Below are 64,537 nucleotides of genomic sequence, written 5' to 3'. Positions count from 1 at the left end.
CGGGAGCGGCCACTGCACTCCAGTCTGGGCGACAGAGTGAGACTCCGACTCAAAAAAAAAAGAAAAAGAAAAAGAAACCAGGCCGCACAGCAGGAGAGGAGGTGAGCATCGGGCCAGCGGAGTTCCGCCTGCTGGATTGGCCCAGTGACCACATTAGCGTCTCATAGGAGCGCAAACCCTTTTGAGAACTGCGCATACGAGGGATCTAGGTTGTCAAACTCCTTATGAGAATCTAAGACCTGATGATCCACCCCCGACCCTGTCCGTGGTAAAATTGCCTTCCACGAAACCGTCCCTGATACCAAAAAGGTTGGGGACCAATGTTTGATTGAAAGATATTTGTTCTACTTTTTATATATCTGGCATTTTTTTCTTGTTAATCTGATGAGGAATTGGGGCTGGAAGGGGACAAAAACACCCCTTTGGACGTTAAAATGGTGTGTGTGTGTGTGTGTGTGTGTGTGTGTGTGTGTGTGTGTGTGTGAAAACACCCCTTTGGACGTTAAAATGTGTGTGTGTGTGTGTGTGTGTGTGTGTGCTGGTTAAATGGTTCCAGTCCAGATGGGAGAAGAAAAGAAATGTTTATGACAGTTCAGGTGAAAGTTTCTGATAGTTTTGACTTTACAGATTCTGAGAGCCAGAGGCCTGAGAAAGAGGGTGGCAAAAGCCAGAGGCAGCTTCTCAGGAAATGTCACCTCTCTTCCACAGAATTGCTTGGTTGCGTTTGCTTTCTTGGTTGCGTTTGCTGCGGTTACTGGTTACCTAGAACAGAGATCCCGTTCTCGGCTAGGCATAGTCTCCCTCATCAGGAGCCTGTCATTACAGTGATCCTGTTTTTTGTTTGTTTTGTTTGTCCTGGTATGTTAGCCAGGGTCAATAATAGAGAGAGAGAGAAGTAGCATTAGGAGCTCCCACAGGGTCACCTCCATTGCCAAGGAGCTGATGATAAACCCCAGATGTGCTCCTTGGCTATACGACGCCTACTCTTCACCTTCAGTGTGTTTCCTTTAAGTCATGAAGCTTTCAGTAGGTCTGCTATGGTTTCTCTCCTTTTCTTTAATAACTGCTGCAGGAGTTTCTGTCAGATTGGCTTTGTTTTCATATAGACTCATCAACTTTCTAATAGCAAGTCTTTAATGTTTCTGGCATGTATACAACTTTTTTTGTTTCCAGTGTTTATTCACTGAGTCATTCATTCCTTCATCAATTTTACAAACTTTTTTTTTTTTTGAGTTGGAGTCTCACTCTGTTGCCCAGACTGGAGTGCAGTGGCCGCTCCCGGCCACTGCAGCCTCGACCTGCTGGGCTCCGGCGATCCTTCCGCCTCAGCCTTCCGAGTAGCCGGAATTACAGGCATGCGCTGCCACGCCCGGCTGATTTTTTGATTTATTGTACAGATGAGGTCTTGCTGCCCAGGCGGGTCTCGAACCCGCGGGCTCAGGCAATCCGCTCACCTCAGCCTCCCAAAGGCGCAGGATTACAGGCTGAGCCACCGAGCCCGGCTTCAATTTTACAAACGTTATTGAGCACCTACTCTGTGTCTACATGGGTGTGTTTACAATGGGTGGGTTGCAGAAATGAATTAGAGAAATAAAATAGGTTCTTACCCTTATGGAGCTTACATGATAGTGGAGGAAAAGAAAGAAAATAATAATCAATATGTGTAAACCACATTTTATTCGTTTTTATATTCACATGTTAACATCTCTGAAATTAAGGTGTATTTTATGATAGATACATCATACAACTGCTGGAAGGTAGGCAACGGTCATGATGCAATTCTTACTGCCTGCAATATGCAAACTTTGTCAAAACTATTGTCATCAGTCCAGTTGAGTTACCTGTATGTATTTGCTAGTGCTGAGTTTAACTACCTTTTAAAGCATCTTTAAAAAGTTAATGTTATGATTTGACTTTGAAACAAAAAAATGTTATGTAGCCCCAAAAGAAACCAGTCTGCAATGTAGAGGTGATACTAGGGAAGCAAATATGAATTGTTGGAGGAATGAATGCAATTTCATCTTTTCTTGCAGACTTTGTGGGACCCACAGAAAGAATATGTCCACTAGTAGATGAAGCCTATCATAAGCCAAACAATGGAATTGAATGCAGGAAAAATTGTCAAATTATCATAAGTGAAAATTTTCCAAACACTGGGATACTGATGTAAGGAAGTGTTACACCCTTCATGTCTTTCACTGAGGCATTATGCCATCATTTAATGAGAAGTGGATTTTTTAAAAATTTGTTTATTATTGGTATGTAAATGAATGGTGTCATATTTGATGGTGTCATATTAGATCTGACGAATTCAGTAAAAAGATGTCAGGTAGTGACAACTGCTATAAAAAAATAATAAAGTAGAACAAAAGATGAGGTTGGGCAAGAAGGCAGATTTTGTGTGTCCCATTAGGTCATAAGGAAGGTTTTGGATTTTGGTCTGAGTTTCATGGGATCATTCAAGAATTTTGAGCAGGTGAGTGGCATAATTAGATCTGTGTTTGAAAAGACAGGCCTGCTTGCCATTGAAAATTGACTGCAGGAGGCAAGATTAAAAACAGGGTTATAAGCTAGAAGGGGGCTTGGGAGAGAACAGGAGACAATAAAGTGGAGACAGGTCTTATATATAAAACTCATGAAAGAACTTGAGCAGATATAGATCAGCAGCGGGAGTAAAGCATGAGATTTTAGAAAGGGTTTGGGTTTTCTTTTTTAGATTACTCTTTTTAGAATAGATGTGAGCATATATTCTTTTGGAAAATTTCTATTTTTGACCTAAACAGAAATATTTTTAATGGGGTCATTTATTTTCTTGCTATTGAGTTACTTGAGTTCCTTATGTGTTTTGGAAGTTACCACCCTATCAAATGTATAGTTTGCAAATATTTTTCCCATTATGTAGGTAAGTCTTTTTGCTGTATTCATTATTTTCTTTCCTGTCAGAAACTTTTAAATTTAATGCAGTCTTATTTTTCTATTTTTGCTTTCGTTATCTGTGATTTGGGGATATTATTCAAAAAATTAAAATCCAGAGCAACATCATGAAGTTTTCTTCCCTACGCTTTCTTCTAGTAGTTTTACAGTTTCAGGTCTTATGTTTAAGTCTTTAATACATTTTGAGTTTATTTTGTATGTGGTGTAAGAGTAGAGTTAAATTTCATTATTCTGCATGTGGATATCCAGTGTTCTCAACACCATTTATGGAAGGGGATTTCCTTTCCTCATTTTGTGTTTTGGCAGCTTTGTCTAAGATAAATTGAAAATGTGTAGATTTAGTTCTGGCCTCTGTATTCCGTTCCATTTGTCTATATGCCTGTTTTTATGCCAGTACCATGTTGTTTTGATTGCTAAATCTTTGTAGTCTACTTGGGAATCAGGTAGTATGATTACTCCAGATTTCTCTTTTGGAAGTCTTTTGAGTTGTTTATATATAAGATTATACCATTTTCAAGCAGAGGTAATTTTGCTTATTTCTTTCTGATTTATATACCTTGCCTGTTAGTTCTGGCTAGGATTTCCAATATTATATGTAATGGAAGTGGGCAGGAGTGAGCATCCTTTTTTTGCTCCTGATCTTAGAGGGAATGTTTTCAGCTTTCAGCATTTCACTGTATTAGCTATGGGCTTGTCATATATGCCCTTTACAACATTGAGGTATATTCCCTCTATACCTAATTTGCCGAGAGTTTTCATCATGAATGGGTGATGGCTTTTGTCAAATGCTATTTCTATATCTATTGAGATGATCATATGATTTTTATCCTTTATCCTGTTAATGTGTTGTATCACATGTATTGATTTTTAGGTGTTGAACCATCTTTGCAAGCTAGGGAAAACCCCGTCTAATCATGATGTGTGACCCATGAAATGTGCTCTTGAATTTTTGCATCTATGTTTGTATTGGCCTGTTAATTTTATTTTCTTATAGTTTGGCCAATAGGTATGGTGAAAAAAATGCTCAATATCACTAGTCAGCAGGGAAATTCAAATCAAAACCACAATGAGACATCACTTTATACCTGTTAGAATGGCTATTATTTAAAAAAAAAAAACACCTGAAAAGATAACAAGTGTTGGTGAGAATGTGGAGAAAAGGGCATCCTTGTACACTGCTGGTAGGAATATAAATTGGTACAACCATTTTGGAAAACAAGGGGAAAGATGGGAGACATCAGGGTGTATTTTTGTGATGACGATTATGCCATACTCCAAGAGAAACTGAAGTTGCAGCTTGAGGTCCTCCTCCGAGCCCCAGTATCCTGGGATCTTTTCACTGGAAGTAAAAAAGGGATCTGGAAGGCACCTGTGATCCCATTGCCTTCTTGTCTGAGGTTCTATTTCTGTTTAGGATTCAAGAGTTTTGCACATATTTCAAGCTGCTTGACTCTTTCCTACTCTGATTCCTTTCTTCAAGATTCCACATTGCTCTAAAATGCTTTGCCACTGTGCGTAGAAGTGGGCTGCGGTTGTCTCCAAGTTTAATCTTATTTCTCTTCTGTTATTTAGCCCTGGAAATAAATATTTTGTTTACATGGAAAGTGAGTTCTCAGAAAACAGAACTTTATAATTCAGCAGGTGACAAATGGGTCACACTTTCTTTCTTTCTTTCTTTTTTTTTTTGAAAGAAAGCCTAGTTTATTTTTAAAAACAAACAAAAAAGTGGCGAACTCAGGGAGAGGGTTAGTCCATCCGGGCCTTTAGCGTCCTGGTGGTGATTTTGTCCTTTTCGATTATGTGGACGATGACCCCCAAGCCTGACACCACGTCCCGGTCCACAGCATTCAACATGGCCTGGGAGATGGTTTCAAACAGGTGTTCTGGATCCATGTCGGGCTCCCAGAGGGACTTGCACATCCCGTACATTTGCTCGGTGCAGGTGCCACTGACCAGAAAGTCATCAGTCACCATGAGACAGCCGATGAGGTCTAGAGAGCAAATGAAGGACTTAAAGGTCTTCGGGTGCAGCCCGTGTAGTAGGGGCCAAACTGCTTCTCGTACAGGAGGTTGGCCACTGTGCTCATGAGGGTGTAGGGCTTGACCTGCCGACCCTCCTTCAACTCATACAGGTTCAGCCAGAACTTGAGGCTCTGGGCAATCATCTGGACATCAGTGGCGAGCCTGGCCAGACTGATGTACAGCCGGTCACCCATGGGAAAGATCTTCTGGAAGTCCATGGTCACCATCTGGGCCTGGATCCTGAAGCACCTGTCTGCAGCGATGGCCACACAGTTCTTTCCCTTCATGGCCATGACGGCCCCTCCGTTATAGGACGTGATAGACGTGATTGCGGTGTGTCGGGACCCCCGGGCGGCGGGTACAATTCCAGTAAAGCGGTACTAGCTTTCACGGGTCACACTTTCATTCAGCTCTATAGCCTCCTTTTATGTTGAGCCAAGGTCTCCCAAGTCCTCAAAGATGTTTAACACCTTTATGTGTTAGACAGTTCAAATATATTTAAGCCATCATAACAGTTACTGAGTAGCCTACAGAATGTTCCTCTTGCAGATTTTCTCTCAGGAGATTACAGTATAGGTTGAGTATCCTTAATCCAAAAATTCAAAATCCTCCAAAATCTGAAAATTTTTGAATGAAGGCATGACACTCAACAAAAATGCGTATTGAAGTATTTCAGGTTTTGAATTTCCAGATTAAGCATATTCAACCAGAAAATATCCTCAAATCCAAAAAAAATCTGAAATCTGAAACACTTCTGGTCCCAAGCATTACAGATGAGGGATATTCAACCTATTTAACTTTTATCTTAAAATTGTGCTGCTGAACTCAAAGTTGAGCTTTAAAATGTGCTGACCTATGGAGTGCTCAACCGGTCCATTCTCTTCCTTTTATCAGCCGTTTTGCTTTTCCTCACTTCTTCTTTTCTTTCCACATTCTACCCTCCCTTAATTTCTGCCTTTTTCTGAAAAGAAAAAGACTGTTTGGAGCTAGTATTACAGAGAAGGAAGTCCAGGTATTTCAACTCATAATAAGGATATCTATATACAGCACTTACATAATGAGAATAAATGTGTGCATATTATACATATACTTTTTTTTTTAATACCAGTTCAACTTAGTTACAATTTTGGTTGTAAATCCAGTGTTTATAAGATTTGAACAAGTGGTATAAAGAAAGGTTGAAATGATTATCTTATATACAATTAATCTGCTTATTTTATAACTTGGAAACTGACTGCTGTTTTTTACTTCCAATGCCTTAATCCACAGCAGAAAGTTTGCTGGGACACGTGCCTCCCTGCCTCCCCTCCCCTCACTGCACCATTATACTAATGGCTCCCTCTAAGCCAAGAGAATGTGTTATTTGGCATAAAACAGATGTGTCCCTCCAGCTAAACCATCCTCAAAACATGCTGCCAAACAAGACCATCAAGTTATTTCATCACTATTTGAGGTCTAGAGAGAAGTGCTGAGGCCCAGGCCAGGTGGCGAAGGGCTACCAGAGCTCAGAGGGCCACAGGAGCAGGGCAAGTCTTAATCTGAATTAGGAAACACTGGAGGAGTCTGCCAGGAGTCATCTGTTCCTCTGCTCTCTTCCTTACCACTGCCTGTTGTCCTTCAGCATCCTTTCTTTTCTAGCATGTTCCCTCATCCACCCCATTGTCTCTCCATAAGACTTCTCTCTGTGTTGAAGTTTTCAGTCTTGTATAGGAACCCTCCCCAACCTGCCACAACTACCCCATTTCCCCATTTCAGCATCCCTATCCTGTGCCTCATCCCTTCATGTCAACTATCTTTGTTAAGTGACAAGTGTGTTATGAGTTGACATGATAATGGCTGTCAGTGTACTCAGTGTGTTACCTTCCTAGGTTAAGTATTTGTATTTTAGCAGTGATTTTTTTTTTATTATAAAGATGTAGGGTACAATTCAGGGTTGGGTATATAAACATTGATTAACAGATGAAACAATTTTTCTGTCCAAATTTCCCTGAGAATATAACATGATGACTTCTACTTGAATAGTGGTTAGAAAAGTAACTCAGGGAGAGAGAAATGTGGGCTTGACTGACCACTCCACCATCTATACTAGCTGTAGGGACCCGGGCAACTTTATTCCTTCTTTCATTCACTCCACAAAGTACTTTTGAGTTGGGACTACATGTGAGCCTCTGTGCCAGCCTCTGGGAATACAAAAGTTCCCCAGACAAAGTCCCTGCTCTTATAGCTCTTACATTCTGTAGGGGAGAGGGAGAATTTAAAAATCTCATAAAAAATGTTAAACTCATCAAGCTTTTGTTTCTGCATGGAGTAAATGTGAATAATAATTGTATTTCCTTCTTAGGTGATGTTGTAGGACTCAGATACAAATGCAATGCATTATATCAGGTAAATGTTCAACTACATTAGATATGTGCATAGTTCTTAGTAGCAACAGTAGTCACTATTCAGTTATTTTCACCTACAGGATAGAGGGTTCCTATCCCCAAAGACACTGAAGGTTTGTGACAGCAATTACATTGAGTGTTCAACAAGCTTTCCCCTATTTTGGGTTTCTTCTCTCCATAATAAAGTCTATCCTTACCTCCATCATGTGACTAAGTCTGATATCTCATCCTTTTAAAAACCATGTTTGGTTAAAGATGTGAACATATGACTCAAGCGAAGTCAATCTGAGTCCTTCTCCTGGATCTACATATAAACTGTGAATGAAATAAACTTTCGCTTGAAAATTCTAGGTCGAAATTATTTAGAAGCCCGCCATATGTAGAAGGCCCTCTCTGCAGAAGGGAATGAGGCCAACCCATAAAGAAACCCAGAAGCAAGAAGCAAAGATAGTATTCATATTGTTATAATTCCATGTAAAGCATAAACCTAATTCTCTTAGTAACCCTTGAGGTAGCTACTATTGTTATCACCATTTTAAAGATTAAGAAATGGGGTACAGAAAGTTTAAGTAACTGTCACAGGTCGCACAGTTAATAAGTAAAAGGATCAGGAAAAGAACTAGGCATTCTGGTTCCAGAATCTATAAATTTGACCAGTATTTCCTTCTTCTCTGGCTGTTTAAAATCCAGGATTGTAATACTTCAGGTCCTGTTTCCCTCAGTCCTTCCTTTGATTCATAAGCAGCAATAAAATTCTTCCCAGGTACATAAGATTGCCTGTATCTAAACTTGTATCATTTATATCTCTATAGCTCTCTTTATCTATGTCTATATATTTTTATTCCTGTAGCTGGTTTGAGTTGAGTTTCTCTGACCTAAAATTTAAGGAGTTGACTACTTGAAAGATATGTAAGAACATTTTGAGACATCCTCTTCATTAGGAAGAAATCCCCTAGGTCAGTTGTGGTATACACCCTCCCCCCAGACACTGTTCTACCAATGTCTATTGGACAATTTCTACCTTAATAAAATTTTATTTATATAAGTAGATTAAAAAAAAATAATGCCATTGCTTAGAGATGAGTATGGTTAATTTAATCTATCTAGAATTAATTATCTCCTGAGGTGACTTTGATTTTGACTTTTTTGGTATCGTGGTCTTGGACTGAGGTTCTCACATAGAAACTACCTTGAAACTGAAGACTATTGAGGGATATTATAATATTGATGGTTACTGGGCACTAACGTTCATAATATTCATAGAACATTATTTTAGAACTCTATTAACATAAAACTTTATATATGAATTGTTATCTATGTGACTAACTCATCAACTTGATCCATATGCAGGATTGCATTTTCAACTTAAGAACTCACATGCATTTATGGGAAACCCCTCTGAAGTTTCATGCTTGAATTGTCCAAGAAGCTATGGTAGTTATTTCTGTTTCCAAATAAAAGGAAGTGAGAATGCTAGGATTTTCTGACTACTGTGGTCTGTTGTTTTTCTTCTTTCTACAAGGCTGCCATTGGAAACAAATCCTGCATAATTTGATGAGTCTTTGTCCCCTTTGGAATGATAGTTTGATGGTTTATATCCCTGTACAAACTGAAATGGTTTTTCCATGTGTAAGTTTCCAGGTTATGGTTTCTTTAAACTTATTGTGTATAATCTAGTCTTGTTCCCAATGCACTGATATCATTGCCAAAGTGGCAGGTTCTAAAGGAACTTTAGCTTTAACCCCATGCTAGAGAAGAATCAGACATCCAAGATCACCTCATATGAGACTCTTAGTGTCCTTTACTGCCCTGAGACCTCAGTACAGGAATCTCATATCCTGAAAGCTATACAGTCAATAATGGGCCATGCCCATGTTTTGCAGTTCCAGGAGCTGTGAAGGACAGATATCATTGCATGAACTGGATCATCTACAAGAGAAGGGAAGCTCACTCCACTACCCAGAGGAAGAAGTGAATCAGGGATTCCTATTGAGAGAAATGTCTGTGTATAAACCCTCTGAATAGGTTCAGAAGGAGACTGCATTCTTGTAGCAAAAAGTGATTGAGGAATGTTACCTACCATAACTCAATATTCCCTCAATTGCAGCTGCAGAATCAGATGTGAATAAGTCAAAGGTACATCAAAAGGGAACCTGAAAGACATTTCTTGCTGTGATGAATTTCCAGTTAGAAAACAGAAGCTTCTTTTTACACAGGTGGTATTTTCAATATAAAGAAGTGAATTGCTGCTAAGTGACTTGAATATTTAGAAAGGAAGTAAAATGCCCTTGGTATACCAGAATGGGGGTCTCTATCAAGGTTAGCAGTGATTTCAAAAGGCCTATGCAAAGAGCATTAGTAAGACATATAGAATCATTGAAGGGTTAGGCTTTCTATATAAAAAAAAAAAAAGAAAGAAAGAAGTAGAGAAAAAACACTCCGGTAAAATGCAAAGCCAGTTTTATAGAGTGACAGTAATGCAAAGTTTGCATTCTCATTTGTACGTCAATATAATATGGGAATTTATTGAAGACAGTATTTGTGGCTTCAGACATCCACATATGCCAATATAAACCATGGGAAAAAGCAACATATTTCAGAAGACCCAGAAATATATATCATAAGTACATATTTGTAATCTGAAGCCATTTTCAATACTTGATAAGACTTATTTTATTTTAAAGGATAATGCTTTTTATAAGAATCAGATCAAATAGAAGGGCAATATAGTTGCATTCTAGGATTTTTTGAACACAAATTCATTTATTTAAGAAAATATTAAACAACTCCTGAATTCCACTCACTATGCCAAATATGAAGAAACAATGGCTCTTATCTCTAAACAATTCAAATGTAAATGGGAAAAGATTCACATAAGTAGATCATTATAATGGGAAGTCATGTGGCAAAAGAATAAAGAAAGAAGTAAAACCATTGTTGAAATATACGTTGAACTGCATGGACAGGCTGAGGAAATGTAAACACAATTCACAAGTTTGGCACAAAGGCAAAGTATTGTTATGAAGGTGGTACTCTGTGCAACTGATGAGCATCACATTTAGTAAAAAATCTGGATATCAAATACATTTTTGTACTGTACTGCTGACAATAGAATGTTAAGTTTGCAAAAAGTAGTCCAACTAATAAATATTTATTAAACAATGTTGTGTTCAAGATCCTGACCTGAGAACAACCCGGCACACTGGAAGGTAATTTTTAAGAAGGAAGAAGTAACTGTCAATGTGAAAGTCCAGACAATTTAGAGGACAGAAGATCATAATAACTCAAAATTTATAATAGTATATAAAATGATATATTCATATTATATTTTAGGGAGCATTAATTTCAATAAGTTTGAGGGAAAAAACAGTGAACTCCTGGTGAAAAAGAAGACATGATTTGTTACCTAGTTCCCATTAGCAGACATCAGAGGAACACTGAATTTTATAATCAGCATTTGCATCAACAGGAAAGCTTGTTAGAAATAAAAAGTCTCAGGCGGGTCCAAGCCTACTGAATCAGAATCTGCATTTTAATTAGATCCCAGGTGACTTATATGCACATTAAAGTTTGAGATGTACTTTACTAAAAGCCATCCTCCACTGGGATTTTGTAAAGGAACTCCTGAATGATAAAATAAGCAATGCAACAAATGTAATAAATAAAATATAATTTTCTCAGAGCAAATTTTTACATGACAAAAAATATAATAAAACTAAACCCAAGGCAAAGAGTGTTCTAAGATATAACACCACAAATACAATTCATAAAAGAAATATTTGGTAAATTGGATCTTATCAAAATTGAAAATTTTTACTCTGAGAAAAACCTTTTTAAGATAATGAAAAGACAAGGTACAGACATGAAAAAATATTTGCAAAAACCATATATGCAAAATATGACTTGTATCTCAAATATAAAGAACTCTTAAAACTCAACAGCAAAATAAACAATTGAATTGGAAAATGTACTGAAGACATTTGATGAGCTGAACTATGCTCTTTCTCCCAAATTCATATGTTGATTCCTTAACCCCAGTATCTCAGAATGTGACTATATTTGGAGATAGGGCCTTTAAAAAGACAACTGAGTTAAAATGAGGCCATTAGGGTGGGACCTAATGCAATCTGAATGGAGGCCCTTATGAGAAAAGGAAATTAAGAAACAGCAGAGATCTAGGGGTACACAGAGGAAAGATGGTGAGAAGACACAACAAGAGAATGGCCAACTACAAGCCAGGGAGAGAGATCTTGAAAGAAACTACACCTTCTGATACTTTAATCTTGGACTTTTGGCCTCCAGAACTGCGAGAACACAAATTCTGTTGTTTAAGCCATCTAGGCTGTGGTATATTGCCATGGCAGCCCTAGGGAACTAATACAAACAAGAGCAGACATTTCACCAAAAAGGAGATATGAATGGCAAACAAACTCACAAAAGATGTTCCATTAAGGAAGTGCAAATCAAAACCATGATGCCATATCGCCACACACATCTTAGAAGAACTAAAATGAAAAGTAGTGATTACAGAAAATACTAGTGAGGACGTGAATAAACTGTGTCTCTTACACACTGCTGAAGGGAACATAAAAATAATATGACCATGATGGAAAATAATTTGGCAGTTTCTTATCAAAGTAAACATGTACATACATACAACCCAGCACTCACACTCCTGGGCATTTATCCCAGAGAAATGAAATGTTATATTCATGTAAGAACTTGTACACAAATGCACAGACCAATTTTATTCATAATAGCCAAAAAGTGGAAATAGCAAAATGCCTTCACCAAGTGAATAGCTAAGTAAAGTCTAGTATTTTCATATAGTGTCATAATACCACTCAGCCAAAAAAAAAAAAAGAACGATTGATACAACAACTGAGATGGAGCTCAAGGGCATCATGCTTAGTGAGAAAAGTCAGTCTCAAAAGGTTGCGTACTGTATGATTCCATTTATATAACATTCTCAAAAGGACAAAACTGAAAAGATGGAATACAGATTTGTGGTTCCAGGGGAGAGAGGCAAGGTAGTAGGGTAGGGGTGACCATAAAGGGATAGCATGAAGTACTTCCTTTGTTTGGATTGAACAGTTCTATGTCTTGATTATGCTGATAGGTGCAGAAATCTATACATGAGATCTAATTGGATAGGCCACACACATAGATGAGCTCATGTAAAAACTGGTGAAAACAGAATTAGATCTGTAGTCCAGCTAACAGTATTGACAGTATTATGCCAGCGTTAACTTCCTGATATTGATATTGGACACGTATATAATATCAGCTGTCATACATTGAATATGTTATACAAGATGTCACCATTGAGGAAACTTGGGTCAAAGGTATTATGGGACTCTGTGTACTTGGCAACTTCCTAAGAGTCTATAACGATCTCAAAATAATTTTTTAAAAAGCATAAAGATATGCCAAAATGATAATGGAGTCTTGCAACCAGGTTATCATGCCACACCTATAATTCAGTATCCCATTATTCCTAGAAGTAGCATCAGCAACATCAAAAATTGGCACTAGAAAACCTAGTGGGAAAGGGGAGCTTTCAAAAATTTAGCTCAGAACTAGGCATTATGACAGAAAGTTGAAATGACTGACCACAGATCTAAGTGTTGGAAAATATTTTCAGTATATAAAGGTAAGTGATGTATTTGAGGCAAGATCAGGACGGGGCCGGCTGAAATAGCTTCATAGTCATCCTCACTGGAATTGAATGACTCTGTTTTGTAGTTGGTGGCTCTTACTCTGGGTACATCTTAAAGACACTGTGTGGTCTAATGATCTGGGGAATTAAACAAAGGAATAAGGAAATGTTCTTTGATATATCTGTCAATTCAATCTTTAGAAGATACTAGACAATACCTATTACGGTGTAAAGAAGAAAATAACAGAGTAATCAGCAGCCTATATCTAGCTATACTATTCTGAAATGATATGGTATGACGGAAGAAAGATATGCTATGTTTGACATTTATGATTACGGTGCAATCTTGCACACATTGCTTGTAGGAATGCAATGTAGAAAATACTTTGGCATTTCTAAAATTTAGCATGCAATTTCTATACAATTCAGCAATCATGCTCAATTTTAAAAATAGAGAAAAGATAACACTAAAAAATGAGATAAAACAAAGTATAGTACTTTTAAAACTGTACAGAATGTGTTGTGTTGCATCAAAGCGCTCCCCAATTATATTAAATAAGTTGGGCAATTAAATTGCTCCTATCGAGGATAGCTTGAGGCAGAGCATGAAATAAATGCTCTAGAAAATAATTTCATTTCCATGCAAAGCACTTTTCCGTTTTATTTGTCAGTGTAAATTCAGGCTCACCTGTGTTTGCTCTTACAGACTTGGCATATACGTCTACAGTGTGAGAAGGTTGTTTCTAGGATTGCTTTCTTTATAAGTAAATCAATCCATGTCTCTGTTTCTGAGAATTTAAAACTACCCTGATATGGTGATAATTACATAGTTATGGATAAAACACTGTAATACATTCTTTAATTCTATTTCACAGCATTTTCAGATTTGATCAACTAGGCTGATTAACTCTTGGTTTTATTCACATTTTGGTTTACAGTTTAAGAAATTTTGAAATGTTAATCTCATTTCTTGTCCTCTTGGCTCCTTCAGAAACCACATTTTCCATGTGGGGCTGGTGAGGCCCTGTTTGACAACATGCAGCTTCTTTTTAATAAATATTCTCCTTAAACGTAATACACTAAATTTATACACTCTAAACCCACAGTGGGGAGGTACTGGCTCTGGGCTGTCTCCCAAAACCCTTTTCTGATGACTGTTTGCTTAGTGTTCTATTGTACAGAGTCCCTGTTTATTGGAAACTAGTTTCTGGACCTACTCATTTGGATGCCACCACCAGCCTGGCAGATTTCACCAGGTGGAAGTGAATGGATTTTCCATAATGCAAGACCTCGTCACAGCATGCCTGTTCAGGAATTTCATTGTTTAACCAATACCTAAATCAGAACTTTTTGGAAGGTAAATATTTAATCTTCTGACTCTCTAATACAAATTATCAAAGTCCCCCCAGCAAACTCCCTCAATGTTTTTAAAAATAGATGCAACGTATATTGGTAGAACTGGACAGATATCAAATAATGAGTATGAGATCACTTGAAAAAGACCTGGTCATGTAACTGGGAATTTCAAGGAAATTGCCAATTGCCAGATTATTTCCTTTGGTTGAGTTTTGGAAAGAGTGTAGTGCAGGGAAAGTTTTTGTTGTTGTTATTGTTGTTGTTGTTGTTTGAGTTGGAATCTCACTCTGTCACCCAGGCTGGAGGGCAGTGGCACACCTCTAGGCCACTTCAGCCTCAACCTGCTGGGCTCCTGCGATCCTACCACTTCAGTCTTCCAAGTAGCCGGAACTACATGCACGCGCTACCATGCCCGGCTAATTTTTGATTTATTGTAAAGACGAGGTCTCACCAAGTTGCCCAGGCTGGTCTCCAACCACGGACTCAGGCAATCCTCTCACCTTGGCCTCCCAAAGTGCTGGAATTACAGGCTGAGCCACTGAGCCCTGCCCAGGGAAAGTTTTGAGCTAAGTTTTTGACTACATGGCTAGTGACAAACTCTGCTTGGTTAAGTCACTCTAAATATGAATGACGCGGGATTACAGGCTGAGCCACTGAACCCGGCTTTTCTTTTTTTTTAAAATAGCTATACTAGTGGATATAAAGTAGAATATCATGGAAGTTTTATTTGCATTTTCTCAATGACCAAGGATGTTGAACATCTTTTCTTGTGCTTGGCTATTGTGTATTGTTGAAGAAATGTCTATTTTAGTCTTTTGCCCTTGTGCTGTTTGTCTCTATGCTGTTGACGTGAAGTGTGAGAGTTCCTTACATATTTTGAATGTTAGATATTTATCAGATATATAATTTGTAAATATGTTCTCCCATTCTGTAGATTATTTGTTCACTTTCTTGATAATGTCTTTTGATGAACAAAAACTTCTTAATTTTGGCAAAGTCTAGTTTATCTAGTTTTTCTTTAGTTCTTAATTTTGGTGTCATATATAAGAATCCATTGACAAACCCAAGGTTATATGGATTTTTTCCTTATGCTTTCTTTTAAGAATTTTATGCTTTTAGCTCATATTTAGCTCACTGATTCATTTTGAGTTAATGTTTATATATGATGCAAGATACAGGTTCAATTTATTCCTTTGTCTGTGAATATTCAGTTGTCCCAGCACCGTTGTTGAAGAAATTATTTTTCTCACTGAGTGGTCTCGGCATCCTTGTTGGATATCAATTGGCAATAGACCAAGGATGTTGAACATCTTTTCTTGTGCTTGTTGGCTATTGTATATTATTGAAGAAATGTCTATTTTAGTCTTTTGCCCTTGTGCTGTTTGTCTTTATGCTGTTGAAGTGTAAGAGTTCCTTACATATTTTGAATGTTAGATATTTATCAGATATATAATTTGCAAATATTTTCTCCCATTCTGTAGATTGTTTGTTCACTTTCTTGATATATAAAAATATATATATATTATAATATAATAAATTGGACCTGTATCTTGTATGGATTTATTTCTGGACTCTTGTTTCCATTTCATTGATCTACATGTCTGTTTTTATGCCAGTACCACACTGTTTCAAGTACTGTAGCTTTGTAGTAAGTTTTGAAATCAGAAGATGTAAGTCCTCCTTTCTTTTTCTTTTTAAGATTATTCTGGCTATTCATATGCTTTGCAATTCCATAGGAGTTTGAGGGCAAACTTTTCCATTTCTGCAAAAAATAAAATTCATTTTAATAGGAATTGCATTCAATCTGCATATCTTTTGGGTAGTATTGCCTTCTTAACAATTTAACTCTTCAATCTGTGAACAGAAAATATCTTTCTATTTATTTAGTTTTTCTTTAATTTCTTCCAGCAATGTTGTGTAATTTTTGGTCCACTAGTCTTTCATCACCTTGGTTAAATTTATTCCTAGTGTGTTTTATTATTTGGAATACTACAGCAAATAGAATTGCCTTCTCAATTTTGTTTGTGAGTTGTTCATTGCTGCCATGTTAAAACACATCTGATTTTCATATGTTGATCTCATACTCTGCAACTTTACAGAATCTGTTTAGTAGTTAGTAGTTTTAGTAGTTTTTTGTGGATGTTGGGGGATTATTTATATATAGGATCATATCATCTGTGAATAGATAGTTTTACTTCTTCTCTTCCAATTCTGATACCTTTTATTTCTTTTTCTTGTCTACTTTTTTTTTTTTTGAGTTGGAGTCTCACTCTGTCACCCAGACTGGAGTGCAGTGGCTGCTCCTGGTCACCGCAGCCTCGACCTGCTGGGCTCCGGCGATCCTTCCGCCTCAGCCTTCCAAGTAGCTGGAACTACAGGTGCGCGCTACCATGCCTGGCTCATTTTTTATTTATTGTAGAGATGAAGTCTCGCCAAGTGCCCAGGCGGGTCTCGAACCCATGGGCTCAGGCAATCCACTCACCTCAGCCTCCCAAAGGCACAGGATTACAGGCTGAGCCACCGAGCCCGGCTTTTTCTTGTCTACTTGATCTCTCCAGAACTTCTAATACAATGTTGAATAGCAATGATGACAGTCGGCATGTTTGTCTTGTTCCTGATCTTAGAGGAAAAGTTTTCAATCTTTTACCATTAAGTATAACATTAGTTATAGGTTTTAAATAAATGCCTCTATCAAGTTGAGAAAGCTTTATCTTATTCTTAGTTTTGAGTGTTTCTATTATGAAAGGGTATGGGAGTTTGTCAAATGCTTTGCCTGTATAAATTGAAGTGATTACATAGCTCCATTAATTCTATTTATCTTTGTTCTATTGATTTGGTGTATTATATTGAATCTCTCCTTGGATTCCTAAGATAAACAAATCTCACTTTGTTGTGGTGTATACTACTTTTAATAGGCTGTTACATTCAGTTTGCTAGTGTTTTGTTGAGGATTTTTGTATTTATAATCATTTAATTATAAATCATTTGCATTTACAATGCATTTAATGTTCTTTACTTGTGGTGTCTTTTTCTGACTTTGGTATCAGAGTACGTTAGTTTTCCAGGGCTGCCATAACAAAATACCACAGACTTGGTGACTTAAACAACAGAAATTTATTTTCTCACAGTTATGAAAGCTAGAAGTCTAAGATCTAAGTACCAACAGAGTTGAGTTTCTTTAAGGCTTCTTTCTTTGGCTTGCAAGATAGCTGTTCTTCACATGATTTTCATATTATTTCTTCACATGGTCCTTTAGGTGCGTGTGCATCCCTGGTGTCTCTTTCTTTTCTTATATGAATACCAGCCATGTCAGATTAGGGTCTTGTATTAGTCCACTTTGCATTGCTATAAAGGAATACCTGAGGCTGGTTAATTTTTAAAGGAAAGAAGTTTATCTTGGTACATGGTTCTGCAGATGTACAAGATGCATGGTGCTAGCCTCTGCTTCTGGTGAGGCCTCTGGAAGCTTTCACTCATAACAGAAGGGAAAGGGGAGATGGCATGTCACATGGCAAGAGTGAAAGCAAGAGAGAGGGAAGGAGGTGCTAGTGTCTTTTAAACAGGCAGCTCTCACATGAACTAATGGAGTGAGTACTCACTCATTACCATGGGGAGGGTACCAAGCCATTTATAGGTATTTGCCCTCCTGACCCAATCACCTCCCATTAGGCCCCGTCTCCAACATTTTAATGTGAGATTTGGAGCAGACAAATACCCAAATTACACAAGTCCATAACTTATGGATCACATTTTAACTTAATCACCCCATTTCAAGACCTTATTTTCAAATTGTTACATTTTGAGGTACTGGGCATTGAGACTTCAATATATAAATTGTGGGGTGACACAATTCAGGCTATAACACAGGGCAATACTAACCTCATAGAACATTAGGCAGTATTTACTACTTTTCAATTTTTTTTTTTTTTTGAAGAGTTGAGAATTGATGTCAACTCTTCTTTATATGTAGAATTTATCAGTGAAGTCATCTAGCTATGGACTTTCTTTGTTGGGAAGTTTTGCTTATTGATGCACTCTCTTTACTTGTTACGGGTTTGTTTATATTTTCTATTTCTTTTTTTTTTTTTTTTTTTTGAGTTGGAGTCTCACTCTGTCGCCCAGACTGGAGTGCAGTGCCAGACTGGAGTGCAGTGGCCGCTCCCGGCCACCACAGCCTCGACCTGCTGAGCTCTGGCGATCCTTCCGCCTCAGCCTTCCAAGTAGCTGGAATTACAGGCGCGTGCTACCACGCCCAGCTGATTTTTTGATTTATTGTAGAGATGAGGTCTCACTGCCCAGGCGGGTCTCGAACCCGCAGGCTCAGGCAATTCACTCACCTCAGCCTCCCAAAGGCGCGGGATTACAGGCTGAGCCACCGAGCCCGGCTAGATTTTCTATTTCTTCTTGGGAGAAAATATTTGCAAATTATGCCTCAGACAATAAGTACTGGTTTTTATAATTGCCTCTATAATTGTCTTTATTGGATATCTTTATACAGCTTTTAGTTACTGTCTGGTGTCTTCATTTTAATCTGAAGTATTTACTCTAGTATTTCTATAGGATGAGTCTACTCGTAATGAACCCCCTAAATTTTCTATAGGATGAGTCTACTTGTAATGAACCCCCTAAGGGAATGTTTTAATTTCTCCCTTATTGTTGAAGGAAAATTTGGCAGATATAGAATTCTTGGTTGACAATTGATATTTTCTCTTTCAGCACTTTAAAATATTTCATCCAACTGCCTTCTAGCCTCTATGGTTTCTTATGCAAAATAAGCGAATAGTCCTATTGAGGATCCCTCATTGGTGATGAGTTACTTCTTTTTTACTGCTTTCAAGAGTCTCTCTTTGTCTTTCAGAAGTTTGATTGTAATGTGTCTTGATGTGGATCTCTTTGGATTTATTCTATTTGGAGTTCAGTGACGTTTATGGATGAATAAATCCATGTCTTTTCTAAAATTTGAAAAGTTTATGACCATTACTTCTTTAAATATTTTTTCTGTTCCTTTCCTATTTCTTCTCCTTCTGAAACTCCCATAATGCGTAAGTTGACTTGATGGTGTTCCATGGGTTGCTATTTTTCTTCATTTAAAAAAATCGGCTCCTCAGACTGGATAATTTCAATTGTACTATCCTCAAATTCACTGATTCTTGCTCTGATCTGCTATTGAATATCTCTAGTAAATTTTTTATTTCAGTTATTGTACTTTCAAGTTCCAAAATTTTTTGATTCCTTTTTCTGATATCTCCTTATCGATATCTAATTTTGCTCATCTATTATTTTCCTGATTTCCATTAGGATTTTGTTCATGTTTTCTTTTAGCACTTGGAAAATATTTAAGGCTATTGTTTTAAAGTCTTAAGCAGTTAAGTCCAATGTCTGGGCTTTCTCAGAAGGTTTCTGTCCATTTATTTTGATTTTTTTAATGGGCCATACTTTACTGTTTCTTTATATGTCTTGTGACTTTTGTTGAAAAACTGGATATTTGAATATTATAGTGTGGTAACTCTTGAAATCAGTGTTTCCCTCTTCCTCAGCGTTTCCTGGGTTTGTTTGTTTTAATTTTTGAAGTAGTAAACTGCCTGTTTAGTGACTTTTTCCAACTATATTTAGCAGAAATTATATTCTTTATCATGTGTGGCCATAGAAGTTTCTGTTACTTATTTGTGTTAGTATTTTGACAAAGATTTCACTGAATGCCAGGAGCTAAATAACACACAAACAAACACATATTTCCCGGGTTTTGTATATTGGCTCTTAACTGGGGCTCTTGTCTAACACCTAGCTAGACTTGCACTGAACCAAGGGATCAGACCAAGGTGAAAGCTTAAGATTTTCTCAGGTCTTTTCTGAGCATGCATCTCACCCTGAACATGTACAAGTGTTTCTACATTTATTGCATACATGGGTGTTTTGTCCTAATTTCCCTAAGAAATGCTTTTCTTGACTTTTCCTTCTAATCTTTAAGTGGTTATTTTATTCCTCAATTGTAATCTGTTGTATCAGATGTCTTAAGTTGTTTGTCCACCTTGTAATATTTTTAAGCAATATCCACCATTTTTCTGACCTGAATACGTTTTAAGTTAGGCATAAGAGAGACAGCATCAGTTTCAGTACTTCAGGTAGCTCCCAGACAGGTTAGAACTACTTACAATATAATTTTTTAGATAATGTCTTATTTGCTCCCTCCATTACCAAGGATCAGAATTTCACTCTGGGAACCTGGGCTTCTATCTTCAAGACTACTGCTAAGTTTAAGAATATGAAGAGCAAGGGCAAGTAAAAAATGTCACAAAGTTTTCCTGTAATTATAATATTAACCTTTCCTTGCTTACATGTTTACTCAGTTGCTATAAACCTTTGATTTCTGGCATCTTGACAAAACTGTTTCTGAAAGTTTTGGCTTGTTTTTCAGTTTTTGTGTTGGAGGATGAGCATTTGGAGCTGTCTACTTCACCATTTTGCTGACATCATTCTTTTGTACATGTTTTTATTTTTTAGTTATTTTATTTATTTCAAAAGCTTTAGGGATACAAATAGGTTTTGGTAATATAGCTGCTTCGTATGGTAATAATAAGGTCTAGGCTTTTAGTATGCCCTTCACCTCTATTAGTGCACATTGTATCTCGTAGGTGATTTTTTCATCCTTCCCCCACTTCCCATCCTCTCTTTTTGTATGTGTTTTTAAATAAATTTAACCACATTAAGCATCTCTTTGAAGCATCATTTTATCATTCAATTTGTTGAATGTACTGCAGTTTTTAATTTGACCTCTTTCAATGAGCAAGAGAACTTGAGAATTAAGACTTCACATAACATAGAACTTAAAGGAAAAAATAAATTCTATTGTCTTTCTCAAGTATGGCATTTTTTCAGGGCCATAAGAGTGTAGAAAAAATGATCAGATAAGCCAGATTTGTAATTTTTCTTAACATAATATACTAGTTCTTATATTCTAGTTTTTAAACCAATCATAGTCTTTCTTTATCTACTAAACAGTGGGTTATATAAGTAGTCTGAGGCATTTTGAATTCAGAAAATATCTTGGATGAATGGTAAGGATAGCACAATTTATTTGTGGGATTCTTAAACTCTTAAATTAGTATAGATAGGAAAATTATAACTTTAACAAATTGTATTAGAAAAAAAAAAGTCACTCAAATACCTAAACTCTTATCTTAAACAACAATAAAAAACAAAAATGGAAGAGTAAATTAAGCCCACAAAAAGCAGAAGGAAGAAAATAATAAAACTAAAAGAAGAAATTGATGAACTAGAAAACATTAAAAAAACAGAGAAAATCAGCAAAGTCAAAATTTGATTATTTGGAAAAATTAATTAAATAGATAATCTTCTAGAAAGTTTGAGCAAGTAAAAAGGATACCTAAACAAGAGTATAAGGGAGAAAATGAACATCGCTATGACTCATACAAACATAAAAATGATTAAGAAGCATAAAGATAAAACATAAGAATGATGAAAAATTAAGCTATCAAATTTCCCAACTTCAATAAAATGGCCAAATTTCTTATAAAAACAATTTACCATGACTGGCAAAGAATCAAAAGAAAATCTAATAGTTCTTTATCTTTTAAAGAGATTGATGTATAATTAAATATTTTAGTTACCGAGAAAACAAAAATAAACAAACAAACAAAAACCAAAAGTTCAGATAGCTTCACTAGGGAATTCTATCAAATATTTTAGGGAAAAAGAACACCAATTTTACACAAACTTTTTCAGAATCTAGAGGAGGACTGACTGCTCACTTTCCAATTTATTATTGGGTTTTATGCATAAGTAAATAGCGTTTATCTACTTGCTAATGGAATGCAAATTTGTATGATGACTGATTCATCACAGTTCATCACATTTGCAGATTCTCAGGTTCACTAACATGGGTCAATGTGGATTAAAGTGTTTAAATGGTCTTCATCAAAGCCCAATATGCTTCCTTAACGTGGAGAACCACTCAGATCAAAGCGGTCCTCTTTGGAATGACAAAACCTTTTTTTTCCCACGCTTTCCCTGATGGCATTCTCCCCGTACACAGTACAAGTGTTTTGAGCCTCCTCCATTGCCTGTTTTCCTCTGTTAAACTCAAACAGAAGAATATGTCAAAAGTGTACTTTTTTCTACTTGACACTCCATCTTCTTTAGCCCACATATAACACTAATTTTCTTCAAATCTGAAGAATGCAAAGTGTATTAACAAGCAAAACATTGTCACTCCAAATGACAAACTATAAGCTCCCAACACCACAGTGTTGCCATGCCAGAAACAAACGTTATGAGCTTATGCATCAACCTACTATGTAAGTAAAGTGTAAACCTGAAAACAAAACCATCCAGGAGCATCACAAAGAAAAAAAATTACAGGTTAATATCCTTCAAGAGCCGGGCTTGGTGACTCAGCCTGTAATCCCGCGCCTTTGGGAGGCTGAGGTGAGTAGATTGCCTGAGCCCGCGGGTTCGAGACCCGCCTGGGCAACTTGGCGAGACATCATCTCTACAATAAATTTAAAAAAATTAGCCGGGCATGGTAGCACGCGCCTGTAGTTCCAGCTACTTGGAAGGCTGAGGCGGTGGAAGGATCACTGGAGCCCAGCAGGTCGAGGCTGCGGTGGCCGAGAGCGGCCACTGCACTCCAGTCTGGGCAACAGAGTGAGACTCCAACTAAAAAAAAAAACAAAACAAAGAAAAGAAAGAGAATATATATATATATCCTTCAAGAACATAGACATGAAATTCTTACCAAATATGAACAAATAAAATTCAGCAATGTATAAAAAGGAGACTCCAACTCAAAAAAAAAAAAAAAAGCTCAAAAGGCCAAGTAGGGGTTATCCAAGAAATATAAGGTTGTCTTATTAAAAAAATCAATCCATGTAATTTACTACATTAACAAAATTTTAAAAATCAAATGGTTATTTCAATAGGTGGGGAAACAGTATTTGACAATGCCTAACATCCATTTATGGTAAAACTCTCAGATAACTAGAAGAGAAAGGAACCTCCTCTATTTGATAAACACCTCTAACAAAGCATTTATTTTCAAATGCATCCACAATATTTATTAAGCATAAACTGAGGGATTGAAAGTGATAACAATTAGATATTAAAGAGGAAGAATTCATCTATATACAAGTTTTGTCATTTTAAAACATTTTGCTTCAAACTTACTAAAAAAGTGCTGGTGAATGTGTAACAAAACCGAAACATACATGTGGCTGGAGGGAATACAAAGTCGTATAATCACTTTACAAATATATTTAGAGTTTCTTATAAAGTTAAACATACAGCACCCTATAACCCAACAATCCCATTCCTAGGCATTTACCAAAGATAGATGAAAAAGTTCATTAAAAAACGTGTGCATAAATGTTCTTAGCAACTTTATCCGCAATAACCCTGACTGTAAACAATTATCCATTACCTATCCACTGGGAAAAAGATAGGCTAATTATGCTATATTCATACAATAGAATACTATCTTACAATTTAAAAATTACTGACAAATAACAAAAACATTGATGAATCACAAAAACACCACATTCAGTGAAAAAGCCAGATGCCACTACTACTATATGATTATATTCATAGGACACTCTAGAAAAGATACATCTATTCAATAATGACAACAAAGAGACCAGTGGTTTCCCCAAAAAGAAAATAGATACTTTCTGGGGGTGATAGAAATTTTCTGTATCTTGATTGTGGTAGTAGTTTCATGGATGTAAATATTTGTCAAACTCATCAAATTGTACGTTATAAATGGGACCATTTTATTGTATGTAAATGATACCTTAATAAGGTTTATTTGAAAAGAAAGGGAGAGGGCCAATATGACTGATTGGAGACATTGTACAACTGCTGCTCTCAGCAAGAGTTTAAAAGAGGGAATAAAGCTGGGTCTTTTAAGGTATGCCTGGAAAACCACACCGAGGTTTATTGCAAAGACACCTAGGAACACAGAGAACAGACAGCTCCAAGTCCCAGCCACCTCAAGAATTCCCGTTGACATGAGACTGGGAGTGCCATCTTAGTGAAGGAATCAATGAGTGAACGGGAAAGTTTTTACACACCTTCATTGAACCTCTGCAGCCTTGTCCAAGGGAGAGACAACCCAGGGCCTTCCCTTTCACCCTCTTCCATACTGGCCATGCACAGAAAGCTGCCCAGAATTCAGACAGGGGTACCCATTAGATCCACTTGGGGCCCAGGGGACTCCAATTCCTGGTGAGTTCTGGCTCCAGAAGCCACCAGCTTCCTCAACAAAGAGGCTCCATAGGGTACTCCGTGCCGGGATGGTCTATGCCTTATAGGTGCTCCCTGATCCCTCCTGCTTCTGTCCCCATCCTGGCCCCAGTTGAGGCTGCAAATGTGGTTTGCCCTCAAGAGGACATCATCACTGCCACTGCCCCTTCAATAGAGAAGGGTGGGGGCTAGGAGGCAGTGCACCTCTGCACAGCACTGCAGCTGTAGCCCTACACACTTGTGACTGAAGGAGAAATGCCAGTCTCTTTTGGGAAGGAGGTGGCCTGCTTTCTACTTCTGTGTTCAAGGAGCAGACTCATCTAGATGGGAGGAGTCCTCTTGATTCCTGCCAGAGTACCTGTGCTAGAGTTGAGCCTGGGACTTTTCCAACCTTTTTGTTGGCAGTTGCATGGGCTGCAGAGGGAGACTTCTGAGTTCTTGGCCAGCCAGGGGCCCTGGAGCTTTTGCTGGAGGGAAGGGAAAGCACCTGATCTGGAGGAAGGGACTTGCTGCACTCCCATTAGACTACACTGATGAAGCAGTACCATCTGGTTTCCCCCAGCTCATCACCCTTGTTACTGCTTCTGCCTCTTCCACAGCAGACCAGAGAAGCTAAATCAAGTAAGAAAACAACACAAACTATTACCCCAATAATAGCAACATTGACAAGTTAAAAATGACAAAACAAAAAAATAAAAAGAAAAGAGATTGCCCTCACAGATGAGGAAAAACCAGCAGAAAAACACCAGCAATCTCTAAAGCCATAACAATTCAAAACCCATGGGAGTTCTTCTCAGATCCTAAATAATGGGATCTATTCAAAATGACCTGTCTCTGATGACACTGAATTCAAATTATGGCTGTCAAAGAGACTAAATGAGATCCAGGAGAAAGTGGACATCCAAATCAACCAGGCCATGAAAACAGTGCAGGAACTGAAAGTTGACCTTGCCATTCTAAGAAAAAACCAAACAGACATTCTGAAAACAAAGCATAGAATGCAAGGCAAGCTGACCTTCTGGAAATAAAGAATTAGCTCCTGAAATTTCAAAACACAACAGCAAACCTTAGCAGAATTGACCAGGCAGAGGAAAGAATCCTCAAAGTTTAAAGTTCAAATTATTGAATTAACACAGTATGAAAAAATAAGGAGAAAATAATTAGAAAAAATGAGCAGAGCCTATAAGAGGACTGAGATTATGTAAAGAGACCAAATCTATGGCTGATTGGCATTTCTGAGAGAGAAGGGGAAGCTGAGAACACTCTGGAGCAAGGCTTTCAAGATGTCATCCAAGAAAACATCCCCTATCTCACTGCTGTGCAGACACCTGAAATTTAGAGAACTCCTGTGAGGTATTACATGAGACTATCATCCTCAAGGCACATAATAATTAGAATTTTCAAAGTGAGCATGAAAGAAAAAAATAGTAAAGGCAGCTAGAAAGAAAAGACAGCCCATTTACCAGTGGAGATCCATCAGAATTGCAGTAGGTCTCTCAGCAGAAATCTTACAAGCCAGAAGGGACTGGAGACCCAGTTTTTAACACTTTAAAGAAAAGCAATTCCAGTCAAGAATTTCCTATCCTGTAAACTAAGCTTCATTAAGGCAGGAGAATTAAAATCCTTCACAGAAATGCAATCCCTAAGAGAATATACCACCTCCAGGCCACCCATTAAGGAGATCCTTAAGTAAATTCTAAATGCAGAAATGAAAGAATGGTTCTACCCATTGCAAAAGCATAGGAAAGCACACCATTTACAGACTGTACAAATCAACCACAAAGCATAGATTGCAAGGTAACTTCTTAATAACAATATGACAGGAAGAAGCCTCCACATATCAATAATTAACTTAAAAATGAATAAATTGAATGCACCACTCCAAAGGCACAGAGTGACAAATTGGAAAGAAAAAAAAAACATGATCCATCTTCTGCTGCCTTCAGGAAATCCATCTCACTGAAAATGACATCCACAGACTCAAGGTAAAGTATTTGAAAATGATCTTCCAGGCAAATGGAAAACAAAAAAGCAGGAATAACTATTCTTATAACACATAAAAGAGATTTTAAACCAATGAAAGTTAAAAAGGACAGTAAAGGGCACTATATAATGATAAAGGGCTAAATTAATCAACAAGAAATATCTATCTTGAATGTATATACGCCCATGATAGGAAAAGCCAAATTTATAAAGCAATGACTAATTAATCTAAGAGAAGAAATAGACAACCATACAATAATAGAGAATTCAATATCCTGCTAACAGCTTTAGACAGATAATAGAGACAGAAAACTAACCAAAAAATCTGTAATTTTAACTCAACACTCAGTCAATTAGATCTAATAGACAACTACAGAACACTTCACCTAATTACCACAGAATATACATTATTCTCATCAGCTCATAGAACATACTCTAAGATCAACTACATATAAATCAAGCACGAACAAATTTCAGAAGTTCAAAATCAGATCACAGTGGAGTAAAACTATATATAATCACCATAGGAAATTAAACTACACACTTCTGAATGACTTTGGTGTTAACACAGAAATCAAAGCATAAATAAAAAGATTCCTAGAAACAAATGGAAAAAAAAGACACAACATCAAAACTTCTGGGATACCATGAAAGTGATGTGGAGAGGAAAGCTTATAATATTGCACACACATATATCAGGAAATCAAATCTCAAGTAAACAGTCTAACATCACATCTAAGGGAGCTGGAAAGACTAGAAAAACACAATCTCAAAACTAGTAGAAGAATAGAAATCATAAAAATAAAGTTAGAGCTAAATGAAATAGAGACAAAAAAATCATACAAAGGATCAACAAGTTAAAAAGTTGGTAACATAAAAAGATAAGTACAGGCCAAGCTCGGTGGCTCAGCCTGTAATCCCGTGCTTTGGGAGGCTGAGGTGAGTGGATTACCTGAGCCCGCGGGTTCGAGACCCACCTGGGCAACCTGACAAGACCTCATCTCTACAATAAATCAAAAAAATCAGCCAGGCATAATTCCAGCTACTCAGAAGGCTGAGGCAGAAGGATCGCGGAGCACAGCAGGACAAGGCTGCGGTGGCCAGGAGCGGCCACTGCACTCCAATCTGGGTGACAGAGTGAGACTCCAACTCAAAAAAAAAGATAAGTGCAACTGAACAGACTCCTGGCCAGAATTAAAACAAACAAACAAAAAAACAAAACAAAACAAAAAGCAGAAAGAGAATTCAAATAAATACATCAGAAACAAAAAGGTGATGTTACAACTGACTCTGAAGATATATAAAGGTTATCAGATATTACTACAAACATCTGTATGAAAATAAGCAAGAAAATCTAGAGGAAATAAATAAATTCCTGGCAATACACATTCTCCCAAGATTGAAACAGGAATAAATTGAAATCCTAAACAGACAAATAACAATCCAATAAATTGTTTCAGTAATAAGAACCCCCCACACACACCCACACACACAAAGCCCTGGGTGATATGGTTTTTCAGCTGAATTCTGCCAGATGTACAAGAAAGAGTTGATACCAATCCCACTGAAAGTATTCCAACCAATTGAGAAGGAAGGAATCCTCCCTTGCACATTCTATGAAGCCAATATCCTGATACCCCCAGATGAAAAAGATCCAACAAAGAAAGAATACCACAGGCTAGTTCCCTGATGAATATGGATGCAAAAATTCTCAACAACATACTAGCAAATTGCACCCAATGGCATATTACATGAATCATTCATTATGTCCAGGTGGGTTTCACTTTCAAATGAAAGGATGGTTTGACATACACAAATCAATGGATATAATCCACTGCATAAACAGACGTAAAAACAAGAACCTCATGATTATCTCAATAGATATAGAAAAAGCATTTGAAAAAATCCAACATCCCTTCCTAATAAAAACCCTCAAACACTTAGTCATCATAGAAACACCTACAAAAATATTGAACCATCTATGTCAAACCTGCAACCAACATCATATTTAATGGGCAGAAGCTGAAAACATTTCTCCTAAGAACTGGAACAAGACAAGGATGTCCACTCTCACCATTCCTATTTAACATAGTACTGGAAGTCCTTGCCAGAGCAATAAGGCAGGAGAAAAAAATTAGGTGTACACAAATAGAAAAAGAGGAAGTTAAATTATTCATCTTTTCAGATGATATGATTCTATACCTAGGAAACTCTACAGAGTCTGCCAAAAACCTTCTAGCACTGATAAATGACCTTGGTAAAAATCAACACCCAGGAATCAGTAGCATTTCTATATATCAACAACAAGCAGTCTGAGAACCAAATTAAAAACACAATTGCATTCACAATAGACACACACACACACACACACACACACACAATACCTCAATATTCATTTAACCAAAGAACTGAAAGATCTTTACAATATGAACTACAAAACACTACTCACTGAAATCAAAGACGACACAAACAAATGAAAGAACATCCCATGCTCACAGGTTGGAAGAATCAATATTGTCAAGATATACATACTACCCAAAGCAATCTACAGATTCAACACAATCCCTATCAAGCTAACAGCACCATTTTTCACAGACCTAGAAAAGACAATACTTAAATTCACAGGGAATCAAAATGCCTCAATAGTTAAAGCAACCCTCAGCAAAAAAAAAAAAAAATCAAAGCTGATGACATTACATTCTCAGTCTTCAAACTTTCCTGCAAGGCAACAGTAACAAAATAGCATGATATTGGTACAAAAATAGATACATAGATCAATGGAACAGGAAAGAGAACCCAGAAATAAAACCACAGATCTTCAACCAATTAATCTTTGACAAAACAAACAACAACAAACAAATGGTGCTAGGAAAACTGTTTAGCCACAGGCAGAAGAATGAACCTGGATCCCTACCTATAACCATATACAAAAATTAACTCAAAATGAATTAAGGACTTAAATGTGAAACCTCAAATTATAAGACTCATAGAAGAAAACCTAGGGAAAACCCTCCTGGACATTGGCCTAGGCAATGAATTCAAAAGCAATTGCAGCAAAAACTAAAATTGACAGGTGGGACTATATCAGGCTAAAAAGCTTCTTCACAGCAAAAGGAAACATCAAGAGTGTAAAACGCCACCCTAAAGATTGGGAAAAATTATTGTAGACTATGTATCTGAAAGAGACCAAACATCCAGCATCTGTAAGGTACTCAAATGACTCAATAGGAGAAAAACAACCCCATTAAAAAGTGGGCAAAGACATAAACAGATACTTCTCAAAGGAAGACATACAAGCAGCTAACAAACATATAAAAGATGGTCAGCATTACTAATCACCAGAGAAATGCAAGTCAAAACTACAATGAGATAACATCTCACACCAGTCAGGATGGCTATCATTAAAAAGTCAAAAAAACAACAGAGGTTGGAGAGGCTGTGGAGAAAAGAGAATACTTGTATACTAATGATAGGAATGTGAGCTAGTTCAACCCTTTGGTGAAATAGTTTGGAGATTTCTCAAAGAACTAAAAATAGATTACCATGCAACCCAGCAATTCCACTTCTGAGAATATACCCAAAGGATCACAAATCACTCTACCAAAAAGACACCTGCAGTCATATGTTTGTTGCAGCACTATTCCCAACAGCAACAACATGGAACCAACCCAGATGCCCATGGATTGACCAGATATAGAAAATGTGGTACATATACACTATGGAACACTACAGAGTCATAAAGGACAAACCATGTCCTTTGCAACACGGTGGATGCAACTGGAGATCATCATTCTAAATGAATTGTGAAAACAAAAAACTGAATACAGCACGTTCTCACTCATAAGTGGGCACTAATCACTGAGCACACAGGGGCACAAAAATGGGAACAGACATTGGGCACTGCTAAAGGGGGGGGAGTTGAGGAGATGAGGGATACAAAATCACCCATTGGGTACCATCCCCACCTGTCAGAAGCCCAAACCTCGCCTTCACACAACATACTTATGTAACAAATCCTCACATGTACCCTACGAATCTAAAAGAAAAAGAAAAAAAGGAAAGAAAGAAAGAAAGAAAGAAAAGAAAGAAAGAAAGAAAAAAAGAAAGAAAGAAAGAAAGAAAGAAAGAAAGAAAGAAAGAAAGAAAGACATAAAGCAAGTAGAAAAAAGTTGTCATAAAGATTTTCTATTTTGGGCAATGTAGTAAAAGCAAACCAAAGTCTTGAAACATCTACTGAGAGTAAAATTACTTATACTTCCCAAAAGCAAGTACAAATTTTGAGAGGTAAATTGGAAATAAACAGAAAATAAAATGCATAAAATTTGAATGACCTGATACTGCAAAATGCCAGCACTTGTATTTAAATGAGTGCCTCCTCTTTAATATCTAACTGTTACCGATTTCTAACCCTAGATTTGTACTTAAATATTGTGGATATATTTTTAAATGAATGCTTTGTTAGTTACATGGAATAGTGCATCAGGAATAACCAAAGAACTGATGGAAAGAACCATATCTGGTATAAATTCCTCTTGGCCACGAGTTACTCTACTTCCAGGTCCAAAGTGGAGGGCATTGGTTTTTCTGAGGCCCAGTGTGTACTTGGGGAGAGAGCAACTATCTACAGGACACAGAGGGACACGATACACAAAGCCCTCTGTGTGGACATGTATAGAGAAAGGCAGACAAGGCCTGATTTGTTTCTCCATCTGCTCTGTGCTGGCAAAAGCCTTAGCGAGAGATGAGTTCAGCGGCCCAAATGTGCTTATGATTTGTAAACAAAACAAAGTCAAACAACTGCAAGCAAACAGTGTGTGGTGTGTCTTTTGTCCAAATTCTGCCATCAAATCAGTGAATACTGGGTGTGTATAGAAAGTAATTGTCTCTAGGGTCAGTCAGTGGAGTATTCTGGTTTAGAAATCAAGGATGTTGACCCTGGTCTTCACTTTGAAAATGAAACTGCTCAGAGTGCAAAAAAAAGGACTTAATAACTTAATATAAATAATGCAGCAGCCCTTATAGAGAGGCCTCTCCAATGCTGGTGGTCTCCAAACACTCACAGTTTGGCATTTCATGTTACATTTCAAAACCACGAATCATTATAAGACACATAAATCTGTCACATCAGTTTAATTTGTACATCACCAAATCCCTGTCTAATTTTTCAAAGGTTGTGCTTTGCCCAGATGAAGTCTAGGCTCTCTGATCCAATGGGGCTTACTGAGTTGTCATATTATCCATGTCACAGCTTATATTTTTATTATGTGAATGAAAATTCTCCTGGAATTTTGAACAGAGTTCAACATTACTAATAGTTCACACAATATTTAAGCAATCAAGTTATACTGGGCATTGCTGCAAAACTCCTTTCTGACAAATCCACCAAAAGGAAGGCATGATTGTTCCATATTGATTGCTACTGTTATTTTAATTAGAATTATGGAGCTGGCACAATCTTGCCCTCCACTTCTCTTTGGGGGCTTCTCATGCATGCCTCTCCCTGGAAACTCAGATTCTTTTTCTTTCCCTTGGGGTATATAAAAATCTCATTGGGTCTGTCTTCTAGATTTTACCCTCTCTTCTCATGTCTTACTCCGATTGCAAGTCCCACTTCCCTGATTGTTATCAGCGATGTGACTTCAAAATTATGACATTGTAAAAATTATTCCTTTGAAACATCACACACTAAAGACATCAATATTTTAAGAAAATATTTGATTTTTGAGGGTAAGGGAGATATTTTCCAGTGCTCCTTGTCTACTTTTTTGCATCTCTTTCCATGATCATCCATCACTATGAGTACTACTCCTTTATTAACCAGACTAGAGGATTATTTTTTTAAAAAATTCATATTCACCTCTTTTTCATGCCATCTTTTTTTAATGCACACCAGCTTTAGAGTCTAGTAAATTCACTCCAAGGATGATATGTTGGTGTTTCTCACATTTTCATAAATAAGTTAACTCTCTGATCGGTTGCCACCTGGGACTTGCTTTTCCTTCTCCTTCTTTTCTCCACCCTGCCCTTGCTAGCAGGCACTTTTATCTCCCATTGATATCCACTATCTTCTGCCCATAATTTGCTGGATGTTCTTCTTTCCACCATGCCTACCACCCTGTCATGCACAAACATCTTCTGCCAAACACCACTTTCTCCCTCTTCAAGGTGCAGCTCTGTGTAGGGAACATAATAAAGTGGAGGGAAAGTCTAGTGCTCCTTTGGTTTATACTCTATTGACAGGGACCTGATCTAATATTATTTATGCCCCAAACTTTTAAAAGGGTTTATTTGGACTCCTCATTCTCTTTCATTTATTGTTCACCTATTCAAGATAGTATGCAGGCATAGGACTGATGCCATAATTAACATGACTGAGTGACAGAAAGTCTACTAAACTCAAAATGGTCCTGCTCCTGCAGGCCCTATCCTCACTTAGCACAATTTTTTAAATAGTTAAAGGAGACAATTTTCCGATTTTATCTTTTTTTTTTTAAATGATCTCTCACTTAAAGGGTTTCTCCTATCCTCAGACAAACTGACATCTGTTGATCCACTGGAGAGTGTCCTAGAACATATGAGCTCTGGAAGTTCAATACAGCTTAGGCTAAAACTGAGATAGCTACTATACCTCTGCACAATGAAATTTATAAATTTTTATAAGTTTTCAACTTAAACATCTTATGGAATTTTGTTGCTATGAAGATGAGTGATGTTCTATTTTCTGAATACATTCAATGATTTCTTAGGCTCAGCTATTGATGTTTATTTCAGAATTTTAGTCTATATATTTGGTAATTTAATCAGGATCGATCTTAGGAATTTTTTTCCTAAGAGTGATGAAAAGTCTTTGAAATGTTTCAGGAATAGGTTTAACAACATTAGATTTATAGTTTATAATGAACTTTCTGGCTACATAGTGGGGATGTGATAGGAGAGGAGGGTGAAGATGTTTGAAGTTTCCCAGGAAATGTGATGGAAGGTTGGACTAGGTTAGTGATAATGGAACTGGAGAAAGGAACTAAGAAATTTAAGAAGTATTTTGGAGATGTGAGGTAGACTTCATGTATACAGGTGTCTTAGTCAGCTTGGGTTACCATAGCAAAATACTGTAAACTGGGTGGCTTAAGCAACAGAAATTTATTCTGTCACAGTTCTGAAGGCTATACCTTTAAGATCAGGATGCCAGCATGATCACGTTCTAGTGAGGACTTTCTTCCTGGTTTGCAGATGGCTACCTTCTCACTTTGTCCTCACATGTCAGAGACACAGAAAGAGCTCTCTGATATCTCTTCTCGTAAGGATGCTAATTCCATCATGAAGCTCCTGCCTTCATGACCTCATCTAAACCTAATCACTTCCTAAATGCCCAATCTCCAAATACTATAACATTGATAATTAGAGCTTCAACATATGAATTTGAGAAGAATACAATTCAGTCTATAGTAGCATGTTCTTGCACACACACACACACACACACACACACACACACACACACACACACACACAGACACAAACACACACTCAAAGTTTAGACCTGGAGTCATGGTGATCAAAGTGGCCATCAACTCTTCACTCTTATCAATTTGGGGAGAAGTTTCTCTCCTGGTGTGAAAATCAACACGGATATCTGTGATGATGTTGCTGATGTCTGCAGCAGTAGATTCACACATAACCAGTATATGTTACTTATTCTCTTCAGATCTCAGTATTCTCATACTGAGAGTGAGATTAATAAAATGTACTTTGCTGATGTTTAGAAGTTAGAGATAGTATGTTCTGGAGGCCTGATATTTTTTTAAAGATAGAAATGGTTGTAGGATTACAAGGCTGATGTTCTGCATGTTCTCGAGAAATCAGAGTCAGAGAATAAGAATTTATTAGTGTTTATCCAACATTCCCTCCAAGTCACTAGATGTGAGTCATCAGCAGTATATTCGGCATTTAAACATGGGTGATTTCCGTAACTTCAACTTTTAAAATGCTCAAAACCATTTATTCAATCAGGAGGCATATATATTGAGGGCCAGCTTTATGCCAGACACAGATCTAAGGACTTGGGATCTGGTAGTGAACAAAAAAGAACCTGGTCTTAGCCTTCCTAGAGCTTATAGTAAATATAGTACTTGTGAATTTAGATTTTGAACAAGTAGCTATAGATTAGAGGGGGACTATGAAATGGGAAGTATATGGTAGATTGGAGCATGTAATAGAGGAAGCTAAACTAGTCTTGGGGGTTAGTTAAGTCATCTTTGAGGAAGCAACCACTAGGTTGAGACTAGAAAGATAAACAAGTTAGGTGGTATCTCTGGTTTTAATTTTCATTTCTTTGATGACTACTGAGCATTTTTAAAAGTATTTGTGGGCTGCTTGTATGTCTTCTTTTGAGAAGTGTTTATTCATGTATTTTGCCCATTTTTTAATGGGACTGTTATTTTTTTCTTTCTTTTTGGCATGTTTGAGTTCCTTGTAGATCCTAGATGTTAGGCCTTTGTCAGATACACAGTTGGCAAATATTTTTCCCCAATCTGTGGGCTGTCTCCCTGCTCTTTTGATGGTTTCTTTGACTTTGCAGAAGCTTGTCAGTTTGATGAGGTCCCACTTGTCTATCTTATGTCTATGGCATGGGCACTTGGGGTCTTGATCAGGAATTGGTTGCCAGTTCCAATTTCCATAAGGGTGTCTTCTGCATTTTCTAAGGTTCTTATAGCTTGAGGTTTTCCATTTAGGTCTTCGATCCATTTAGAGTTGGTTTTTCTGTATGGTGATAGGCAGGGGTCTTATTTTAATCTTCTGCATGTGGCCAGCCAGTTTTCTAAGTACCATTTACTGAATAAGTTCTCCTCTACCCAATGGTTGGTGGTGAGGCTTTGTCAAAGATGAGTTGGTTGAGAAATTGAAATTTTGCTTCTGGAATCTCTAACCTGTTCCACTGGTCTATATGCCTGTTCTTGTACCAATACCAGGCTGTATTGATTATTGTAGCTTTACAATAAAGTTTAAAGTCTGGGAGTGTGGGACCTACCACTTTGTTTGTTTTTTGCTGAGGATCATTTTGGCTATTTGTGGTCATTTATGTTTCCATATGAATTCCTGTATTGTCACTTCCAGGTCTGAGAAGAATGCTGCTGGTAATTTAATGAGTATTGCATTAAGTCTGTAGATTGACTTTGGTAGAATGGACATCTTAGCAATGTTGATTCTTCCAATCCATGAGCATGCTCCAGTCAAGATGGCCATCATCAACAACTCAAAAAAACAACAGATGCTGGAGAGGATGAGGGGGAAAGGGAACACTTCTACACTGTTGGTGGGAGTGTAAACTAGTACAGCCTCTGAGGAAACAGTTTGGTGATTCCTAAAAGATCTAAAAGTCAACCTTCCATACAACTCTGCAATCGCCCTACTGGGAATATACCCAGAGGAACTCAAATCACTCTATGAAAAAGATACCTGTACACGAATGTATATTGCAGCATTGTTCACAATAGCAAAAACATAGAGCCAACCCTGTGCCCATCAAAAGAGGACTGGAAAAAAACAAAATGTTACATGTACACGATGGAATATTTAAAAAGGACAAAATTATGAACTTTACAGCAATTTGAATGGACTTAGAGTCTATAATACTGAGTGATCTATCACAGAAACAAAGAACTGGGTCTCACATTGGGTGTCACATGTTCTCACTCATTAGTGGACATTGAACAATTATCGTAATACTATAAGAAAAGAATTGGCAGTAGTAGGAAACTGCTGGAGGGCAGTATTGGCAGTAGTGGGAATCTGCCAGGGGAGGGGAGGACACATCTCATCAACAAGAGTACCTGCGTAATGAACATTTTTATACCTAACCCTGAGCTGTACCCCACATCTTTAAAATAGAAAATGATAGAAAGAAAGAAAGAAAGAAAGAAAGAAAGAAAGAAAGAAAGAAAGAAAGAAAGAAAAAGAAAGAAAGAAAGAAAAAGACATCAAGAATGATGTCAGTAAAAATTGGGAAGAAGAAAATTCTGGGCAAAGAGAAAAGTATGTCATAATGTCTGGAGATGCAAAAGAGTGTGACTCCTTAGAAAAAATTAATAAAGAAACAGTGTGGCTATAAAGTATTGTAAGAAGGATACAATGGTCCAGGATGGACTGGGGTGCTGAACAGAGGACAGAGTGTGGAAAGTCCTAAAAACCATATTAAGAATTTTGGATTTTTCTGAGGGAAATTAATAGGAGGCTAATGAAAGCTGCAATGAAATATCACACACAAATTTTCTGCCTTCTAATCAAGGAATGGTAGTGGCAAGAACTTTGATAGAGTAAAATATACCTTAGGGTATCATGAAGGATGGTGACCACCACAAATACTGAGTTTTGAGGGCTTGGGTCTCCTTTAAACAAATTGCTGGGCAGTGATTCAAAAAGGCAACTACCAGGAGATATTGATAGGAGGAAATGGAAAATATATGTAAAGATATTTTTAGGTTTACAAATAAATAAGATTAACACAAAATCCTATAGCACTGGGTTTTTTTTTTGTTTTTTTGTTTTTTTTAGATAAATGGAATGGGAATATTGCTATTGATTAAAAATTTTTACGCTGTATATAACAGAAAACCTAGTATTCAAACTGCCTTTCAAATAATCAAATCAATTGGCTCAAGTAAGTGGAAATTCAGAAACAGGGCAGTCTCCAAGGTTAGTTGAATTTGGATTCCAGATCTATTTCTCTGCATTCCCTTTAGCTGTATGCTTCTCAGAGCTGGCTACATTTCCTCTTGGCTTTCCCCCTGGTGGCAAGATGGCCACAATGCCACTCACAATTCTACCCAGGAAAGGAGAGAGTACTCCTTCTTGTGTATCTCTATAAAAAGCAGAGAAACTTCTTTCCCAGAAACCTTGAGCAATCTTTACCTCATATGATTCAAATTAGATCCTAAACCCATTTTTGGAACAATTCTTGTGCTTGGGGGATTTCTGCATGCAAATTGGCTTGACTGAGCTCCTGTTTCAATTAATGTGGCAAGCTTGATGGGCCCGCCTTTAGGCAGGTCAACTTCACCCCCATTGTTGGGGGGGCAGTGAGTATTCCCCGAAATACCTGGGCTGCATGAGGGGGAGGTAGGAACAAAGACAAACCAAGGTCCTGTTAATGAAGAGAAACAGAGGAATGGGTTCTAGGGAGTCACCAACAAGCACTGAGACCAGGGAGTGGCAAACTTTTTCTGTAAAGGAACAGACAATACGTATTTTAGGCTATTGCAACTGCTCAACTCTGCCATTGTGGTGAGAAAGCAGTAGTAGATAATCTGTAAATGAAATGAATATGACCATGTTTCAATAAAACTTTATTTGCAAAAATAGGTCAAATTTGACCTCTGAACTGTAATTTGTTGACCCCGACTCACTCTATTTCATATTAACCATGACATTTTAGCCTCTTCTAGATTATTTTTCATCTGAAAACTTTCCATGTTAATTTTCAACTTTATTTCACTCATATATAAAAATGTTGGGAGAGGGTTCACATGGCAGAGAGTAGAAGGCAGTTACAAGATGGTAAGATAAACAATGTATTTTATCGCTGGGTCCTGCACCCTGTGGGTAGGTTCCCTCCCAAGGGAATGGGTTCTTTGTCAAGCTATGACATTTTCAGATAGTGTTATTTGAAAAGCTTTAAACTTAATCCAAATAAAGAATGCAGACTTCATTTCATATTCATTGCCCTGCACACTAACGTAGCTTTAGAAATTTTGCTAAATGTAAAATTGGACATGAGTCATATAATTTTTACTAGCAGAGTCATAGCTAACTTAGAAAGACAAGACACAAAGATATTAAAGGGACATTAAAGGTGATAAATATGATATGTTACTGAGACTGAGTATCCAACATTTGTATGGTCTCCCTGGTCTTTCTTGATTTTGGAGTAGAGATTGGGAAATTAAATTCCAAGAGCAGAAAGACAAAGATTTATTTTCAAGTTGCAAGAAGTGAAGAAGGATAAATGCTTTCTCCCTGAGTACAATACTGTTCATTTTCTGGCACTGTGTTTGACAAATAGTGATTTCTGACTCACTAAATAATTTCTTTAGATTTCAGCTTAAGAGACTTGGAGGAACTTAGGAGTCACAAAATGGATGCTCAAGATCAGAAAAACAACTAAAACCAGGGGGGAAAAATAAGGTGGTAAAAGCAGAAACTTTAGGCAGAAAGCTTCAGGTATTAGAAAAAGCAAAGCTGTAAACATATTACATATAAAATAAGATATATATATTAATACCAATCAATCATGAGATATCATCACTGGTTGATTAAAAAAAGAAACAGGGTGAGATAGATATGTCACTCCACACTGATTTTTTTTTTTTTAGTCTGAAAGATAGCAATGAAGAATGGAGGAATGAGTCACATTTACAAAAATTAAGAAATTAAATTTTTTTAGTTTCTCAACCCACTGACAAATTTAGGTTGGACTAAGTACTTTGGAGTTGTTACCTTTGACCAGACAGCAGCGAGGAGGTATGATCAATCTAAGTTTTATCAGTTGGGTCTTTACTTATCCCTGATAGTGTAAGAGTTCTTTTTTTTTCTTTCTTCTTTTTAACAACACAAAGAATTAGAAGTTAGTTATGATTCTCCAAAAATCTTTCCTTGTGCTCTTCTCAAGTGCAAGTGTTTATGAAGAAACATTATGAATAGAAAATGGCAGAAGATTTGCAGGCTCCTGTGAATACCTGACTAAAGATAATAATTCAGAATAACACTGCAAAACAACTTGACAAGAGAAAGACATGAGACTCTACTACCACCTGTCCTAATTATAAAGCAGATGGAGTTGAAATAATAAAATCTCTACCCAGGTTTTAGCTTAAGGCAAACCCAAACTTATGAAACACAATGTTGTCTTTACAAAAAAATTTAAAAGATGCTGTTATTCAACACTGGCCTCCCACTATCTGCATTATATCTCAGAGACCCATGGCCTAAATTAATGAGAAAACAGAACAAGCACGCTTCTGAAATATTTAAGTGTGTTCTGTGAGGCAAGAAATTTATTCTTTCCAATGTCACTTTCATCCTATGTTCCTGTAAAGATTAAAGAAAAATATTCAAGAGATGAAGATCACTAGGAGTGACCTGGTCTAAACAAGAGGCGTGATCTCTCAGAATAAAGTGGAAATGAAAGCAGGAAGTACTGATGCCAGTACTGTATCAGTTCAAACACCCAAGAACAAAGCAGTGAGGAATGAAAAAAGGTGCCCTCATAGAACAGAAAAATATGTGTGAAAACCTCCCAGAAGCCAGAAATTAAGGTGCCCATTGACGATGGACTGGATAAAGAAAACATGATACATATACAGTATGGAACACTATGCAGCCATAAAAATGAACAAAATCACGTCATTTGCAGCAACATGGATGTAGCTGAAGATTATCTTTCTAAGAGAATTGTCACAGAATCAGAAAGCTGAATACCACATGTTCTCACTCATAAGTGGGTACTAAACACTGTGCACACATGGTCACAAGGATAGGAGCAACAGACACTGGGCACTGCTCAAGAGGGTAAATAGGAATGTAAAGGCACCCATCATGTACCGTGCACACCACCAGAGGGAAGTGGGTACTCATCAGAAGCCTAAACCTTGCCATCATGTAATATACATATGTAACAAATCTTCACACATTCCCTCTGATTCTAAAATGAAATAAAATTTTTTTAAAAAATAAAGCAGTTTAGCAGAAGTCTTGCTTTAAAATAGAGGTGTGAAAAAAAAACAACTTTACAAGCTCTAGAGTTTGGAAGATTTACCATCACATAATGTACAGATAATGAGACCAAGATCCAGACTTTCACCTAAACTCCACACAGGAATTTAGTCTGGACAGGCTCTATCTTGTCCAAATATGTGGAAAGTACAATACCTCCTCCAAAAGTTTTAAAATGAGTGCATTAAAAATATACTCTAGAACAATATACAGGGACAGCATTTAGATGACTAAGATAAAGCATCTGAGGTTGATCTAACACAGAATCTATGTGGAAATGTAGACAACTGTTTAGCTTTCTCAATTTGGTTCAAGATGCCATAATTTCTATGCTGCATCATAAAGAATGAATAGGCTAAGGTAAAAGGAGACGAGTTTGAGCGATGAAATTCAAGAAAGAGGAAAAGAGGAACTTGCTTTCAAGATATGAAAGCTGGGATATAGAAGGTCTGCAAGAAATTAAAGACAGAGTAGTAGAATTAAAATTAGCCTCCAGGGCAGGAGAAAGCAAATGAAAATGACATCCTGGAAACCATACTTGCGATCAGCAGGGGCATGATCTGGCTCCAGTCTACTTCTTCAGCTGTTAGCCACTTATCCCTCACTTCCTGGTCCTCATTCACAGGTTTTCTTTTCTCCCCTCAAATTCACCGTCCTCCTCCCCTCTGCTGCTACATCTGGCTGGGATGTACTCCTCCCTCCTCTTCCCTTGCTGTGTTTGAATCTCAGCTCAGGAAATTTACCTGACCTCTTGAAGACTCCGTTTCTTTATTTGCAAATCTGAATAACAGATCTTCTTTGCTCTGTTGTCATGATATTTAAATCATGTAATAAATGTAAACAGCTAAAGACAGAGCCTGACACATAGTAACTCTTTGAAACATGTTGGGTTGTAATAGCACCAGAAGTACTTTGGTAGACATTTACTACATTAATTACTACCTTGTTCACTCGACTAACAATATGCTTCCCCCTACCTAAACATCTGCCTTTTTCATTTTTCCTTATTTTTTTTACCTAAAAGACATATTATAAAATTTAAAATTGAAGCTATAATAAAAGAATATCGTGTGTGTGTTTGTTTGTGTGTGTGTGTGTGTGTGTGTGTTAAGAACATTTACAAAGGACTCTTCATAAATTTCAATTATTCAATATTGTTAGCTATGAAAGGACATCTCCTTGCAAAGAAAGAGTTGTCTATGCAGAATCAGACTCACTTAATTTCACTCAAATTCACAACAAGACACAATTTAGAACACTCTACAACTACATAGATAAAGAAAAACTAAACTTTGATATGAGGCAATGATAAGAAAAAAGTACCCCATGAATAAATAATTAAAAGTTAGACTTGTGTGAAAGTTTTTTGGTGTAGCCCAAAATGCCAAAAGGCAGTCGAGAACCTCAAAGTAGCTTTGAGAGGGAAAGACTGATCCAGGGATTTTGTATTGTTTAGCTGTCTTTTATACATGAAGGCAACAGAAATATATCTTTAAATAAAGGACTCAGAAAATACTAGGTGTATACTCCTCACAGAAAAAAAAAAGTTCCTTGAAGAAGTATTACAACCAACTGAGAAATCAAAATTACAGTTAGGAAAATAATCATAAAAATATTGGCAATGTGCACTGAAACAAATTAAAATGAAGTGAGATCCAAATAATTGTAAACTGGTCATAAAACTGAATGCAAATGGCTATTGTCCTCACAAAACAAGATAAAATATTTTAATGGAAAGTGATATGAATAACATAAATCTATAAAACCATAATACATTAACAAAGACCAAGATGTGAATGGGGAAATAAAAATGTAAGAGTGTGTTAAACATTTTGCTTATATTAGTGTGACAGAAAAGATACAAGTTCCTTAATTCCGATAATTTGCAAACCAGTAGGTTAAAGAATATATTTGAAATGCTTAAAAGTAATTCATTTGAGAAAAGCAAAGTTCAAAAAAGTAAAAACTTTGAGAAAAAAAGAAAGTAGAGAGAAATCTCAAGAGGCAAAGGCAGAAAGAAATGATGACATAGACCAAACACAATACTTATAAAAGTAACTATAAATGAGATAAACTCACTTATTAAAGAAGAGATCCTCAAATTCACGTTAATAAAGCAGAGTCCAGTTATAGTCTGTTGACTAAAGACATACCTAAAGCTAATTTATATAAAAATGCAACCAAGTAAATGCAAGCAAAAAGAAAAAAATGAGTTGTAATATTCTAGGGAACTACATAGAACTTAAGATTGAAAGCATCACATGGGATTGAACCACACTATTTGACACTGTTAAACCTAAAAGTCTGCATGATGACAGAGTACTGATTAACCTTTATGTGCCAAAATCAGTGCATAAAATATATGTAAAGTTAACACTCTTAGAAATGCAGGGAGAAATGTATAGGGGCATGCCTATCTCAAGATAATTAAAGAATAAACAATGATTTAGAAAAAATATTATCCAGCAAATTAATAAGGTTATTTAAAAAAATACACTTCACACTATGTTTTCTACAAAAAGAGTGTATGCCTATTTCCAGAAAATATTTTTTAAAGTACTATGTATTAAGCCACAAATAAAATCTCTAGTTCAAGGCATAGAAATAAACTAAATTTAGGTGAAAAAGCTATAGTGTTCCCTATTTGCCACCAGTAAAATACCATGAAAAATCCTAATCACTGAGACAATTACAAATATAAGCTGCTTGGAAATAAGCTTCACAATAAAAGTACAGATGAAGAAAAACCATAAAAGTTAACTGACCTTAGAATAAGATGAAAATACATGGAGAAGCATGTCTTATTCAGGGGGTGGTAGGACCTAATAGTGAGAAGACATCCATTCTCCTCTCAGATCTAGAAAGTCAATGAAATTTCAAATAATGGGATTTAGGAGAAACATAAATTTCTTCTTTGGAAAAAAGTGTAAAAGTAGCCAAGAAATTGTGAAAAGAAAGTATAATTAGAAAGGCGTAATGTATTAAAGAACATCTGAGGAAAATCTTACAAGTACTTCCTAAGTAGAAGTTACCACAGAAGCAATGAAGGTATGTAGGGAAGAAGCATGCCTTCAAGAAACACAGTCTGGAACTGTGGCTCTAAGTGTGGTCCTGAGACCAGCAGTGAGGACAACAGCTTAGAACCTGTTAGGAATGAAATTCTCAGGTTCCACCCAGACTCACTGAATCAGAAACTAGAAGGTAGGTTTCAAAAATCTGTGTTTTAATGTACTTTCCAGAAAGTTGGAATGCACATTGACATTTTATTATACATTTATTTGATATATGAATATTTTATATGTAGCGTATATGTGTATATCAGAGCTAGACAGTACTAATTGCACAGTTATTGTGATGCAATGGAAATTAAGAGAAAGAAGATGAAAGAATCAAGAGTAGGAAAGGATAAGAAATCTCCTATTACAATAGACTGAAAAGTCTAGAGCTAAAAAGCTGCTTAATGGGAGTCCTCATCCTATCTGGGTTCTTATACTATTACAACATAGCTAGGTGACCTTGGACAAGTTGCTTCATGCCTCTTCTCACTTGAGGCCCGGATTCCTTAGAAATCTTCTCTTTGTGATGCTAGGTGGAATATGGTGATATGGGAAGTCTCTTTTCATCCTAAAACGCTTCTGAATCTAGAATAAAATTGTACATCCACAAAACTCAACCGGAGATGACAGAAGACCCAGCTTTATCTTTACGAAGATTTAATTCAGTTATTTATTTATTTATTTATTGGAGTTGGAGTCTCACTCTTGTCGCCCAGACTGGAGTGCAGTGGCCACTTCCGGCCACCGCAGCCTCGACCTGCTGGGCTCCGGCGATCCTTCCACCTCAGTCTTCCAAGTAGCCGGAACTACAGGCGCGCACTACCACGCCCGGCTAATTTTTTATTTATTTATTATAGAGATGAGGTCTCGCCAAGTTGCCCAGGCGAGTCTTGAACCCGCGGGTTCAGGCAATCCACTCACCTCAGCCTCCCAAGGTGCGGGATTACAGGCTGAGTCACCGAGCCCGGCTTAATTCAGTTTTAGTCTCAATACTTCATTTCTCCTGCTGGAAGAAAACAGAATTCTGGTTATTGCTCAGAAAATGCACTTCAATATAAATCACTCAATTCTGGATTTCAGGCCCTCCTCTTTCCCTGGTGGCATTGAAGGCCTGTGAAATACATACACGTGGACGGACAGTGTGGGAACCGGGCAGGGAAGCATCTGGCCCAAGTCGATCATCTGTTCTACGCATGGCATCCACTGGAATGCTCTATGCTGCTCTTTGGTCATCCCTCCCCCGTGGGTGTCTGCTGAAGTTACTATGAGCTCACCCAGCCTCCAGCTGCACGGTTCATGCTACTTTCTAGTATCTTCTATTGGTGCTGAGACCACTTTAGAGTCACAACCTTTTACTCAGCTAACTTCAGTGCCTCCCATTCCACACAGGGAACACAGGACTCTAAGAGACTGTTTGAGATGAGATACTCTCTGCACTTTGCATCTCACAAAGCCATCTGTCCTCTATCTGCTTTATCAGGGTGGAGGGGGTTGCCTGAGGGCTTGCATTTGGCTGCCTAGTGCTATTCGGTGTCTGACCCACATAGATCAGGGGTCAGTCAACAAACCCCAGACCGTGGACCAGTACTAGTCCGTGGCTTGTTAGGTCCTGGGCCGAGCAGCAGGCAAGTGGAGCTCTGTGTCCTGTCAGATCAGAGGCACACTATATTCTCATAGGAGCCCAAACCCTATTGCGAACTGCACATGTGAGGGATCTAGGTTGCAGCTCTTCTTATGAGTTTGACTGCACATCCCACCTCCCACCCCCAATCTGTGGAAAAATCGTCTTCCACAAAACTGGTCCCTGATGCCAAAAATGTTAGAAACTGCTGACATAGATATATTTTTCCAATTCAAAGGAGATTTTCCTCTAGTTTTCTAGAAATAAAAAGATCCTTTGAAATTAAAAACTTACCAGGGAAATTTAAATCCTAGACTTGACCAAACTAAAAAAAATTAAATAAAAGCATTATTTAATTAGAATATGATACCAAGAAAATCACCTGGAATATAGCATCAAGTTATTTGAAAACTAGAAGAAAAGTTCCAATGAATGGAAAGTCATCTGAGAGGTTCTAACATATATTTAAGAAGAGCTATTATGTAAGGAAGAGATAGGACAGCTGAAAAATAACATTAAAATTTTTTTTTTGTTTATTTTAAAGATGTGGGGTACAATTCAGGTTAGGTACACAAATGTTCATTATGCAGGTACCCTTGTTGATGAGGTGTGCCCCATTCTTCCCTGGCAGTTTCCTTCAACTGCCAATCCCACCATTCCCCCCTCCCCTGGCAATTTCCCGCTACTGTCAATCCATTTCTTATAGTATTGATAACTATTCAAGGTCCACTTATAAGTGAGAACATATGGCATTCTATTCTTTGTTTCTTTTATATATCACTGAGTATGATAGACTCAATCCATCCAAGTTGCTGCGAAGTCCATATGTTTGTCCTTTTTATGGCTGCATAATATTCCATTGTGTATATGTACATTTTATCCAGTCCAGTCTCGATGGACAGTATGATTGGTTCCATGTTTTTGCTATTGTGAATAGAACTGCAATAAACATGCGTGTGCAGGTATCTTTATGGTGGAATGACTTGAGTTCCTCTGGGTATATTCCCAATAGGAGGATTCTGGGTCATATGGAAGGTCAATTTCTAGTTCTCTTAGAAATCACCACACTGTTTTCCAAAGAGGTTACACTAGTTTGCATTCCCACCAGCAGTGTAGAAGCATTCCTTGAGAAATAACACTTAATGAGAAACATGCTTTGTTGGTCAACAAGTGATAGATTTTTGTCAGTGGTCCATGCATACATATAAGCAAGTGTATCCTGTACTTACTAAGTACAGTGTTCTGTATATGACCATTAGGTCAGGTTTCCTGCTATGTCCTTCAAATATTCTATATCCTTATTAACTCTTGACCTGCTTATTCCAGAACAGTGAAATAGGTGTGTTTATTCTCCCAATATGATTATAAATTTACTTCTACTAATATTCTTGCTAATTTTTATTTTGTCTGTTTTTGGTTACATTATTAGTTTCATAGAAATTCATAATTATATCTTTTTGGTGAATTGGAACATCTATCATTATAAATTGTCCCTCTATATCTCTAATAATACTTTTTTGTCTAAAAGAAGAGTCTGATACTAATACAGCTACATTAACTTTCTTTGGGTTAGTGATTTGTGTGGCATGTTTCTTTTTATTTTCCTACTTTAAAACTTTTTGTGTCCTTCCTGTTGGATGGGGTTCATGTAAATATTATCAAGCTTTTGTCTAGCATGATAATCTTTGATTTTCAGTTGGAGCATGTATTCCTTTTACATTTCATGATTATTGGTTGATGCATTTGAATTTAAAACTGCCATCTTACTATGTGGTTTCTATTTCTCCTGTCTACTCTATTGTAATCATCTTATCTTGGAGATAAGAGTTAGTGTTTACTCTATAGACTTTAACACATATTTGTGACTTGTCAAAATCTAATATTAATTGATATTTTTACCCTTTCCCTGGGCAAGGCAAAAACCTCTGAACTCTCTAATTATTTTTGCTCTTGACTTTTATTCCATCACTGTTTTGATTCTTTCTATATTTTAAAACTCTTATCAAAACAATATTTATTTATGGAGTCAATATTCATATAAATTTACCCACATAGTTATATACCCTTACCTTTAAAAAGTGTTCCATATTCACACTCAAATACCCAAGTTATATGTTCATTTGGGGTAAGTGAATAAGGAAATGTGGCTTTAAAATCTTTCACAATCTCTTTGGTTTGCAGCCTAGTCACTGCAGGCATTTCCTGAACAAAAAGTCAAAAGCTTGCCGTCTGGGTGTGTGCATACTACAACAATGGGCCACCAAAGCAGTAATTAGAATGACTCAGAGAATCAAGCACGTAGAAAGGCTTCATCTGGCATTGTTTGATTTTTATTATAGTATCATCCTATCCTCAACCACTTCATCTATCCAAATTATATTTCTAAATTAAAATGACCGGTTATGGCAAATACAAGGGCAAGAATCACATAAATGAGATAGCCCAGTCTGCTCAAATATCTGACTGAAATGCAACATTCTGCAGAGATGCTAAATACCATAACCTGTTCAAATTTAGCAGAGAAAGTTAAAAGAGCAGGGAAGGTGGCCATCTGTGAGGGTAAGGAAGTACTTCTGATGTTAAGCAAATTGTGTGAGCTAATGCCTTTCAACAATTAGTCCTATTGGAATCCTGGAACTGGGAACCCACGGAGAAAGTTCCGTTTTGCCAGTAAGTGGAATCTCCTCTTGGGATCCTCTCTTTCTCTTGGTACTTAGGGAGTTCTGAGGTTTTCTAGGCTCTGAGTGTGTCCATAGGTACATAACAGGTTACTTCACCTCTTTCATGTAGATTTCACGTAGATCTCCTCCTCACTTTCCTTTCTTCAGCCTTAAAATGGGACAATCTGTTGGGAGCATAAAGAATCCAAATGAATTCTCAGGTCTTGATGTTCTTACAGACATCTTGTACAATGTGATGTTTTCACTGTAGAAAGAATCCTCAGGCCATTGCCAGAGCTCTGGCCATTGTGAGAAAAAGAGCATGCCAATTTTCAGTACATGGATTTTTTTCCTCCTTGTTTCAGTTTAGGTCTTACGACAGTTTAAGTCTGTCTGGGTTTGATCCGCCAAGTCCTACAACCCAGCTGCTACTAAAAACTCATTCTTACAGCAACACATGGCTTCCACTTATGACAGCCTGTGGACTAAGAGAAAAGTCATAAATGCAAAGGTATAAACTGTACTGCTCCCTCTGTTCTCTTTCATCTCTGCAAAGACTAATAGCTTAGATCTTATCCACAAGACAGCAGTACAAAGGCAAGATATGCATTGCTATTTACCAAAGAAAGTAGACAGTTCTGTGCACATTCTCAGACTCTTGTAGAGCTAGATTGGGTTCTTCCAAGAGCAGGGATTCTCTCCTTTGTGATATTTGATAGCCCTTTCTTCTTAGGACTTCTAGAGTTAGGAAAGAAAAGTGCAGGACACCCTGTTACTACATGGGACAATATTTATAATATTTTATACTTATACTGTAAAATTTTTCATTGTTTATGTGAAATTTTGTTTAACTGGGTACTCTTTATATCATCTGATGACTCCACTACAGTTTATTTTGGTGTCTTGTTGCCCTGCCTTCATTGCTCATTATTTGTTGTGTATCATATGTTTTGCTCTACATGTCTGTAAACTATTGGGAATTATGTCTAGTCCCTAATTGGACCTGATTCAGAGCTGAACTTGTATTATGACTGAATTAACATAAGTTTAATTTGGTTTGACATGGACTTCATGTCACTCTAGATAACAGGTTTAAGGTTGTCAAGAGTATTGATCTAAAGATGCGTACCTATGGCCCCCCTTCATAAATATCTGATTCCAGAAATGATGCAGCAAGCAATGCCTGTTTTTTAAATCAGGAATCGAAGCAAGGTTTAGTTCAGTGCAGCTCAACAGAAATATGATGCAAATCTCATGTGGAATTTAAAATTTCTACTAGCCACATCGAAAAGGTAAAATAGATATAATTAATTTTATTTATGTATTAATTTAACTCAATGTATTCAAACCATTGTCATTTTCTTTTTTTTTTTTTTTTGAGTTGGAGTCTCACTCTGTCATCCAGACTGGAGTACAGTGACATGCTCCCGGCTACCGCAGCCTTGACCTGCTGGGCTCCGGCGATCCTTCTGCCTCAGCCTTCCAAGTAGCTGGAATGACAGGCGCGCACTACCACGCCCGGCTAAATTTTTATTTATTGTAGAGATGGGGTCTCGCCAAGTTGTCCAGATGGGTCTCAAACCCACGGGCTCAGGCAATTCACTCACCTCAGCCTCCCAAAGCGTGGATCATTGTCATTTTCACATGGAGTCAATTTAAAGAACTTATTAATGAAACATTTTACATTTTTCACACTGAGTCTTTAAAATCTAGTATGCATTATACATTTATCATATTTCTCAATTTGAATGGTAAATTTCATCAAAAATACTTAGTTTTTATTTGGATTTCATGAAATGTCATGAAAGTAGATTGACATACTCAAGTTAAATGGAAAATACTTAAAAGTATTTCAGTAACTGGATTGAATATAGGTTTTTATGTTTAAATCTAATTTTATTAACATTAAATAAAATAAAATTTAAATTTTTTATTCCCAACTAGCCACATTTCAAGAACTCAGTAGCCACAATGCAGTCCTAGATAGTAAATAGAGCTTCTTCTAAAGTTCTGTTAGCTCAACCAAACAAGCTAAATAAAACAAACCTACAAGCAACAATATCTTCCCAGGGTCTGGCATCAACAGCATTCTTATTCCCTGCAGTGCCTAATTATTCCTCTTTGCTGCTATAACAAATCTTTTTTGAGCAATTATTTTTTCTATGACAAAAATCATACTCTGTAGTATTACTTGAAAGCCATCTAGTGACCTAACACATGCTGTGTGCATTTCTTGATTTTTCAGTTTGCTTTGTAGATGCTGTCTCAATTAGAAAAGCCCATTTGAGAATCTTCCTAAAGACATATCACATCCTCAGTCATCTGAAACGATCTGAACCAGCCTGAAAATGAGAATGCCAGAACCTCCCCCTCAGTCCAAACAGTTTGTGGACTACGTCTAAATAGTCTGTTGCACTAACCACAACTAAGGAATTTATTGGAGCGTTAAAGTACTGTAACAAAAATGTTGTCATTCAAAGACTTGGGGGAGGAGTGGAGTATTCCTAAGGCTAGACACTGGGGCTCTGGCAAGACTACAGGCAAAGTGTCAGGATCCCAGGATCAAAAGGTGATTGAGAGGCGTCTAATTGAGGACTGCTGTCTGATATTTGTAGTTTTCTTTCCAGCAGTGGAATTTGGTGCAGACTTTTGAACAGCTCCACAGCCAGCTCTGGGGCCCTGCAGGAAGAGGTGGATTTCTGGAAATTACAAATGATGGGGGTTGGGTGCTTGTCTACATCTCTTTGGGAATAGACTCATCATTTCTAACTGTTTTTACCCAAGACAGAACATTCTAATCAGTAACTGAGATCTCCCAATGCTATGATATAGCCTATTGCTCCTAGGCTACAAACCTGTACAGCATGTTACTGTACTGAATACTGTAGGCAGTTGTAATACAATGGTAACATTTCTGTATTAAAACATAAAAAAAAGAATAGTAAAAATAAGTATTATAATCTTGTAAGGCTAACCATGGTATATATTGTCCATCGTTGACCAAAATGTCGATATGCGGTGCATGACTGTATACATGTTAAAGCATTAATTATCCAACTCATTATATGCATAATTTGTGGTTTTGGTCATTTCATTTGATGTCTTATGCAAATATGTCTCTTTAAAGTACTTCCTTGCACTTGATTAATTTCCCAGAGGGCGAATATATTTTTACTCCATATTTGCTGGTGTTTAACATAATGCATAGAGGTGGCAGGGGAGTTGAGGGGAAGAGAAGAAAAAAAATGACAGTTATTTTATTTACATCTAGAAAATATTGGAGTCTTGATGAAAGAAAAATTATTTGTGGCCATTTAATCAATTTTAATTAAGCACTTAATATGGGCGGGACACTAGAGATATAAAAAGATGAGAGATAGTAGATTATTAAAGAAATTTCAGGTTCACCACCTACTGTGTGACTTGAGGCCAATTATTTATATTTTTTGAGGCTCAGTTTTCTCAATTGTAAAATGGGCATAATAATAAAGTGACATGTAGATTACTAATAAATTGTGTGTATTATAGTCATTATTATTATAAGTGAGTCATCACCTCCTCACTATCCAGTAGCCTTTTTTTGTTTTGCCAGTTTTGGTTGCCAAAATTATGTTGTTATACTGAGACAACAGGTCATAGTCATTAACATTTGGAAAGGATTGTTCACGTTAGCTAGCTTACATTCTTGCCCTTCTGGAGATTCATTTGCCTAAATTTCTTGGCCTAAATCAAAAGTTACTCTCATGAGAAGAATGATACCTTTATATACACAAGATGATAATGTGACCCAGGGAAGCCTTTCTTGTAAAAATTGCCATTTTTAAGTGAACCATGTAGAAATCCAGCCACAGAATCCTAATATTAGAAAAACATGAGGGAAGTACACATAACTTGGAATTAAGCTGCTGCCTTCAAGTTGTACAGGGAAAAGAGATCCAAGAATGATGGGGTCACTTGAAAGTTTTTTTTTTTTTCAAGCTGATTCCCAGATCATTGTGAAATTCAAATATGCTTAATTCTACTTGAAGTATTTTTGCTGTATTCAGACACTTCATCTTACTTTTTTATTGTTTTCTACTTTCCCTTCAAATTGCAAATGCAAAGCATACTTATTGTAGTAAGCGAAACTCCAGAGGGATGCACAAATCCTCCAAGGCCTCACTTCTCCCAGCCCAGCTTGACATCTAGCCTCTTCACCAAATGTTTTAATGAATTCTGAAATTTTCTTAGCTTTTGATATATGCAATTGCATTATTTGCAAATAATGATAATTCTATCTTTTCATTTTTAGCACGTACTCTTTCCATGATAGTCTCACCCAAATTCATTATATGAAAACTCTAAAACCTCCCCCCAGCAATTATTTATTTCTGATTTTCATTAGAATGCCTTTATGCATAATAACTATTATGCTGACATTAGGAAAATAGTCATTATCAATTTTAAGATCTTTCTATTACTATTTTTCTTAGCATCTTTTTGTGGAATGAGATGACAAGAGTTATTGAAATTATTGACTTTACAAAACCAGGTTTGGTTTTATTCATAATTTTCAATGGGTTTATCATATATCATAAATTTTGTTTTTTATTCCTATTCTCCTCTCCAACTTTCTCTAGGTTTATTTTGATTTTTAATACTTTTATTGAGATATTCACTTACCATACAATTTACCCATTAAAAACGTAGAATTCAATGATTTTTAGTATATTCACAGATATTTGCAACCATTCCCACAGTTAAACTTAAAATGAAATGTCACACTATTTAGCTGCAACTCCCAAGCCCCTATTGCCCCCTACTCCTAAGAAACCATTAATCTACTTCTTGTTTCTATAGATTTGCCTATTCTGGACATTTCATACAAATGAGATCATGTAATAGGTAGTCTTTTCTAACTGGCTTCTTTCACTTCACATGTTTTCAAGGTTCATCTGTATTGTAGCATGTATCGGGATTTCATTACTTTTTATGACTGAAGCTATTCTCTTGTATAGATACATAACATTTGTTTATCTACTCATCAGTTGATGAATATTTGGATAGTTGCCACCTTTTGGCTATAATGGATAATGCTATTATAAACATTCATGTAGAAGTTTTTATGTGGACAGATGTTGTCAGGTCTCCTGGGTAGATACAAGAAATAGATTGCTGGGTCATGTGTTTAACCATTTGAAAAATTGGCTGATTATTTTCCAAGAAGGGTGCACCATTTTACAGTGTATAAGGGTTCAGGTTTCTCCATAGACTCATCAATACCTATTGTCTTACTATTTGTATCTAGCCATCTTAATAAGAGTAAAGTGTATCACATTGTGGTTCTGATTTGTATTTCCAAATACTACTGATTCCAAATACTAAATACTAATGATGATGAGCATCTTTTCATGTGCTGATTGGCTATTTGTATACATTTTTCTGAAGAAATGTGTATTCAGTTTTTTGTCCATTTAAAAAATTGGATTATTTTTCTTTTTATTATAAAATTGTAGGAGTTCTTATATAAGCTAAATTTTACATATTTTCTCAGATATATGAGTCACGAATATTTTATTCCATTCTGTAGATTATCTTTTACTTTTTTAATAATAATGCCCTTTAATGAAGCAAAGTTTTAAAATATTTTGATAAAGTTCAGTTTATCTAAGTTTTCTCTTGTTGCTTGTGCTTTTGATTTTAGATCCAAGAATTCACTGCCAAATCCAAGGTCATGAGGATTTTTGCACCCATGCTTTTTCTAAAGAGTTTTATAATTTTATCTCTTACATTTAAGTCTCTGATCCATTTTGGATTAATTTTTGTATATGATGTGAGATAAGGGTCCAAACTCACTCTTTTGCATGCAGCTATCCAGTTGTCCCAGCACTGTTTGTTAAAATATAAATTGGTATAGATATATGATTTATTTCTGGACTCTCAATTCTATTCCAAATTTTATTATAATGCGTTGTCATAGTTATGCCTTCATAAGTTGAGTTAGAGAGTGTGCCCGCTGTTCCTAGTCTCTCGAAGGGTTAATGTAAAATTACAGTTATCACTTTCTTAAGTGTTTAGAAGAATACCCAGGTAAATTAATTGAAGCCTGGATTTTATTTGCAAATAAAAAATGTTTGTGTTAAAGTACGAAATTATAGGTTCAATTTTTAAAACTAGATTAAGATTACTTAGATTTCATGTCCTTGTACTCACTTTAGTAATGTATTTTTATAAGAATATATCTATTTTACCTAGATTTTGCTTTCCTTGACATAAAATTGTTTTGATATCTTGTTTTTTCTAATATCTACAAATTATGTAGCAATTTCTCTTTCCTCATTTCTGATATTGGTCATTGCTTATTTGTTCTCTCACTCCACTCCCTCTCTTTTCTCTTTTCCCCTCCCTCTTTCTCTCTAGATCAGTCTAACCAAGGTTTATCTTTTGTTAGTCTTTCCAAAGGGCTATATCTTGGCTTTTTATATTCTTTGACATGTTTATTTTCTATTTTATTTATTGCTAATTTGTATGTTTATACTTTTATTCTTTCATACTCTTTATATCTAATCTCTTTTTAAATCTTTTCTTGCAAGTCATGCTTAGCTCCTTGATTTCAAACTTTCTTTACTTCTAATATATGCGGTTAAGTTTATACGTTTTCCTCTAAATATTGCTTTGCATTTCACAAGTTTTCATATGGCTAGTTTCCACTCATTGTGATAAAAAAATTCATAATTTTATGCTAATTCCTTTTTAACAAATGTGTTATTCAGAAGTTGTTTTCTTAATTTTCAAATATATGTGTATTATGTAGTCATCTTTTGAGACTGAATTTTTTGTTTGCTTGTTTTACTGATTTTTAGCTTAGTCAACAGAAATAGCTAGGGAATATATTCTATACTAACGCAACCTTGGAAAATTTTTAGATTTGCTTCACTTGATTCATAATATTTTGCTTATAAATGTTATTTAGGTGCTTAAAAAATGAATATTCCCATAGATAGTGGGCTCAATGTTCTATTTACAATAATTAGCTCAAGTGTGTATGAATCTAATTTTACTGATTTTTTGTAGGTTTGTTCTATCAATTACTGAGATAAATGTATTAAAATCTCTGTTTTAGACTTAGATTCCCTCAGAAACAGACTTTGAGGCTGTATGAAGGTGATTTATTAGGGAGCCCTCAACAACACCTAAAGCGAGGGAAACAAAATTGAGAAGAGGGAGGAGCTGAACTGTAATGAGTTTGTAATAGAAGTCTAAGAAGAATCAGTGGAAACTCTGGAACTGGGATGACTTTCCAGAGTTGTCTCAAATGGAAGTAAATAAGGCAGGCCTCTATACCTACATATAGGCAAGTCATTGGATGTGGGCTGCTTCTAGGGAGGGCTTATAAATTTAGACTGTGAGTTATCAGCAGGCAAAACTTGCAGCAATTAAAGAAATAAGGGCCTTAGTCCTGAATGGAAAACCAGCTGTTGCCATCAGAGTATTGACAATAGTCTTCTACTATTAATTTTGTGTTTGTTTCTCCTTACATTTCTATCAATGTTTGTGTCATCGATTTTGAAGCTATGTTATTAGATATATATACATTTATAATTCTCTTACATTCCTGGTAAATGGGATCTGTTATTATGAAGTGTTCTTTTTATCTGTCACAGTGCTTTATTATTTAGCATCTATTTTGTGTAATATAAATATAGCTATACCAACTTTCTGCTGTTTAATGATTCTGTGATTATATATATAGTTATATTATATATATATATATAATTTTGTTTTGTGAGTTGGAGCCTCACTCCGTCATCCAGCTGGAGTGCAGTGGCACATTCACAGCCACCCCAGCACTGACCTGCTGGGCTCTGGCGATCTGTCTGCCTCAGCCTTCCAGGTAGCTGGAACTACAGGCGTGCACTACCACATCTGGCTAATTTTTTATGTATTGTAGAGATGAGGTCTCACCCAGTTGCCCGGACTGATCTCAAACCTGTGGACTCAGACAATCCACTTTCCTCAGCCTCCCAAAGTGCTGGGATAAAAGGCTGAGCCACCAAGCCTGACCTGTGATATATTTTATCCATCCTTTTAACTTCAGTCTCCCTGTATTCTTTAGTTTAGATGTATCTTTTTTAAAGAAGCAGATGGGTTGTTGTTTTTTAATCTAGCCAGACAGTTTGTCTTTTAAGGAATATTTATTACATTTATGTTTAATGTTGTTACTAATACATTTAGGTTGAAAATTATCATCTTACTCTATATTCTTGCATTATTCCACATTTGGTTCTATTGGTAGACTAATAATATACTCTTACTTCCCTTGAGACTACAACTATATTCTTGAATGATCAAAATTTAAAATAAATAATTTTATCAACTTCCTATGTAATAACTTTAGAAGCTTAACTCTACTCAGACTTATTTGCTATATTTTGCTATATATTTAACTCTTCCAAATTTAAATGTCACAAGACTATTGTTTTACATATTCAATACTTATTTAGATTTAGTCACATAATATCTTGTGCATTGTTTTCATTCTTTTCTGCATCTTTGAGGTTCTATTTGGATTCATTGCTTTTCTATGCTATTTTTTCTCATTGCTTTTTGTTTCTTTTGGTCTTTGGTTCCGCATTCCAACTTTTACTCTACCGGCTTATAACCTTAAACATCCTTCATTATCTTTTATAGGTGACCCTTGAAGTATTATTAGTTATTAGCTTAACAAAGTCTAAAATTAAATAATATTTTAATTGGTCCACAGTGCTTTTGATCATTTTGATCTTTGATTATAAGCTTATTGCTTAATCTTAATTTCTGGGAAATGTTTGGGCCTCAACTGGGGGAGTTTTTATCTGAGTGAGTTTACTTCTGCTGATAGCCAGATTTAATTAACCTTCCTCAAGTTGAGCTCTTCAGAGGATCTTTCTTCTGGGCTGGGACCACCTTGTTGTAGACTGAAGACCTAGAATACCAATAGCAATGCCACTATGAGCAACTGAATTCAAGCAATTACATCCTCCCAGATAGTCACTGCTGTGATTCAGGCTTCCTACCAATTAGGAAACAGTTTACTTTGTTTCATGTCTCCCTTACCTCTTTTAACACAACTAACATCTTAGAGATTGTTTCCATTCATGATATTGTTTCATTGAAGTGTGTGACTGTATGTGTTGGGAGGGGTCCCTCAAAGCATTCAGTCAAATTAACCATATGTCTAAAGTTGCAATTTCTATGATTGCTACAGTTATTACTTTTTTATATCTAACCAATTTTTTCTTATAGTATTTTTATTATTTGCATACTAGGTATCTGTCTTCTAAGATTCTTTTCTTCTCACATATGGTTTGAATATCTTAAAGTTCTTTGCAAGATATTTGTTTTTTTTGATCTTTCAGACCATTAATACATTTTCTCAGCAGTGACCATTCTATTTTTCAATTGTTCTATTGCATATAAAATGTATTCATATTGTTGTCAGATCCAGCTGTTGCATTTTGTGTTTTCTTCATCTTCTTGAGAATCCTTACTGTTAGGACCGGAGGGAAGCAGCACCCACATTCCCCCATCTGCCCCTCCACCCACTGATCCCCTATGTGACCCTCCACCCCAAACCCACATCCGCATACCTCACTTGAAGCTTCCCGGAACCTGCCACCAGCTGCTGAGAAGGGCCAGATGCGATGCTTCCAGCCCACGCTGGATGCGATGCTTTGTCCCCCCACTTCACTGCTGCCCCAACATCCTCCCAGATACAGCACCCTTAAAAACCCAAGCTCGCCCCTCCTTGGGTGCAACTCCCCTGGCCCATCTTCCTGGACCACGGGACCTCGCCCGGGAGTTTCTCCCCCAATAAATGCTTGGTTTGTACTGGCCTTTTGTCCTGTGCCTCTTTTGGTATCTCCAAATGTTACATCTTGGTGCTGAAACCCGGGAGGTGACTGAGCCACACAGGCCTCACCTCCTGGCTCAGGGGTCTCCCGCCTGGATGCCTCCAGCCCAAACTCCAAATCTCCGTCCCACTCCTCCACTCAGACTTTCATGAGGTGAGTTCCCCCGTGTCGGTCTCTCTTTCCCCCTCGGGGTCTTCCTATCAGAAGTCACAGCTGTGCTAGGGAAAGCCCTCAATTCCAGTCAGCGATAAATCCTGGGGAAACCCTGTTTATCCTGAACTTTACTCTGCCCGGCCGGTCTTTGCCTGAATTGGGACGCCTTTTCAGACTCAAACAGGCCCTGGAAATTTAAATCGGCATGGGTAACCAACACTCCAAATCTAATTCTAAGACGCCTCTGGGTTGTCTTCTCAGTAATCTCAACAAATTGGGATTAACCCCAGACATTTGATGCAAACGCCTAATCCATTTCTGTACTGTGGCCTGGCCTCAGTATAGACTGGATAATGGGTCCAAATGGCCACCCCAGGGAACTTTTGATTTTAACATCCTCACTGACTTGGATAATTTCTGCAAACGCAGTGAAAAATGGTCGGAGATTCCCTATGTTCAGGCTTTCTGGCTTCTGCGCTCCCGTCCTTCCCTGTGTCAGTATTGTTCCATGACCCAAATCTTGCTGGGACTACCAAGCCTGTCACATAGGACTTAGACATAGAAATCACATGATATGGTGCATTCAGGCAGGACTCAAGGCAGTGTCTCAAAAGGTAGTGAATTATGATAAACTTAGGGAAATAACCCAAGGCCCAAATGAAAACCCGGCTATTCTTCTAAACCGCCTCACCAAGGCTATGACTCTCCACACCCGCCTCAGACCAGACAATCCTGCAGGGGCTACTGTTCTCGCTACCCATTTCATTACCCAATCCACCCCTGATATCTGCAAAAAGCTGAAGAAGGCAGAGGATGGCCCTCAAACCCCGGTCCGCAAACCCTCTGGAGACTACCACTTGGTCCAGGACCTCTGTCTCATTAATGAGGCAGTGGTCCCTCTCCACCCAGTGGTTCCTAATCCCTACACTCTCTTATCTCGAATACTGCCTCAGACAACACATTTCACTGTCATTGACCTCAAGAATGCTTTCTTTACCTTCCCCCTACACCCATACTCTTACCCCCTTTTTGCTTTCACCTGGGAGGACCCAGACACGGAACAGTCACAACAACTTACGTGGACGGTCTTGCAGCAGGGCTTCCGGGACAGCCTCCACCTCTTTGGCCAGGCTCTTGCAGCTACCCTAGCTGATTGCCTTCTCCCACCTAGCCACCTCATCCAGTACGTGGATGATCTCTTACTTTGCAGCCCATCTGAGGACCTGTCGCGCACACACACAACTGCCCTTCTCAATTTCCTGGCCTCTAGGGGATACCAGGTGTCTCCCCAGAAAACCCAGCTCACACAACCTGAAGTCGTCTACCTTGGCATCCACCTTACTCCTACCACTAAGGCCCTAACAATGAACCGCCTCCACGCTATACGGCAGCTGACACCCCCAGAAAATGGTAACCAAATCCTGTCCTTTTTGGGCTTTGTGGGATACTTCAGGCAATAAATCCCTAACTTCGCCCTGTTAGCCAGACTTCTGTATGCAGCCACCAAGCAAATGCCTACGGGGCCCCTCCCCTCCTGAGGTTCGCAAGGCATTTGTTGCTCTCCACGACACCCTCCTGTCTTCACCACCGCTGTGTCTCCCTAGCCCCTCTCAGCCCTTCTGTTTGTTCACAGATGAGCACCATGGAATAGCTGTGGGGGTCCTAACACACCCGGTGGGTCTCTCCCACCGCCCGGTAGCCTATCTCTCCAAACAGCTCGATACCACTGTTCAGGGGTGGCAACCCTGCCTATGGGCACTAGCAGCGGCCACTGTTCTAACCAAGGAGGTTTTAAAACTTTCCTTACATCACCATATCACTGTCTTCTCCCCTCACAGAGTCCACAAACTGTTGGGACATCGGGTGCTCTCTCTCCTAGGCCCCTCCAGGATACAGGAGTTCCATTTGTTGTTCCTTAACAACCCGGGGGTAACTCTGAAGCCTTCACCACCCCTTAACCTGGCGTCCCTGCTCCCTCTCCCCTCCTCTGATGCAGGGCCTACCCACTCTTACCCGGAGGTGGTGGAGGCCCTAACTCTGCCTAGGGACGAACTCTCAGATCAGCCACTTCAGTCCCCAGACCTCACTCTGTTCATGGATGGTGGTTCTGTCTGCACCCCACAAGGCCACCGGCAGGCGGCCTATGCTGTAGTCTCTGCTGACTCTGTTCTCGAGGCCCAGCCCCTTCCTCTGGGCACCACTTCCCAAAAAGCAAAGCTTGTTGCTCTTACATGGGCTCTCTCGAACTATCTAAAGGACAGCGAGTAACCATCTACACCGACTCCTGATATGACTTCCTCATTGCTCATTCCCATGCCACCATTTGGAAGGAAAGAGGATATCTCACCACTAAGGGCACACCCATTACCAATGCCAAACTAATTTCTAAACTACTCCAGGCCCTGCAGAGCCCACGGGAAGTCGCCATTGTCCATTGTCGAGGCCATCAAGTCTCACAAAATCCGGTGGCAAAGGGCAACACCTGGGCAGACTCTGTGGCAAGGGGCTAACCCAGGGCGCACCTCCATCCCCCCTCCTTTTCCTTTCTCCCTCCCTGCAACCCCAGTACCTCCCCGAGAAACGGCAGTCCCTATTAGACAGGGGGGCTATGTCACACAGCAGGGATTCCCTAGCAGGACTGGATCATGCTGGGGAATCGTGTTGCGCTACCACAAAACCAGGCCTCCCATATTTTGACAGAAGTCCACTGCTCTCTGCACATCGGACCTGAGGCCATGTATGGGTTTCTCTCTCCTATATTCCACCTAACGGGTTTTAAAAGGCTTAACTCAGGTTCATACCACATGCTCAGTCTGCTCTGCCGTCACTCCTCAGGGAGGATTGTGCCCCCATATTCCCACTCACCAGATGAGGGGCCACCTCCCAGCCGAGGATTGGCAAATTGACTTCACCCATATACCTGTCCACAAAAAATTTTGATATTTGCTCACTCTAGTGGATACCTTTTCAGGCTGGATCGAGGCCTTCCCCACTGCCAAGAAAACGGCTGACCTCGTGGCCACAGTCCTTCTGGAACACATCATCCCCAGGTTCGGCCTCCCAGCCAACATCCAGACGGACAACGGACCTGCCTTCACAGCCAAAGTTACCCAGCAGGTGGCTGCTCGCCTGGGAGTTACCTGGAAACTCCACACTCCTTACCGCCCACAGTCGTCCAGTAAGGTAGAAAGGGCAAACGGCATTTTAAAAACACACCTCGCCAAACTCACCCTAGAGGTAAAATTCGGCTGGCCTGCCCTCCTCCCACTCGCCCTCTCCAGAATAAGGGCAGCTCCAAGGGCTCCATCAGGTCTCAGCTCTTTTAAGCTACTGTATGGCGGGCCCTTTTTAATCAATCACAACCTACCCTCTTCACCACCTCCACTTGCTTCCTACTTGCCTTATTTGTCTCTGCTTAGGCAGTTGCTAAGGGAGCACACAGAGTGAACCCTTCGCACGGTCACTCCTGACAACCCATCAAAACCGGTTTGTACGGCCCTCCAACCGGGGGACTCAGTCCTACTCAAACAACTTTCCCCTCAAGCTCTAACCTGGTGGGTTGGCCTGTTCACGGTGGTCCTCACCACCCCCACAGCTGCCAAATTACTCCTCCTAGTATCATGTCTCCCACCTCAAACTGGCCCGGGCCACGGAGGCCCCTTGGCAATGTCAACAGGCGGGACTAACCCGTCTTTGCCTCACCTAGGGTCCCACTACTCATTCTAATTCTGCTGCCTCTGTCACACACAACGCCGCCGGATAATGGCTACCACTGGCAGTTCTTTTCAAAGAAACCACCACGTCTAATGGTAAGGAAACGACTGTTGTGGCAGGCACCAGACTGTGCCAGCCCAGGGGGTGCCAGGAGCCGGTTACCATTAACGTTTCAGTACCCAAAATGAACTCCATCGGTCAAGGGTGGTCCGCTCTGACCCTCTGCTTCCTCTATGACCAAACAATCCCACGATGCAACAAGTGGCCTGATATTTATGGAGGGTGTGCATATCCCGGGTGCAAACTGCACTATATGTATTCACGCATTACCCAGCCAGGCTCAATATACCATTTCACCATCTCTGATCCCTGGCACCCCAGGTGGGTACAGGGAGTCAGAGGAGCAGTTTATCGTGTGTCTGCAAATTCGAAACCACAAGGTAAAATCCGCATTTTCCGGACATATCGCCATGTTCTCCCCTCCATCCTCAATCTCCCTAGCCTCCTTTTCAGAAGCTGAAACCTCTTTAAACGCCCAGCTTCCCTCCCCAAGTGCCGCCCACCCATCCCCGTTCTCGTGGCTTCGCCTCATACGACAGGGCATCACACTGCTTAATCACTCTTCTGCTGGAAATGTAACTGCTTCCTCTGCACCGCCCTAGGCCGCTCCCTGCTGGCAGCTGTTCCTATCATGCATCTATTCAACAACACCGAAAGGTCACCTAGCCCACCCGGGCAACCCTCTCCAATCTCGGGAGTCCCTCTGTTCTATCCTCCAGAAACACCTCCCACTACCTGTTATGGCTCCTGCCCCTGCAATAACTCCAAGTCCACCTCCTCCACCTTTTCCACGCCAAAAGGTGGTATCTTTTGGTGCAACGCACACTGTTAAAGCTATCAACAGCTCCCGCTCTTGCTGTTACCCGGTAACCCTCATTCCACAGCTCACTCTTTTTTCTGAGGAAAAACTTCTCCTCAAGGCCTTCCCTGCTTCCAGCTGCACCCGCCGCACGGCATTCCTTCCCCTCATGGTCAGCCTCACATTTGCCACATCCGTGGCAGTAGGAGGTTTGGGGGGTGGGGGAGAAGTGGGACATAGTCTTCTCCTGTCCCAGAAGCTAGAAAACAGACTTAAAGTTGCCCTGGAGGCATCCGCCAGCTCCTTAACATTCCTCCAACAACAAATTACTTCTCTAGCCCAAGTTACACTGCAAAATCGCAGAGCTCTTGCCCTTCTCGCCGCTGGTCAAGGGGGGACCTGTATGCTTCTCCAGGAAAAGTGCTGCTTCTACATCAATAAAACCGGTCTAGTGAAGGAAAATGTTAATGTTCTCCAAAAACTAGGAGACGACCTTCGAAAAAAATCATTCACCAACTCACCTTTTTCTGCCTGGTGAAACTCGAGCATTGCCCAATGGGTAATGCCATTCTTGGAATCTGTTCTACTTACCTGTCTTTTACTTATGGTTGCACCCTGTCTGTTTAATTTTTTGCAGTTCTGCATGAAAAAAATTTCTCACGTCACAGTCAATCAGTTACTCCTGCACCCCTATCTGTATGCCCCACTTCCCTCTGAGTCACCCCATCCTGGCCTCCCCTAAAACTATGCCCCCTTTCAGCTTAAAGCAGCCAGATCAAGTTATGGCCCTTATACCAAAAAGGTAGGGATGTTAGGTCTGGAGGGAAGCAGCACCCACCTTCCCCCATCTGCCCCTCCACCCACCGAACCCCTATGTGCCCCTCCACCCCAAACCCACATCCGCATACCTCACTTGAAGCTTCCTGGAACCTGCCACTAGCTGCTGAGAAGGGCCAGACACGACACTTCCAGCCCACGCCAGATGCGATGCTATGTCTCCCCACTTTACTGCCGGCCCCAGCATCCTCCCAGATACAGCACCCTTAAAAACCCAAGCCTGCCCCTCCTCGGGTGCGACTCCCCTGGCCCATCTTCCTGGACCACGGAACCTCACCCAGAAGTTTCTCCTCCAATAAACTCTTGGTTTGTACCGGCCCTTTGTCCTGTGCCTCTTTCGGTATCTCCAAACGTTACACTTACTTCAGTGCCACTTTATTGCAGAACCTTGGACCATCATGCCCTTAATAACGAATATAGTGACTACTTATGTCCTTAACTAAAAATGACCACCACTGAGTTGTCACAGAGCCTTCCTTTTCTACAGTTTTTGCAAAAGAAAGCTGCAGCAATTTTAACAAGTTTTGAACCATGTACTTGAACCTTTTGATCTCACTCCAAGATTTATCTAATAGGGCCAGGGTGTATATAGAACTAAGAGAAAATAAACCAAAGGCTGGCCATTGCTCTGTGATCTATAATAATGACTATTTTTAAAAAGCAAGCTAGACAATAGACTCCTTACCTTAGGAAGTTGAACAAAATTCATAGATAGGCTTTACTGTTGCCAAAAGAGGTTGAATTAGGGAGGTTATAAGATAAAGCTAAGCCTATAGGGAGGATAATACACCAAAGCTAGGAGCAAAATAAAGTTAAGAGGGAACAGAAATTGGAGCAAGCAGAGAAGGCACCACTCATGAATTCCAGGTAAGTTCTAATACTAATCTCCTTTTAGTTATTTCTATAGAGTATTTATTCCTTGGATTCAAATACACCTCAATAAAATATTTTATCCTGCTACTAAGCAGGTGTCACAAAATCATTGCTATGAAACTTAATCAGGTATAGGTCTCTGATGCTCCAGCTTCCAAACAGACAGGGTTACTGAACAGTTTCTAGTTGTGTTCTTTGTGTGTTAAAGCTGAGGGAAAAGGACATTTTTCTGATTGTTTCCAATGACCATAAGTTCTTCTTTCCAACTCATCTAAATTTTTTGCTTTTCTAGAAAGAAAATTATAAGTACTGCTTAAAATGGGCAGACTTTAGAACAGCCATATCATCCCTGCCTTTTGGTATTTGTCTCTTTGTGTAATCCTTTCTTGTTGAGTGTAGACAAGACCTATAACTAGCTTCTAACCAACATGGCAAAGATAATGGATATCACTGTCATAGTCAAGTTGTATAATATGCAAAAGTAATGTGATATCATGTCTATGATTGCATTATTTTATATAACACTCTATCTTAGC

General features: G+C 38.1%; 1 pseudogene; it reads right to left on the bottom strand.

Annotated features, from left to right (window-relative positions):
- Positions 1–4,613: 4,613 nt before the first annotated feature.
- On the bottom strand, positions 4,614–44,607 carry LOC103267216 (annotated as a pseudogene).
- Positions 44,608–64,537: the final 19,930 nt, after the last annotated feature.

This window comes from Carlito syrichta, unplaced genomic scaffold, assembly GCF_000164805.1.
Source record: "Carlito syrichta isolate Samal-C Ts95f unplaced genomic scaffold, Tarsius_syrichta-2.0.1 Scaffold308060, whole genome shotgun sequence".
Classification (NCBI taxonomy): Eukaryota; Metazoa; Chordata; class Mammalia; order Primates; family Tarsiidae; genus Carlito; species Carlito syrichta.
The sequence above is the reverse complement of the archived record's forward strand: the minus strand, read 5'-3'. Positions and strand labels throughout refer to the sequence as shown.